This window comes from Triticum aestivum, chromosome 3A (assembly GCF_018294505.1).
Source record: "Triticum aestivum cultivar Chinese Spring chromosome 3A, IWGSC CS RefSeq v2.1, whole genome shotgun sequence".
NCBI classification, from domain to species: Eukaryota; Viridiplantae; Streptophyta; class Magnoliopsida; order Poales; family Poaceae; genus Triticum; species Triticum aestivum.
The window spans coordinates 47,444,345-47,516,433 of record NC_057800.1 but is presented as its reverse complement, the minus strand read 5'-3'; the positions used below and the strand labels follow the sequence as shown (position 1 = coordinate 47,516,433).

The following is a 72,089-nucleotide window of genomic DNA, read 5'->3' as shown; positions in this document are numbered from 1 at the left end:
GAAATATTAACTTCAATTCCTGGAACATCTCATATGGTCCATGATGTTCAAAACGTCTTTGAAGTCCCGATTCTAAGCCGTTAAGCATGGTGCACTAAACTATCAAGTAGTCATCATATTGAGCTAGCCAGACGTTCATAACTTCTGCATCTGCTCCTGCAATAGGTCTGTCACCTAGCGGTGCATTAAGGACATAATTCTTCTGTGCAGCAATGAGGATTTAACCTCAGATCACGGATCAAATCCGCAACATTGCTACTAACATTTTTCAACACAATTTTCTCTAGGAACATATCAAAATAAACACAGGGAAGGAACAACGCGAGCTATTGATCTACAACATGATTTGCAAAATACTACCAGGACTAAGTTCATGATAAATTTAAGTTCAATTTAATCATATTACTTAAGAACTCCCACTTAGATAGACATCCCTCTAATCCTCTAAGTGATCACGTGATCCAAATCAACTAAACCATGTCCGATCATCACGTGAGATGGAGTAGTTTCATCGGTGAACATCATTATGTTGATCATATCTACTATATGATTCACGCTCGACCTTTCGGTCTCCGTGTTCCGAGGCCATATCTGCATATGCTAGGCTCGTCAAGTTTAACCTGAGTATTCTGCGTGCGCAACTGTTTTGCACCCGTTGTATTTGAACGTAGAGCCTATCACACCCGATCATCACGTGGTGTCTCAGCACGAAGAACTTTCACAACGGTGCATACTCAGGGAGAACACTTCTTGATAATTTAGTGAGAGATCATCTTATAATGCTACCGTCAATCAAAGCAAGATAAGATGCATAAAAAGATAAACATCACATGCAATCAATATAAGTGATATGATATGGCCATCATCATCTTGTGCTTGTGATCTCCATCTCCGAAGCACCGTCATGATCACCATCGTCACCGGCGCGACACCTTGATCTCCATTGTAGCATCGTTGTCGTCTCGCCAATCTTATGCTTCCACGACTATCACTACCGTTTAGTAATAAAGTAAAGCATTACATCGCGATTGCATTGCATACAATAAAGCGACAACCATATGGCTCCTGCCAGTTGCCGATAACTTGGTTACAAAACATGATCATCTCATACAATAAAATTCAGCATCATGCCTTGACCATATCACATCACAACATGCCCTGCAAAAACAAGTTAGACGTCCTCTACTTTGTTGTTGCATGTTTTGCGTGGCTGCTACGGGCTTAAGTAAGAACCAATCTCACCTACGCATGAAAACCACAACGATAGTTTGTCAAATAGACTCCGTTTTAACCTTCGCAAGGACCGGGCGTAGCCATACTTGGTTCAACTAAAGTTGGAGAGGCAGTCGCCCGCAAGCCATCTCTGTGCAAAGCACGTCGAGGGAACCGGTCTCGCGTAAGCGTACGCGTAAGGTTGGTCTGGGTCGTCTCGTCCAACAATACCGCCGAACCAAGGTATGACATGCTGGTAGGCAGTATGACTTGTATCGTCCACAACTCACTTGTGTTCTACTCGTGCATATAACATCAACATAAATAACCTAGGCTCTGATACCACTGTTGGGTTTCGTAGTAATTTCAAAAAAATTTCTACGTGCACACAGGATCATGTGATGCATAGCAACGAGGGGAGAGTGTTGTCTACGTACCCAACGCAGACCGACTGCGGAAGCGATGACACGACGTAGAGGAAGTAGTCGTACGTCTTCACGATCCAACCGATCAAGCACCGAAACTACGGCACCTCCGAGTTCGAGCACACGTTCAGCTCGATGATGATCCCCGGACTCCGATCCAGCAAAGTGTCGGGGAAGAGTTCCGTCAGCACGACGGCGTGGTGACGATCTTGATGAACTACAGCAGCAGGGCTTCGCCTAAACTCCGCTACAGTATTATCGAGGTATATGGTGGCAGGGGGCACCGCACACGGCTAAGGAATAGATCACGTGGATCAACTTGTGTCTATGGGGTGCCCCCTGCCCCTGTATATAAAGGATGGAGGAGGAGGAGGCCGGCCAAGGCAAAGGTGCGGCCAGGATAGGGAGTCCTACTAGGACTCCAAGTCCTAGTAGGAGTCCACCAAGAGGGGAGGAAGGGAGAAGGAATAGGAGGAGAAGGAGAGGTGGCCGGCCCCCTTTTCCCTAGTCCAATTCGGACTAGAGGGGAGGGGGGCGCAGCCTTTTTCTCCTCTTCCCACTAAAGCCCATCAAGGCCCAATACTCTTCCCCGTATTCCCGTAACCCCCCGGTACTCCGGAAAATACCCGAATCACTCGGAACCTTTCCGAACTCCGAATATAGTCGTCCAATATATCGATCTTTACGTCTCGACCATTTCGAGACTCCTCGTCATGTCCCCGATCTCATCCGGGACTCCGAACTCCTTCGGTACATCAAAACTCATAAACTCATAATATAACTGTCATCGAAACCTTAAGCGTGCGGACCCTACGGGTTCGAGAACAATGTAGACATGACCAAGACACGTTTCCGGTCAATAACCAATAGCGGGACCTGGATGCCCATATTGGCTCCTACATATTCTACGAAGATCTTTATCGGTCGGACCGCATAACGACATACGTTGTTCCCTTTGTCATCGGTATGTTACTTGCCCGAGATTTGATCGTCGGTATCCAATACCTAGTTCAATCTCGTTACCGGCAAGTCTCTTTACTCGTTCCGTAATACATCATCTCACAACTAACATATTAGTTGCAGTGCTTGCAAGGCTTATGTGATGTGCATTACCGAGAGGGCCCAGAGATACCTCTCCGACAATCGGAGTGACAAATCCTAATCTCGAAATACGCCAACCCAACATCTACCTTTGGAGACACCTGTAATGCTCCTTTATAATCACCCAGTTACGTTGTGACGTTTGGTAGCACCCAAAGTGTTCCTCCGGCAAACGGGAGTTGCATAATCTCATAGTCATAGGAACATGTATAAGTCATGAAGAAAGCAATAGCAACATACTTAAACGATCAGGTGCTAAGCTAATGGAATGGGTCATGTCAATCAGATCATTCAACTAATGATGTGACCTCGTTAATCAAATAACAACTCATTGTTCATGGTCAGGAAACATAACCATCTTTGATTAACGAGCTAGTCAAGTAGAGGCATACTAGTGACACTCTGTTTGTCTATGTATTCACACATGTATTATGTTTCCGGTTAATACAATTCTAGCATGAATAATAAACATTTATCATGATATAAGGAAATAAATAATAACTTTATTATTGCCTCTAGGGCATATTTCCTTCAATCCGCTCCTTTCGTGAAAGATTGGCCCCTAGGGTTCCTACCCTACATCAAATATGGAAGAAATAAAAGCGACAGACTGCATAATAAAGGTCCATATCACAAGTGGCAATATAAAGTTACGTTCTTTTGCATTAAGATTGTGTGCATCCAACCATAAAAGTGCATGACAACCTCTACTTCCCTCTGCGAAGGGCCTATCATTTACTTTTATCTTCTACCTTACATAAGAGTCCTGGTGATCTTCACCTTTCCTTTTTACATTTTATCCTTTGGCAAGCACATTGTATTGGAAAGATCCTGATATATATAGCTAATTGGATGCGAGTCTTCATGAACTATTATTGTTGACATTACCCTTGAGGTAAAACATTGGGAGGCAAAACTATAAGCACTATCTTTCTCTATGTCCATTTAAAACTTCATACCCATAAATATTGCGTGAGTGTTAGCAATTGTGAAAGACTAAAAGATGGTTGAGTATGTGGACTTGCTAAAAAGCTCTTATATTGACTCTTTCCTATGTTATGATAAATTGCAATTGCCTCAATGACTGAGATTAGAGTTTGTTGGTTCTCAATGAAGTTTATGATTCATACTTGAAATTGTGATTGAATTGTTACTTTAGCATAAGAGATCATATGACAATATATATATGTTTTTGTTCTAAGAATGATCATGATGCCCTCATGTCCATATTTCATTTTTATCGACACCTCTATCTCTAAACATGTGGACATATTTTTTGATTTCGGCTTTGGCTTGAGGACAAGCGAGGTCTAAGCTTGGGGGAGTTGATACGTCCATTTTGCATCATGCTTTTATATCGATATTTATTGCATTATGGGCTGTTATTACACATTATGTCAAAATACTTATGCCTATTCTCTCTTATTTTACAAGGTTTACATAAAGAGGGAGAATGCCGGCAGTTGGAATTCTGGGCTGGAAAAGGAGAAAATATTAGAGACCTATTCTGCACAGCTCCAAAAGTCCTGAAACTTCACGGAAGTTATTTCCAAAATATATAAAAAATACTGAGTGCAAGAAGTACCAGAGGGCGTCCACCCACCAGCCATGAGGGTGGGGGCGCGCCCTACCGCCCTGGGCGCGCCCCCTGCCTTGTGGGCCCCCTGGTGGCCCTCTGATGCCCATCTTCTGCTATATGGAGTCTTTCGTCGAGAAAAAAATCATAAGCAAGCTTTTGGGACGAGACTCCTCCGCCACAAGGCGGAACCTTGTCGGAACCAATCTAGGGCTCCGGCAGAGCTGTTCTGCCGGGGAAACTTCCTTCCGGGAGGGGGAAATCATCACCATTGTCATCACCAACGATCCTCTCATCTGGAGGGGGGTCAATCTCCATCAACGTATTCACCAGCACCATCTCATCTCAAACCCTAGTTCATCCCTTGTATCCAATCTTCGTATCCAAACCTCAGATTGGTACCTGTAGGTTGCTAGTAGTGTTGATTACTCCTTGTAGTTCATGCTAGTTGGTTTACTTGGTGGAAGATGATATGTTCAGATCCATTATGCATATTAATACCCCTCTGATTATGAACATGAGTAGTTATGTTTTTTCCTGAGGACATGGGAGAAGTCTTACTATTAGTAGTCATGTGAATTTGGTATTCGTTTGATATTTTGATGAGATGTATGTTGTCATCCCTCTAGTGGTGTCATGTGAACGTCGACTACATGACACTTCACCATTGTTTGGGCCTAGAGGGAGGCATTGGGAAGTAATAAGTAGATGATGGGTTGCTAGAGTGACAGAAGCTTAAACCCTAGTTTATGTGTTGCTTCGTAAGGGGCTGATTTGGATCCATATGTTTCATGCTATGGTTAGGTTTACCTTAATACTTCTGTTGTAGTTGCGGATGCTTGCAATGGGGTTTAATCATAAGTGGGATGCTTGTCCAAGTAAGGATAGTACCCAAGCACCGGTCCACCCACATATCAAATTATCAAAGTACCAAACGCGAATCATATGAACGTGATGAAAACTAGCTTGACGATAATTCTCATGTGTCCTTGGAGGCGCTTTACTTCATATAAGAGTTTGTCCAGGCTTGTCCTTTGCTACAAAAAGAATTGGGCCATCTTGCTGCATTTTATTTACACTTCTTACTTGTTACTCGTTACCAACTACCTTATCACAAAACTATCTGTTACCGACAATTTCAGTGCTTGCAGAGAATACCTTGCTGAAAACCGCTTATCATTTCCTTCTGCTCCTCGTTGGGTTCGACACTCTTACTTATCGAAAGGACTACGATAGATCCGGTATACTTGTGGGTCATCATCCACCTGTCCACGAGGGTGGGGGCGCGCCCTACCCCCCTGGATGCGCCCCCTGCCTCGTGGGCTCCCTGACGCTCCACCAACCTCAACCTTGACTCCATATATTCATTTTCGGGGAGAAAAAACACCAGAGAGAAGGACTCATCACTTTTTACGATACGGAGCCGCTGCCAAGCCCTAAACTCTCTCAGGAGGGCTGATCTGGAGTCCGTTCGGGGCTCCGGAGAGGGGAATCCGTCGCCATCGTCATCATCAACCTTTCACCATCACCAATTTCATGGTGCTCACCGCCGTGCGTGAGTAATTCCATCGTAGGCTTGCTGGACGGTGATGGGCTGGATGAGATTTATCATGTAATCGAGTTAGTTTTGATAGGGTTTGATCCCTAGTATCCACTATTTTCTGAGATTGATGTTGCTATGACTTTGCTATGCTTAATGCTTGTCACTAGGGCCCGAGTGCCATGATTTCAGATCTGAACCTATTATGTTTTCATAAATATATGAGAGTTCTTGATCCTATCTTGCAAGTCTATAGTCACCTATTATGTTTTATGATCCAGCAACCCCGAAGTGACAATAATCGGGACCACTCCCGATGATGACCGTAGTTTGAGGAGTTCATGTATTCACTATGTGTTAATGCTTTGGTCCGGTACTCTATTGAAAGGAGGCCTTAATATCCCTTAGTTTCCGATAGGACTCCACTGCCACGGGAGGGTAGGACAAAAGATGTCATGCAAGTTCTTTTCCATAAGCATGTATGACTATATTCGGAATACATGCCTACATTACATTGATGAACTGGAGCTAGTTCTATGTCACCCTCTGTTATAACTGTTGTATGATTGACCGGATCCGACATAATTCTCCATCACTGATACGTCCATTTTGCGTCATGCTTTTATATCGATATTTATTGCATTATGGACTGTTATTTCACTTTATGTCACAATACTTATGGCTATTCTCTCTTATTTTACAAGGTTTACATGAAGAGGGAGAATGCCGACAGCTGGAATTCTCGGCTGGAAAAGGAGCAAATATTAGAGACCTATTCTGCGCAACTCCAAAAGTCTTGAAACTCCACAGAACATCTTAAAATAAATAAAGAAAAATCCTCGCCAAAGATGAAGGCCAGGGGGCCTACACCCTGCTCACGAGGGTGGGGGCGCGCCCCCCCCTCCTAGGGCGCGCCCCCCTACCGCGTGGGCCCCCTGGTGGCTCTCCGACTCCCATCTTCTCCTATATGAAGTATTTTGATGAGAAAAAAATCAGAGGGAACTTTTCGGGACGAGACTCCGCCGCCACGAGGCGGAACCTTGGCGGAACCAATCTAGAGCTCCGGCAGAGCTGTTCTGCCGGGGATACTTCCCACCGTGAGGGGGAAATCATCACCATCGTCATCACCAATGCTCCTCGCATCGGGAGAGGGCAATATCCATCAACATCTTCACCAGCACCATCTCATCTCCAAACCCTAGTTCATCTCTTGTATCCAATTCTTGTCTCAAAGTCCGGGATTGGTGCTAGTAGGTTGCTAGTAGTGTTGATTACTCCTTGTAGTTGACGCTAGTTGGTTTATTTGGTGGAAGATCATATGTTCAGATACTTTATGCATATTATTACCCCTCTGATTATGAACATGAATATGCTTTGTGAGTAATTACGTTTGTTCCTGAGGACAAGGGAGAAGTCTTGCTATTAGTAGTCATGTGAATTTGGTATTCGTTTGATATTTTGATAAGATGTATGTTGTCTAGCCTCTAGTGGTGTTATGTGAACGTCGACTACATAACACTTCACCATTATTTGGGCCTAGAGGAAGGCATTGGGAAGTAATAAGTAGATGATGGGTTGCTAGAGTGACAGAAGCTTAAACCCTAGTTTATGTGTTGCTTCGTAAGGGGCTGATTTGGATCCACATGTTTCATGCTATGGTTAGGTTTACCTTAATACTTTTGTTGTAGTTGTGGATGCTTGCAATAGAGGTTAATCATAAGTGGGATGCTTGTTCAAGTAAGAACAGCACCCAAACACCGGTCCACCCACATATCAAATTATCAAAGTATCGAACGCGAATCATATGAACGTGATGAAAACTAGCTTGACGATATTCCCATGTGTCCTCGGGAGCGCTTTTCCTATTATAAGAGTTTGTTCCAGCTTGTCCTTTGCTATAAAAAGGATTGGGCCACCTTGCTGCACTTTATTTACTTTTGTTACTTGTTGCTCGTTACAATTTATCTTCTCACAAAACTATCTGTTACCACTTATTTCAGTACTTGCAGAGAATACCTTGCTGAAAACCGCTTATCATTTCCTTCTTCTCCTCGTTGGGTTCGACACTCTTACTTATCGAAAGGACTATGATAGATCCCCTATACTTGTGGGTCATCAAGACTCTTTTCTGGCGCCGCTGGCGGGGAGTGTAGCGCCTTTGGTAGGTGGAATTTGGTAAGGAAAAATTTATATAGTGTGATGAAATTTACTGTCACTTGCTACTATGGAAAGTAATTCTCTGAGGGGCTTGTTCGGGGTATCTTCACCATGTCCAATAAAGCAAAGAGTTGCTCCTCAACCTACTGAACCTATTGAAAATGAAACTCCTTTTGAATTTCCTTCGGGTATGATGGAAAAACTGCTAGCTAACCCTTTTACAGGAGATGGAACAAAGCATCCTGATGAGCACTTAATATATGTGGATGAAGTTTGTGGATTATTTAAGCTTGCAGGTATACCCGATGATGTTGCAAAGAAGAAGGTCTTCCCTTTATCTTTGAAGGGAGATGCATTGATATGGTATAGGCTATGTGATGATATGAAATCATGGAACTATAAAAGATTGAAATTGGAATTTCATCAAAAGTATTACCCTATGCATCTTGTTCATCATGATCGCAATTATATATATAATTTCTGGCCTCGCGAAGGAGAAAGCATCGCTCAAGCTTGGGGGAGGCTTAAATCAATGTTATATTCATGCCCCAATCATGAGCTCTCGAGAGAAATAATTATGCAAAGTTTTTATGCTCGGCTTTCTCATAATTATCAAACCATGCTCGATACTTCTTGTGCTGGCTCTTTTATGATGAAGACTATTGAGTTCAGATGGAATTTATTGGATAGAATTAAACGCAACTCTGAAGATTGGGACCTCGACGAAGGTAAGGAGTTAGGTATGGCGCCTAAGTTTGATTGTGTTAAATATTTTATGGATACCGATATTTTCTGTAAGTTTAGCACTAAATATGGACTTGACTCTGAGATAGTAGCTTCTTTCTGTGAATCTTTTGCTACTTATGTTGATCTCCCTAAGGAGAAGTGGTTTAAATATCATCCTCCCGTAGAAGTAAAAGTAGTTTCACCTATTAAAGTTGAAGAAAAGACTGTCACTTATAATGATTCTATTGTTCCTACTTCTTATGTTGAGAAACCACCTTTCCCTCTTAGAATAAAAGATCATGCTAAAGCTTCAACTGTTGTTCGTAAAAGCAATATTAGAACTTATACACCTCCTGAGCAAGTAAAAGTAGAACCTAATATTGCTATTGTTAAAGATCTCTTGTCTGATAATATTGATGGGCATGTTATTCAGTTCGAAGGTGAAACTGCTAGAATTGCTAAACCTTGTGCTAAAGATAAACATATACATGTGGTAGGTGTGCCTGTTATTTTTGTTAAAATAGGAGATCATTGTTATCATGGCTTACGTGATATGGGTGCTAGTTCTAGTGTTATACCTTATGACTTGTATAAAGAAATCAAGCATGAAATTGCACCTGCTGAGTTAGAAGATATTGATGTCACAATTAAACTTGCCAATAGGGATACTATTTTAGCGATGGGAATTGTTAGAGTTGTTCAAGTCTTGTGTGGGAAAACCAAATATCCTGCTGATTTTCTTGTTCTTACTTCTCCGCAAGATAGCTTTTGTCCTATTATATTTGGTAGACCCTTCTTGAACACTGTTAATGCTAGGATAGATTGCAAAAAGAATGTTGTTACTATTGGCTTAGGTGATATGGTTCATGAGTTTAATTTCTCTAAATTTAGTAAACAACATCGTGAGGAAGAATTACCTAGTAAGGATGAAATTATTGGTCTTGCTTCTATTGTCGTACCTCCTAGTGATCCTTTAGAACATTATTTGCTAGACCATGAAAATGATATGTTCATGAATGAAAGAAGGGAAATAGATGAAGTATTCTTTAAACAGGAACCTATTCTGCAACACAATTTGCCTGTTGAAATTTTAGGGGATCCTCCTCCACCCAAGGGTGATCCCGTGTTTGAGCTTAAACCGTTGCCTGATAATCTTAAATATGCTTATCTTGATGAAAAGAAGATATATCCTGTTATTATTAGTGCTAACCTTACAGAGCATGAAGAAGAAAGATTATTGAAAACTCTGAAGAAGCACCGTGCTGCTATTGGATATACTCTTGATGATCTTAAGGGCATTAGTCCTACTCTATGTCAACATAAAATAAATTTGGAAGCAGATGCCAAACCAGTTCATGATCCTCAACGACGTCTGAATCCTAAAATGAAAGAAGTGGTAAGAAAAGAAATACTCAAGCTTCTGGAGGCAGGTATAATTTATCCCGTTGCTGATAGTCAGTGGGTAAGTCATGTCCATTGTGTCCCTAAGAAGGGAGGTATTACTGTTGTTCCTAATGATAAAGATGAATTGATTCCACAAAGAATTATCACAGGTTATAGGATGGTAATTGATTTCCGCAAATTAAATAAGGCTACTAAGAAACATCATTACCCCTTACCTTTTATAGATCAAGTGCTAGAAAGATTATGCAAACATACACACTATTGCTTTCTAGATGGTTATTCTGGTTTCTCTCAAATACCTGTGTCGTCTAGAGATCAATCAAAGACTACTTTTACATGCCTTTTTGGTACTTTTGCTTATAGACGTATGCCTTTTGGTTTATGTAATGCACCTGCTACCTTTCAAAGATGCATGATGGCTATATTCTTTGACTTTTGTGAAAAGATTTCTGAGGTTTTCATGGACAATTTTTCCGTCTATGGTTCCTCTTTTAATGATTGCTTGAGCAATCTTGATCGAGTTTTGCAGAGATGTGAAGAAACTAATCTTGTCTTGAATTGGGAAAAGTGCCACTTTATGGTTAATGAAGGTATTGTCTTGGGGCATAAAGTTTCTGAAAGAGGTATTGAAGTTGATAAAGCCAAGGTTGATGCTATTGAAAAGATGCCATGTCCCAAGGACATCAAAGGTATAAGAAGTTTCCTTGGTCACGCCGGATTTTACAGGAGGTTCATTAAGGACTTCTCAAAAATTTCTCGGCCTCTGACTAATTTATTTAAAAAAGATATACCATTTGTCTTTGATGATGATTGTGTAGAAGCATTTGAAACACTTAAGAAAGCATTAGTCTCCGCACTTGTTGTTCAGCCACCTGATTGGAATTTACCCTTTGAAATTATGTGTGATGCTAGTGATTATGCTGTAGGTGTTGTTCTAGGGCAAAGAGTTGATAAGAAATTAAATGTCATTCATTATGCTAGTAAGACTCTAGAGAATGCTCAAAGAAATTATGCTACTACTGAAAAAGAGCTTTTAGCAGTTGTACTTGCTTGTGATAAGTTCAGACCTTATATTGTTGATTCTAAAGTAAATATTCACACGGATCATGCTGCTATTAAATACCTTATGGAAAAGAAAGATGCTAAACCTAGACTTATTAGATGGGTTCTCTTGCTACAAGAATTTGATTTGCATATTATTGATAGAAAGGGAGCTGAGAACCTCGTTGCAGACAACTTGTCTAGGTTAGAGAATGTTCTTGATGACCCACTACCTATTAATGATAGCTTTCCTGACGAACAATTAAATGTTATAAGTACTTCTCGTAGTACTCCATGGTATGCTGATTATGCTAATTATATTGTTGCTAAGTTTATACCACCTAGCTTCACATACCAGCAAAAGAAAAAGTTTTTCTATGACTTGAGACATTACTTTTGGGATGATACACATCTTTATAAATAAGGAGTAGATGGTGTTATTAGATGTTGTGTACTTGAGCATGAACAGGAACAAATCCTATGCAAGTGTCATTCCGAGGCTCATGGAGGACACCACGCTGGAGATAGAACTGCACATAAGGTATTGCAATCTGGTTTTTATTGGCCTACTCTCTTCAAGGATGCCCGTAAGTTTGTCTTGTCTTGTGATGAATGTCAAAGAATTGGTAATATTAGTAGACGTCAAGAAATGCCCATGAATTATTCTCTTGTTATTGAACTGTTTGATGTTTGGGGCTTTGATTATATGGGACCTTTTCCTGCCTCTAATGGATATACTCATATTTTAGTTGTTGTTGATTATGTTACTAAGTGGGTAAAAGCTATTCCAACTAGTAGTGCTAATCATAACACTTCTATTAAAATGCTTAAGGAAGTTATTTTCCCGAGGTTTGGAGTCCCTAGATATTTAATGACTGATGGTGGTTCACACTTTATTCATGGTGCTTTCCGTAAAATGCTTGCTAAATATGATGTTAATCATAGAATTGCATCTCCTTATCACCCTCAGTCTAGTGGTCAAGTAGAGTTGAGCAATAGAGAGCTCAAATTAATTTTGCAAAAGACTATTAATAGGTCTAGAAAGAATTGGTCCAAGAAACTTGATGATGCATTATGGGCCTATAGAACTGCATATAAAAATCCTATGGGTATGTCTCCGTATAAAATGGTTTATGGAAAAGCATGTCACTTACCTCTCGAACTAGAACATAAGGCATATTGGGCTATTAAAGAGCTCAACTATGATTTCAAATTTGCCGGTGAAAAGAGGTTATTTGATATTAGCTCACTTGATGAATGGAGAACCCAAGCTTATGAAAATACCAAGTTGTTTAAAGAAAAAGTTAAAAGATGGCATGACAAAAGGATACAAAAGCGTGAGTTTAATGTAGGTGATTATGTATTGCTATACAACTCTCGTTTAAGATTTTGTGCAGGAAAACTTCTCTCTAAATGGGAAGGCCCCTATGTTATCGAAGAGGTCTATCGTTCCGCTGCCATAAAGATCAACAACTTTGAAGGCACAAATCCGAAGGTGGTAAACGGTCAAAGAATTAAACATTATATCTCAGGTAATCCCATAAATGTTGAAACCAATATTATTGAAACCGTAACCCCGAAGGAATACATAAGGGACACTTTCCGAAACGTTTCAGACCCCGAAAAGGAATAGGTATGTGGTACAGTAAGTAAACCGAACCCAAAACAATTTTTAAGGCAATATTTCTCCGTTTTGGAATATTTAGAAAAATAGAAAATAAGTAGCAGTCCGGGAAGGACACGAGGGTGGTGGGCGCGCCCTACCCCCCTGGGCGCACCCCCTACCTTGTGAGCACCTCGTGTGCCTTCTGGACTCCGTTTTCTTGCACGTTATGTATTTTGGTCGGTAAAAATTCATTATATAACCTCCCCAAGGTTTTGACTCCCGTATCACGCAAATCTTCTCTGTTTTTGTTTTTGACCTGTTGCTGCTGCAGACTAGAGCAAGATGTCTTCTCAAGAGTCAATCGGGGAGAGCCGGGTATCTAATCCAGCATCGGAACCAAGGGCAAACAGCGACGCTGACCACTTTGGGCCAGCAACGGAGGAAGAGATGGAGGCTGACTTGATGAGAGTAGATGCCATGGAGGATCAAGAAGTCACCTCTCGCCTCCGAGCTGGGTTCACGATGGGGGAACTACAGAGCTCATCTATTCCAAACTCGGTTATCCCTTCTAATGTTAGATTTCTTTCTTATGAAAATATGAAGAGGAGTGTCACTTGTTCTCCCGCAGCTATGCAACACCCTTGGGTGTAAGGAGCTTTAGCTGTCACAGGAAAGCTTCGTAAGGAAATAATGGACCTCAAAAAGCAAGTCAATAAGCTCAAGGAGGAGAACCGCATCCTGAGGGGAATCATCGCCAAGAATATTACACCGACAACAAAGAATGAGATATAATCACATGGGTATGGGCACTCCCCTTGGCAACTGCCAAGCTTGGGGGAGGTTCCCCGGTATCGTATCACAATCACAACTCCTATCTTTATCGTTTTTCTTAGTTCGATCCTATTAGTAGTATCTTGATCTAGTAGAATAAAGTTTATGGCATGATCTAGTTTTGAGTTTGCTTTATGATCTCTCTTTGTAATCGAGTCTATGAGCTATATATAATAAAGATTAGTGTTGAGTCAAGGGCTTGATTATTTTGCCATGATCTTGGGTGAATAAAAGAAAATAGAAAAAGAATAAAAAGAAACAAAGAGTTCATATTGATCTTATTGAGAGTAATGACTTCACATAGAAAGAGTATGATGATTAAAAGTTGTTGGGAGTTGGCAGACATAGCTTTGGTCATTGTTGCAATTAATAGGAAGTAATAAGGAAAGATAGGTTTTCACATATAGATATATTATCATTGACATCTTTTATGATAGGGAGCACTCAGACATGCTAAAGAGTTGATGTTGGACAAGGAAGACAATGTAATGAGTTATGTCTTTCTTATATCTGAGATAAAGTATGTTGTCATGGATCCTCTAACTTGTTGAGCTTGCCTTTCCCCCTCATGCTAGCCAAATTCTCAGCACCAAGTAGAAATACTACTTGTGCTTCCAAATACCCTTAAACCAGTTTTGCCATGAGAGTCCACTATATCTACCTATGGATTGAGTAAGATCCTTCAAGTAAGTTGTCATCGGTGCAAAGCAATAAAAATTGCTCTAAATATGTATGATTGATTGGTGTGGGAGAAATAAGCTTTATACGATCTTGTGATGTGGGTGTAATAAAAGCGACAGACTGCATAATAAAGGTTCACATCACAAGGGGCAATATAAAGTGACGTTCTTTCACATTGAGATTTTGTGCATCCAACCATAAAAGCACATGGCAACCTCTGCTTCCCTCTGCGAAGAGCCTATCATTTATTATTATCTTCTAACTTATGCAAGAGTCATGGTGATCTTCACCTTTTCTTTTTCATTTTATCCTTTGGCAAGCTCAGCATGTTGGAAAGAACATGATATATATATATATATATATATATATATATATATATATATATAGATATATCTAATTGGATGTATGTGAGCATGAACCATTATTCTTGACATTACCCTTGAGGTAAAAGGTTGTGGGGCAAAACTATAAGCCCCTATCTTTCTCTATGTCTGATTAAAACTTCATAACCACAAGTATTGCGTGAGTGTTAGCAATTATGAAGGACTAAATGATAGTTGAGTATGTGGACTTTCTTTTTAGCTCTGACATAGACTCTTTTCGATGTTATGATAAATTGCAATTGCTTCAATGACTGAGATTATAGTTTGTCTGAGCCCAATAAGGTTTATGATTTATACTTTTGCATTGTGAATAGATCATCACTTGAACATAAGTAATCATATGACAAAATCTATATATGTTGCTGTTATGAGAATAATCATGATGCCTTCATGTCCGTATTTTATTTTATTTTTATCGACGCCTCTACCTCTAAACATGAGGACATATTTATTGTTATCGGCTTTTCGCTTGAGGACAAGCGACGTCTAAGCTTGGGGGAGTTGATACGTCCATTTTGCATCATGCTTTTATATAGATATTTATTGCATTATGGACTATTATTTCACTTTATGTCACAATACTTATGGCTATTCTCTCTTATTTTACAAGGTTTACATGAAGAGGGAGAATGCCGGCAGCTGGAATTCTGGGCTGGAAATGGAGCAAATATTAGAGACCTATTCTGCGCAACTCCAAAAGTCCTGAAACTCCACGGAACATCTTAAAATAAATAAAGAAAAATCCTTGCCAAAGATGAAGGCCAGGGGGCCCACGCCCTACTCACGAGGGTGGGGGCGCCCCCCCCCCCCCCTCCTAGGGCGCGCCCCCTACCTCGTGGGCCCCCTGGTGGCTCTCCGGCGTCCATCTTCTCCTATATGAAGTCTTTCGATGAGAAAAAAATCAGAGGGAACTTTTCAGGACGAGACTCCGCCGCCACGAGGCGGAACCAATCTAGAGCTCCGGCAAGGCTGTTCTGCCAGGGATACTTCCCTCCGGGAGGGGGAAATCATCACCATCGTCATCACCAATGCTCCTCTCATCGGGAGAGGGCAATCTCCATCAACATCTTCACCAGCACCATCTCATCTCCAAACCCTAGTTCATCTCTTGTATCCAATTCTTGTCTCAAAGTCCGGGATTGGTGCTAGTAGGTTACTAGTAGTGTTGATTACTCCTTGTAGTTGATGCTAGTTGGTTTATTTGGTGGAAGATCCTATGTTCAGATCATTTATGCATATTATTACCTCTCTGATTATGAACATGAATATGCTTTGTGAGTAATTACGTTTGTTCCTGAGGACAAGGGAGAAGTCTTGCTATTAGTAGTCATGTGAATTTGGTATTCGTTTGATATTTTGATAAGATGTATGTTGTCTAGCCTCTAGTGGTGTTATATGAACGTCGACTACATAACACTTCACCATTATTTGGGCCTAGAGGAAGGCATTGGGAAGTAATAAGTAGATGATGGGTTGCTAGAGTGACAGAAGCTTAAACCCTAGTTTATGCGTTGCTTCGTAAGGGGCTGATTTGGATCCACATGTTTCATGCTATGGTTAGGCTTACCTTAATACTTTTGTTGTAGTTGCGGATGCTTGCAATAGAGGTTAATCATAAGTGGGATGCTTGTTCAAGTAAGAACAGCACCCAAGCACCGGTCCACCCACATATCAAATTATCGAAGTATCGAACGAGAATCATATGAACGTGATGAAAACTAGCTTGACGATATTCCCATGTGTCCTCAGGAGCACTTTTCCTATTATAAGAGTTTGTTCTGGCTTGTCATTTACTATAAAAAGGATTGGGCCACCTTCATGCACTTTATTTACTTTTGTTACTTGTTGCTCGTTACAATTTATCTTATCACAAAACTATCTGTTACCACTTATTTCAGTACTTGCAGAGAATACCTTGCTGAAAACCGCTTATCATTTCCTTCTGCTCCTCGTTTGGTTCGACACTCTTACTTATCGAAAGGACTACGATAGATCCCCTATACTTGTGGGTCATCAATCATCGATCCAATGCCTACGAGCTTTTCATATATTGTTCTTCGCTTATTTACTTTTCCGTTGCCATTGTTACCACCACTACAAAACCCAAAAATATTACTTTTGCTACCGTTACCTTTTGCCACCATTACCACTACTATCATATTACTTTGCTACTAAACACTTTGCTGCAGATATTAAGTTATCCAGGTGTGGTTGAATTGACAACTCAGCTGCTAATACTTGAGAATATTTGTTGGCTCCCCTTGTGTCAAATCAATAAATTTGGGTTGAATACTCTACCCTCGAAAACTGTTGCAATCCCCTACACTTGTGGGTTATCAACGTCCTCTCCTTCTTGATCCAGCAAGATGGGCGAAGTAGTAGATGAGTTCCAGCAGCATGACGGCGTGGTGACGGTGTTTGTGAAGAGCAATCTCCGCAGGGCTTCGCCTAAGCACTACGAAAACTATGACTGAGGATAAACTCGAGGGGACGGGGTTGCCGGCACATGGCTTGGTGTTTCTTGATGTGTCTTGGGTGCTAGCCCTACCCCTCTATTTATATGTTGAGCCTTGGGGTCGAAATTTGGAGTAAAAGCCTACACAAAGTCAGTTTCACCCCAAAGGCAAGAGTTCTTCTCAGACTCCAGGACCAGACGCCAGGGTTCCCGATGTCTGGCCCCAGACGCCAGGGACCCTGGCGTCTGGCCCCAGGACTCCGCAAAACTTCCTTTTGCGCTTTCCAAAAACCTTGTGGGCTTTCCCCTTTGGCCCAAATAAAGTGTTCTCATACCCGAACATTTCGGGAAACATCTGGAACCCCTTCCGGTGAATTCCGGAACCCTTCCGGAGACCAAACACTATTATCCCATGTATCAATCTTTATATCCGGACCATTCCAGAGTTCCTCGTCATGTCCGTGATCTCATCCGGGACTCCGAACAACATTCGGTCACCAACATACATAACTCATATAATACTATATCGTCAATGAACGTTAAGCGTGCGGACCCTACGGGTTCGAGAACTGTGTAGACATGACCGAGATATCTCTCTGGTCAACAACCAATAGCGGAACCTGGATGCCCATATTGGCTCCTACATATTCTACGAAGATCTTTATCGGTCGAACTGCATAACAATATACATTGTTCCCTTTCTCATCGGTATGTTACTTACCCGAGATTCGATCGTCGGTATCATCATACCTAGTTCAATCTCGTTACCGGCATGTCTCTTTACTCGTTCCGTAATGCATCATCCTGCAACTAACTCATTAGTCATATTGCTTGTAAGGCTTATAGTGATGTGCATTACCGAGAGGGCCCAGAGATACCTCTCTGATACACGGAGTGGCAAATCCTAATCTCGATCTATGACAACTCAACAAACACCATTGGAGACACCTGTAGAGCATCTTTATAATCACCCAGTTACGTTGTGACGTTTGATAGCACACTAAGTGTTCCTCCGGTATTCGGGAGTTGCATAATCTCATAGTCATAGGAACATGTATAAGTCATGAAGAAAGCAATAGCAACAAACTAAACGGTCATAGTGCTAAGCTAACGGATGGGCCTTGTCCATCACATCATTCTCTAATGATGTGATCACGTTCATCAAATGACAACACATGTCTATGGCTAGGAAAATTAACCATCTTTGATTAACAAGCTAGTCAAGTAGATGCATACTAGGGATACTCTGTTTGTCTATGTATGAAGGAAATATGCCCTGGAGGCAATAATAAAATTGTTATTTATATTTCCTTATATCATGATAAATGTTTATTATTCGTGCTAGAATTGTATTAACCGTAAACTTAGTACATGTGTGAATACATAGACAAACAGAGTGTCACTAGTATACCTCTACTTGACTAGCTCGTTAATCAAAGATGGTTATGTTTCCTAGCCATGGACAAAGAGTTGTCATTTGATGAACGGGATCACATCATTAGAGAATGATGTGATTGACTTGACCCATCCGTTAGCTTAGCACTATGATCGTTTAGTTTATTGCTATTGCTTTCTCCATAACTTATACATGTTCCTATGACTATGAGATTATGCAACTCCCGAATGCCGGAGGAACACTTAGTGTGCTATCAAACGTCACAATGTAACTAAGTGACTATAAATATGCTCTACAGGTGTCTCCGATGGTGTTTGTTGAGTTGGCATAGATCGAGATTAGGATTTGCCACTCCGTGTATTAGAGAGGTATCTCTGGGCCCTCTCAGTAATGCACATCACTATAAGCCTTGCAAGCAATATGATTAATGAGTTAGTTATGGGATGTTGCATTACGGAGAGATTGAACTAGGTATTGAGATACCGACGATCGAATCTCCGGCAAGTAACATACCAATGACAAAGGGAACAACGTATGTTGTTATGCGGTTTGACCCATAAAGATCTTCGTAGAATATGTAGGAACCAATATGAGCATCCAGGTTCCACTATTGGTTATTGATCGAAGATGAGTCTCGGTCATGTCTACATAGTTCTCGAACCCGTAGGGTCTGCATGCTTAACGTTTGATGACGATCGGTATTATGAGTTTATGTGTTTTGATGTACCGAAGATAATTCGGAGTCCCAGATGTGATCACAGACATGACGAGGAGTCTTGAAATGGTTGATACATAAAGATTGATATATTGAACAGCTATATTCGGACACCGGAAGTGTTCCGGGTGGTTTCGGATAAAGCCAGAGCGCCGGAGGGTTACCGAAGCCCCCACAGGGAACTAATGGGCCTAGATGGGCCTTAGTGGAGAGAGAGGGGCGGCTAGGGCATGCCGCGCCGCCCCTCCCCCTTGAGTCTGAATTGGACTAGGAGGGGGTCGGCGCCCCCCTTTTCCTTCCTCTCTCCCACTCCTTCCTTCCCCCTCCTAGTAGGACTAGGAAAGGATGAATCCTACTCCTACTAGGAGGAGGATTCTCCCTGTCCTTGGGCGCCACAAGGGCCGGCCAGCCTCCCCCCTTGTTCCTTGATATACGGGGGCAGGGAGCACCCTAGAACACACAAGTTGACATTGTTTAGCCGTGTGCGGTGCCCCCCTCCACCATAATCCACCTCGGTCATATCGTTGTAGTGCTTAGGCGAAGCCCTGCGCCGGTAACTTCATCATCACCGTCATCATGTCGTCGTGCTGACGAAACTCTCCCTTGACACTTAGCTAGATCTAGAGTTCGTGGGACGTCACCGAGCTGAACGTGTGCAGATCGCGAAGGTGTCGTACTTTCGGTACTAGGATCGGTTGGATCGTGAAGACGTTCGACTAAATCAACCGCATTGTCATAACGCCTCCGCTTATGGTCTACGAGGGTACATGGACAACACTCTTCCCTCTTGTTGCTATGCATCACCTTGATGGATCTTGTGTGTGCGTAGGATTTTTTTGGAAATTACTGCGTTCCCAACAGTGGCATCCGAGCCAGGTTATGCGTAGATGTTATATGCACGAGTAGAACACAAAGGAGTTGTGGGCGTGGGTATATACATATTGCTTGCCGTCACTAGTTGATTCTTGATTCAGCGGTATTGTTGGATGAACCGGCTCAGACCGACATTACGTGTACACTTACGCGAGACTGGTTCTACCGACGTGCTTCGCACACAGGTGGTTGGTGGGTGTCAGTTTCTCCAACTTTAGTTGAATCGGATTCAATGAATAGGGTTCTTTCTAAAGATTAAAAAGCAATCACTATACCGCATTGTGGTTTTTTGATGCGTAGGTAAGAATGGTTCTTGCTCAGCCCGTAGCAACGACGTAAAACTTGCAACAACAAAGTAGAGGACATCTAACTTGTTTTGGCAGGGCATGTTGTGATGTGATATGGTCAATACATGACGCTAAATTTTATTGTATGAGATGATCATGTTTTGTAATGAAGTTATCGGCAACTGGCAGGAGCCATATGGTTGTCGCTTTATTGTATGAAATGCAATCGCCATGTAATTGCTTTACTTTATCACTAAGAAGTAGCGATAGTAGTAGAAGCAATAGTTGGCGAGACGACAACGATGCTTCGATGAAGATCAAGGTGTCAAGCCGGTGACGATGGTAATCATGACGGTGCTTTGGAGATGGAGATCAAAGGCACAAGATGATGATGGTCATATCATATCACTTATATTGATTGCATGTGATGTTTATCCTTTATGCATCTTATTTTGCTTAGTTTGGTGGTAGCATTATAAGATGACCTATCACTAAATTTCAAGGTACAATTGTTCTCCCTGAGTATGCACCATTGTGACAGTTCGTCGTGCTGAGACACCACATGATGATCGGGTGTGATAAGCTCTACGTTCACATACAACGGGTGCAAGCCAGTTTTGCACACACAAAATACTCGGGTTAAACTTGACGAGCCTAGCATATATGCAGATATGGCCTCGGAACACTGAGACCGAAAGTTCGAGCGTGAATCATATGGTAGATATGATCAACATAGTGATGTTCACCATTGAAAACTACTCCATCTCACATGATGATCGGACATGGTTTAGTTTATATGGATCACGTGATCACTTAGATAATTAGAGCGATGTCTATCTAAGTGAGAGTTCTTAAGTAATATGATTAGTTGAACTTTAATTTATCATGAACTTAGTACCTGATAGTATTTTGCATGTCTATGTTGTTCTCGATAGATGGCCCGTGTTATTGTTCCGTTGAATTTTAATGCGTTCCTAGAGAAAGCTAAGTTGAAAGATGATGGTAGCAATTACACGGACTGGGTCCGTAACTTGAGGATTATCCTCATTGCTGCACAGAAGAATTACATCCTGGAAGCACCACTGGGTGACAAACCCGCTGCAGGAGCAATGCCAGATGTTGTGAACACCTGGCAGAGCAAAGCTGATGACTACTCGATAGTTCAGTGTGCCATGCTTTACGGCTTAGAACTGGGACTTCAATGACGTTTTGAACATCATGGAGCATATGAGATGTTCCCGAAGTTGAAGTTCATATTTCAAGCAAATGCCCGGATTGAAAGATATAAAGTCTCCAATAAGTTCTACAGCTGCAAAATGGAGGAGAATAGTTCTGTCAGTGAACACATACTCAGAATGTCTGGGTACCACAACCACTTGACTCAGCTGGGATTTAATCTTCCTGATGATAGTGTCATTGACAGAGTTCTTCAATCACTGCCACCAAGCTACAAGAGCTTTGTGATGAACTATAATATGCAAGAGATGGATAAGACGATTCCCGAGCTCTTCGCAATGCTATAGGCTGCAGAGGTAGAAATCAAGAAGGAGCATCAAGTGTTGATGGTCAACAAGACCACCAGTTTCAAGAAAAAGGGTAAAGGGAAGAAGGGGAACTTCAAGAAGAACAGCAAGCAAGTTGCTTCTCAAGTGAAGAAGCCCAAGTCTGTACCTAAGCCTGAGACTGAGTGCTTCTACTGCAAAGGGACTGGTCGTACTGGAAGCAGAACTACCCCAAGTATTTGGCGGAGAAGAAGGATGTCAAAGTAAAAGGTATATTTGATATACATGTTATTGATGTGTACCTTACTAATGCTCGCAATAGAGCCTGGGTATTTGATACTAGTTTTGTTGCTAATATTTGCAACTCGAAACAGGGGCTACAGATTAAGCGAAGATTGGCTAAGGACGAGGTGACGATGCGTGTGGGAAATGGTTCCAAAGTCGATGTGATCGCTGTCGGCACGCTACCTCTACATCTACCTTCGGGATTAGTTTTAGACCTAAATAATTGTTATTTGGTGCCAACGTTGAGCATGAATATTATATCGGGATCTTGTTTGATGCGAGACGGCTATTCATTTAAATCAGAGAGTAATGGTTGTTCTATGTATATGAATAATATCTTTTATGGTCATGTACCCTTGATGAATGGTCTGTTTTTACTAAATCTTGATAGCAGTAATACACATGTTCATAGTATTGAAGCCAAAAGATATAAGTTTAATAATGATAGTGCAACTTATTTGTGGCACTACCGTTTAGGTCATATTGGTGTAAAGCGCATGAAGAAACTCCATGCTGATGGACTTTTGGAATCACTTGATTATGAATCATTTGATGCTTGCGAACCATGCCTCATGGGAAAGATGACTAAGACTCCGTTCTCTGGAACAATGGAGCGAGCAACAGACTTGTTGGAAATAATACATACTGATGTATGCGCTTCGATGAGTGTTGATGCTCGCGGCGGGTGTCGGTGTCAAAACCGGCGGATCTCGGGTAGGGGGTCCCGAACTGTGCGCCTAGGCCGGATGGTAACAGGAGGCAAAGGACACGAAGTTTTACCCAGGTTTGGGCCCTCTTGATGGAGGTAAAACCCTACGTCCTGCTTGATTAATATTGATGATATGGGTAGTACAAGAGTAGATCTACCACGAGATTGGAGAGGCTAAACCCTAGAAGCTAGCCTATGGTCTGATTGTTGTGTCCTACGGACTAAAACCCTCCGGTTTATATAGACACCGGAGAGGGTTAGGGTTACATAGAGTCGGTTACAATGGTAGGAGATCTACATATCCGTATCGCCAAGCTTGCCTTCCACGCCAAGGAAAGTCCCTTCCGGACACGGGACGAAGTCTTCAATCTTGTATCTTCATAGTCCAGGAGTCCGGTTGAAGGTATAGTCCGGCTATCCGAACACCCCCTAATCCAGGACTCCCTCAGTAGCCCCTGAACCAGGCTTCAATGACGATGAGTCCGGCACGCAGATTGTCTTCGGCATTGCAAGGTGGGTTCTCCTCCAAATTCCGTGTACCTGTTGAATAAAGTCCGGTTTCTTGTAAATGTTGCGCTCCTTGGCTTCTACGCCCAATAATGGCCGTCTCCCATGTGTCAAACGAATATGAAAAGTCTGAGTGTTTTTACATCCACACCCCTAGCCGCATAAATGAGCCGCCCATTTAAGGGGACGAGGATTTAGATCCAAACCACACCTTCTCCCCTTCGCGAGTGTTCATCAGAGCGCATCCGACAAAGGTCCATTCCACCATGGCCAGCCGTCGCAACTCCTCCTTTCGCCCTTCCAGCCCTCAGCCTGGATATTGGGAGAGATGCTCCATCCCGCATAGCGAGCTAGTGACGCTCCAGACCAAGGGATCTCTCCCCCTGGCCTATATGGTCCCGATTCGAGCCGGTCTTGCCATCTATAATGGCGGAGAGCAAGCGGAGAGTGCCCCTAATCCCTCCAAAGGAGAGCGGGTATGCCTTGTCCCTCATTTAATAAGAGGGCTTGGATTTCCAATCCATCCGTTTCTCCGGGGGCTCCTGGAGTTCTATGGCCTCCAGCTACACAATCTTACGCATGCCTCCGTATTGCATATCGCGGGCTTTGTAGCCCTCTGCGAGCTGTTTTTGGGTGTTGAGGCTCATTTCGGGCTATGGAAAGAGCTATTCTGCCTTGTGCCCCGTTCTCAGAAGGGGTCAATATATCAAGTGGGCAGAGCTGAAGTGTGGCGCATCGCCGGGACCGGATATCTATCCAGAACCCCAAAGAAGGCGTCTGAGGACTAGCCTTCGGAATGGTTTTACATAGAGGACGTCCCGCTGCCGGATCCTGTCCGAATCGGCCTCCTTGAGTTCGATAGTGCTCCCTAAAGAAGCGCCTAAGTTGGCTTCCATGGAGCCCTCGGAGGGAAAGTGACAAGGACGTTCTTTACCTGATGGGCCGGATAAGATTGTTAGCTCATTCCGGACTGACCATGATCGGGGTCATGGCCGCATGCATCATGCGAGGGGTGCAGCCGCTACAGTATAGAGGCCACCCCATGTGGGACTTCAACGGGGAGGACGACGCCACCCGCTACGGCCGTAAGGGGCCGGATTCGGCTGCGGCTCTAACAAAGACCTTGTCCGCTTTGTACAAGGGAGAAGAGGAGGAATTTCTCCGCGTCGACCCACAGGGTGGATTTTTTATGTACAATCCCCCAAGCTGGGTAAGTGGTCACATTTACTTGCCCATCCATTTTATATTCCCATTGTTAAATATTCAGTCTAACGACTTCAATGCAGGAACTGCGCCAGGCTGTTAAAGAAATAAACGGCCCTCCTCCACAACCCGAGGACCCAGGACGGTCCCTCGACCCAGCCTTTCAAGAGGATCTGGACTTATCTGTGGAGCTGATTGATGGATTGTTCCATCAATTGAGCAAGGACAACGCCTTGGTGGCCATTACGGCCGATTACCCAGGGCTAATCCCGGCCTCCTAGGTAACTGAGATCGAAGTCCCAGTACCCCGAATAGGGGTCCACCCTCTCGTGTTTTCAGTTTCCTGATTACAACCGAGCTTTGTAGGGGAGGTTTTTGAGACGGGAGGCCGAACCTGCGGCGACAAGCCAACGAGGGGCCGCAGGGCCCCGTGGGCAGAAAAGAGGTGCAGTCCGGACCGAGGCGTTAGCGCAAAGGTATGGTGTGCCCCCTTATCCCAGGTGTTATACCTTCAAGGCATATTAACACTCGTGCTCTCTTCAGGACAAAGAGACCTCGCCAGACTATATTCGGAGAGGCTGCCAATCGCGCCTCCACCAGCCAGGCTCCAAAGCCTGGTCCGGAGGTAGAGGCGAACACAAGACGCGCACCGGACGCTCCTCCGACGGAGGATGTGGACAGGTTGTCTGCCACCAACTCTGAGGTGGAGAGTGCCATGAACCACAGGCGTCGTCGGACAATTCTTCGCGACGCTTGTTTCTCCCAAGAGGCATTAGATGCCTTCAATTCGGGAGATGCGTACCTCCGTCCCGCTCAAAATGGTCTAGCCAGAGCCACGGAGCAATATGTAAAAGACATACGGGTAAGAAAATTTTGGTAATTATATACATATACCGGTAGCCCCCGAGACTTGAAATAGTTAGAATAACTGATTTAAGGATCATTTGTTATGCAGGTTCTTACAGAAAAGAATTCTCTACTGTCCCAGGAGCTGGAAGAGTGCAAAGCCCAACTTGAGGCCGCACTAGCCGCAGCAGGGGAGCCCAAGGAGACCCCCTCTGGTAATATACACTTCGAAAGATAAGTATTTTGCGAAGCACGGCATGGGTGCGAATCTGACAAATGAAATTACAGATGGCGCCGGATTGAATCCGGAAAGGCAACAACTCCTACGCCAGCTGAAGGCTGGTGAGAAGGTGCTGACAAAGGTGAGGCGGGAGAAGAACAATCTCCAAGATGCCAACACCAACTGGGCGTCGACCTGAAAGATGTTCGTGCCCAGCTGTCAGACTCCGTTAAGGAGAATCAGCGGCTTCGGCGCGGCATATTTAGTAAGTGCTTGAACGAACCTTTGAAAAAAAGTTCGGCGGGGAAGTCGACTAATAGAGTAATGTCTGTAGGTGTGCTAACAGGTCGTCCTGCAGAGGAGATGCCCGGTTCTACGGGTGACCTTCTTCCCGAGCTCTCGCAACTGCTCGAGCGAGTTCGGCAGGCGATGCAAGGCGTCGCCCAGGCCTTGTGGCCATCCATCTCCATGCCCGAAGGTCTTGGAGAGCTTGCGGAGAAGCTAAAGGGAGCACGGTGGCGCTTACGATTGTGGAAGATATCGGCCTGCCGTCAAGGCGCTAGGGAGGCTTGGGCCATGGTGAAGACGCGGTACACAAAGGCTGACCCCAACCACATGGCCGAGGTCGGTCCTGTGGGGCCCGATGGGAAGGAGATCCCTGTAAGCTTAGTATACGGCCAAGTAGAATTGGCCGCAAAGTATTCCCAGCAGGACTGTACATTAGACAGCCTGTTAGATGATATTAAAGAGGAATACAATCAGTCAGAATGACTATGTAATTTAATTAACATTTATAATGCCTTCTAGCCGGATTTTAGATCGTTTGTCATGGCCGACCTTTTCGCTTCAGCCTCGGGACCTGACGGTCCGGAGTGTGTCCGAATTCCCATGCGGTTATATAAGAACCGGGGAATGCATGGAGACCAGGCGTAGGGGTCATTAGTGCATGAACAGACAAGTGCCCGACTAGTTATGTTATATTACATGGTTAGTAAGAAACATCTTCCAGGGAGAATAGTTCCGTTAGGGGTTCCTTTCCCTGGGAGGCATGCCCATTCTGCGAAAAAGACGCGGGAAAAAGCATCTGGGGGCGCATAAATAAATAAGTGAAAAGATCATCTTTTAGGTCACCGACCGAATATTCCCTTAAGAACGCTAGCTTTCAGCTTCACCCGGTCTGAGGTACACATCCGTCTGATCCGACAGTAACAATCACAGAGGTGCTCCCTTTACCGCCTAGCCGAATAATCGGGAACGTAGGGGTAAGCACAGGAGCCAGGAAACCCAGCTTGGCCAAAACTTAAGTCATATCGATGCATATAATGGTGAAATAAAAGGTACATGCGGAAGTGTAACACATGTGTTGGGCATGAAGCCCGTATAAATAAGCTTCTGTTAAAAGAAGCCCCCAGGTTTAATGAGTGTGAATAGCACGTCATTTGATGAGCCTTTAAAGGCTATAAGAGAAAGGAAGGGGAGAAGGAGAGAAATGTAAGACGGACAGTATATAAAAAATGGACAGAGGAAGGAGACGAACATAGAGTCCAGCGCTAGGCATAGAATCTTCGGAGACGGGCTGCGTTCCATGGGTTTGGCTCGAGTCGGTTATCCGATGCATCTTGCAGGCGGTACGCTCCACCAGTCAAGACTTGGTCAATTATGAAGGGACCTTCCCAATTGGGCTTGAGTTTGTCCTTTTTCTTGTCCGGCAGGCGTAGAACTAATTCGCCAATGTTGTAATTTTTGGCCCGTACTTCTCTGCTTTGGTATCTTCGAGCCTGCTGTTGATAGAATGCGGAACGGGCTTTTGCCACGTCACGCTCCTCCTCCAATGCGTCCAAACTGTCCTGCCGATCGAGCTCGGCTTCTCTTTCTTCGTACATGCGCACTCGAGGTGAGTCATGAATTATGTCACAAGGCAAAACTGCCTCTGCGCCGTACACCATAAAGAATGGTGTGTATCCGGTGGTGCGATTCGGCGTGGTCCACAGCCCCCAGAGTACGGAGTCGAGCTCCTCTACCCAGTGCGTGTTAGATTCCTTGAGGGACCGCACTAATCTGGGTTTGATGCCGCTCAAGATAAGACCATTTGCACGTTCGACTTGGCCGTTAGTTTGTGGGTGATAGACGGAAGCATAATCGAGCTTGATGCCCATGTTTTTGCACCAGAGTTTTACCTCGTTGGCCGTAAAGTTCGTGCCGTTATCAGTGATGATGTTGTGGGGGACGCTGTAACGGTGTACAACCCCGGATATAAAGTCTATCACCGGTCCGGATTCGGCCGTCTTAACAGGCTTGGCTTCTATCCATTTGGTGAACTTATCCACCATGACCAGTAAGTATTTTTGCTTGTGGGTTCCGCCTTTAACGGGTCCAACCATGTCAAGCCCCCAGACCACGAAGGGCCAAGTGATGGGGATAGTTTGGAGGGCGGTTGGTGGCATATGGCTTTGGTTTGCAAAGAGCTGGCAACCGACGCATCGTTGGACTAAGTCTTGGGCGTCTGCCCGGGCCGTCGGCCAATAAAAGCCTGTACGGAAGGCCTTGCTTACAAGGGACCGAGCTGCAGCGTGATGACCGCCGAGTCCAGCATGAATTTCAGCCAGGAGGTTCCGCCCTTCCTCTACGGAGATGCACCTTTGAAGGACTCCGGTAGTGCTTTTCTTATAAAGCTCTCCCTCGTGGACTTTGTACGCTTTGGATTGCCGCACTATGCAGCGTGCCTCGTTTTGGTCCTGGGGAGTTCCTGCCTAGTAAGGTAGGCGAGGAATGGTTCTGTCCACGGGGCGATGACGGCCATTATTACGTGGGCTGAAGGTGTTATTTCATTGGCAGAGCCTCCGATTGTGTTAGAATGTTCGGTGTCGGGCAGTGCGGTTGGGTCCGGGCTGTTATTGTTTGGTTCCCCTTCCCATACTACGGATGGCTTGAACAGCCTTTCCAAGAAGATGTTGGGGGGGACTACATCGCATTTTGTGCCGATGCATGCCAGGACATCTGCCGCCTGATTATTTTCTCGGGCTATATGGTGAAATTCAAGCCCTTCGAATCGAGCTGATATTTTTAGGGCGGCGTTGCGGTAAGCTGCCATTTTTGGATCCTTGGCATCGAAGTCTCCATTTATTTGGGATATTGCAAGGTTCGAGTCCCCGCGCACCTCTAGGCGTTGAATGCCCATGGATACTGCCATCCGGAGACCATGTAAAAGGGCCTCATATTTGGCTGCATTGTTGGAGTCTGTGTACATAATCTGGAGTATGTATTGAACTGTGTCTCCTGTGGGGGGCGTCAAAACGACGCCAGCCCCTAGTCCGGCCAACATCTTGGAGCCGTCGAAATGCATGATCCAATTTGAATATGTGTCGTACTCTTTAGGGAGTTCGGCCTCCGTCCATTCTGCGACGAAGTCGGCCAAAACTTGCGACTTGATGGCTCGCCGTGGCTTATAAGTTATGTCGAATGGGAGGAGCTCAATGGCCCATTTTGCAATCCGGCCCATTGCGTCACAGTTGTTTATAATATCGTTAAGTGGTACTTCCGAGGCTACTGTTATTGAACACTCTTGAAAGTAGTGTCGTAGCTTCCGGGATGCCATGAATACCGCGTACGCAATCTTTTGATAAGCGGGTACCGTGATTTGCACGGAGTGAGGACAGTGGACACATAATAGACCGGCTTTTGAAGGGGGGCATTTGTGTCCGTCCGTTTCTCATTCGACGACGAGCACTGCGCTTACAACCCGATGTGTTGCTGCAATGTACAATTGCATTGGTTTGCCAATGTTTGGCGCGGCCAGGACTGGGTTTGTTGCCAATATGGCTTTTATTTCGTCGAGTTCGGCCGTGGCTGCATCCGTCCATTCGAAGTGTTCGGTGCGTCGAAGGAGGCGGTAAAGGGGTAGGGCCTTTTCTCCCAAGCGGGAGATAAAGCGGCTTAGAGCCGCCACGCATCCGATTAACTTTTGTATTTGTTTGAGGTCCTTTGGGATATCCAACTGTGACAGAGCTCGGATCTTGGCTGGATTTGCTTCAATTCCTCTACTGGATACAATGAAGCCCAAGAGCTTTTCGGCTGGAACGCCGAAAATGCATTTTTCCGGGTTGAGCTTGATGTCGTATGTTCGGAGGTTATCAAATGTGAGCCTCAAGTCGTCTACTAGAGATTCGACATGTCTTGTTTTGATGACCACATCATCTACATATGCCTCCACTGTTTTGCCGATCTGGTTTGCCAGACATGTCTGAATCATGCGCTGATATGTTGCGCCGGCGTTTTTGAGCCCGAAGGGCATTGTGTTGAAGCAGAATGGGCCGTATGGTGTGATAAATGTCGTTGCGGCTTGGTCTGATTCTGCCATCTTGATTTGATGGTAGCCGGAATATGCGTCGAGGAAACACAATGAATCGTGTCCTACAGTAGTGTCGATAATTTGATCGATGCGGGGGAGGGGGAAGGGATCCTTTGGGCAAGCCTTGTTAAGGTCTTTAAAATCAACGTATAGGCGCCAGGATTTGTCCTTCTTTGGTACCATCACCAGGTTTGCTAGCCAGTCCGGAAGTTTTATATCTCTGATGAATCCGGCCTCCAATAGCTTTGCTAGTTCCTCTCCCATGGCCTGTCTCTTAGGTTCGGAAAAACGCCGAAGAGCTTGTTTGACAAGTTTGAATCCTTTTAGGATATTTAAGCTGTGCTCGGTCAGCCTGCGTGGGATTCCTGGCATGTCTGAAGGGTGCCAGGCGAAAATGTCCAGTTCTCTCGTAGGAACTCTCGCAGTGCGGCGTCTACATCAGGGTTTAATTGTGCCCCGATGGAAGTTGTTTTATTGGGGTCCATTGGATAGGCCTGGAATTTGACTATTTCATCCACCGGTTTAAAGGAGGTGGACTTGGATCTTTTGTCGAGTACCACATCGTCCCTATTCACCGTGGAGCGCAGCGCAGTCAGTTCCTCAGCCGCTAGGGCTTCGGATAGTGCCTCGAGGGCCAGTGCGGCTGTCTTGTTTTCGGCGCGGAGTGCTATGTCCGGATCACTAGCGAGAGTGATGATCCCATTAGGCCCGAGCATCTTGAGCTTCATGTACCCGTAATGGGGTATTGCTTGGAAGATTGTAAACGCTTCCCGCCCTAGCAGAGCGTGATAACCGCTGTTGAACGGAGCCACATGGAACGTGACCTCTTTGGACCTGTAATTATCCGGCGTGCCGAACACCACATCTAGTGTGATTTTTCCTGTACAGCGCGCTTCCCGACTGGGGATTATTCCTCTAAAGGTTGTGCTGCTTCGCTCAATGTGGTTCTAGTCTATTTCCATTTTTTGAAGGGTTTCCTCATAAATGAGGTTCAATCCGCTGCCGCCGTCCATGAGTACCTTGGTAAGACGAAAGCCGTCCACTATTGGACTGAGGACCAATGCGGCTGGTGCTCGGGCTGTTCAGAATTTAGGTTCATCACTGGCGTTAAAGGTAATAGTCGTGTCACTCCATGGGTTTATTGTTGCTACTTGGTAGACTTCGGCAAGGCTGCGGAGTGTCCTTTTTCGCATATTATTTGATGCGAAAGTCCCGAAGACTGTTAATGTCGTATTGGTGTCTCTGGGGTGGCTTTCTGCGGCCTCCGGAATTAGGAGATCTTCGCCAATTTTGGCCACCTGCCGGAGTATCCAACATGCTCTAAGGCTGTGAGTTGGTGTGGCATCCTCTATACTCTGAATTTTACAGGGTCCATTAAGCCATCCTTCCAGTACGGTTCCATGCCCTATAGAGGGTTTTTTTCTTTTTGGTGTTTGACCCGGGTGTCTGGCGATGATGCACCCTTTTATTTCGGACTGGGTTTGTATTCAGGGTCGGATCGTCCCAAAATTTTATTTTGGTTTTCCAGGCGCTTTCCATCGCACAGTACTTTCATACAATGAACGCCAAGTCAGCGAAGCGTGTAATATCACGGCGACTTATGGAGTTGAGGATTCCCTTGTCCATGCAATTATTGCAGAAGATTGAGATTGCGTCTTCCTCGCGGCAGTCCCTTATCCTGTTCCTAACCAGGAGGAATCTGGGCCAGTAATGATGTACTGTTTCTTCGGGCTCTTTCTGATTTGGGATAGATCGCTTATGTTCGGGTGGGTGGGTGGAATTAAATCCGAAGCCTCTCCCAATCTGAGGCTCAGAGGCCGAGGAATTTCCGAACTTCAAAATTTGAATTCCTGGATGTTGTCCAATGAATCCAGCCCGTCGCCTGACTCTAAGTTCAGGTCTTGAGTGATATCCTCCCCTCCGCGGGTATCCGGCTTGGAGGGATCGGGAATCCGGACGTAGCTAGTCCTTAAGATAGATGAAGGGTCGCTGCACTGTCCCTCTACCACGGTAACGTGATGGGTGACTTGGGGAGAGTTAATCTCTCTCAGATCGGGTTTAGGCCCAATCTGGTCGTAATCCGTAGCGACTCCCAGGGCGGCGATGCGATCCAAGAGCTCGTTTATGGAGGAGAGCTCCATTGGATCTAACTGCTCGGCGAGTTCCGAGCTGACATGAAGATTGTTTTCGATGGCTCGAGAGGTCATCGTCGGCGCAGAAGCCGAACAGGCGGTCATAAGAAAACCACCTAGCCGGAGGGTTTGGCCGACAGCCAAAGCTCCCTTAGCAATGGTGCCGTCGTTAAAGATGGGGCGATGCATCCTTCCTGATGGCGACGACACAGAGGAACTCTTAATGGAAGCACCAATGTCAGTGTCAAAACCGGCGGATCTCGGGTAGGGGGTCTCGAGTTGTGCGTCTAGGCCGGATGGTAACAGGAGGCAAGGGACACGAAGTTTTACCCAGGTTCGGGCCCTCTTGATGGAGGTAAAACCCTACGTCTCGCTTGATTAATATTGATGATATGGGTAGTACAAGAGTAGATCTACCACGAGATCGGAGAGGATAAACCCTAGAAGCTAGCCTATGGTCTGATTGTTGTGTCCTACGGACTAAAACCCTCCGGTTTATATAGACATCGGAGAGGGTTAGGGTTACATAGAGTCGGTTACAATGGTAGGAGATCTACATATCCGTATCACCAAGCTTGCCTTCCACGCCAAGGAAAGTTCCTTCCGGACACGGGACGAAGTCTTCAATCTTGTATCTTCATAGTCCAGGAGTCCGGCTGAAGGCATAGTCTGGCTATCCGAACACCCCCTAATCTAGGACTCCCTCAGCGGGTATCATTATTTTCTTACCTTCACAGATGATTTGAGCAGATATGGGTATATCTACTTGATGAAACATAAGTCTGAAACATTTGAAAAGTTCAAAGAATTTCAGAGTGAAGTGGAAAATCATCGTAACAAGAAAATTAAGTTTCTACGATCTAATCGTGGAGGTGAATATTTGAGTTATGAGTTTGGTCTTCATATGAAACAATGAGGAATAGTTTCGCAACTCACGCCACCTAGAACACCACAACATAATGGTGTGTCCAAACGTTGTAACCGCACTTTATTAGATATGGTGCGATCTATGATGCCTCTCACTGATTTACCGCTATAGTTTTGGGGTTATGCTTTAGAGACGGCTGCATTCACGTTAAATAGGGCACCATCAAAATTCGTTGAGACAACACCTTATGAACTGTGGTTTAAGAAACCCAAATTGTCGTTTCTTAAAGTTTGGGGCTGCGATGCTTATGTGAAAAAGCTTCAACCTGATAAGCTGAACCCAAATCGGAGAAATGTGTCTTCATAGGATACCCAAAGGAAACTGTTGGGTACACCTTCTATCACAGATCCGAAGGCAAGATATTCGTTGCTAAGAATGGATCCTTTCTAGAGAAGGAGTTTCTCTCAAAAGAAGTGAGTGGGAGGAAAGTAGAACTTGACGAGGTAATTGTACCCACTCCCTTATTGGAAAGTAGTTCATCAAAGAAATTAGTTCTAGTGATTCTTACATCAGTAAGTGAGGAAGCTAATGATGATGATCATGAAATTCTGATCAAGTTACAACCGAACCTCGTAGGTCAACCAGAATAAGATCCGCACCAGAGTGGTACGATAATCCTGTTCTGGAGGTCATGTTACTTGACCATGATGAACCTACGAACTATGAGGAAGTGATGATAAGCCCAGATTCCGCAAAATGGCTTGAAGCCATGAAATCTGAGATGGGATCCATGTATGAGAACAAAGTGTGGACTTTGGTTGACTTGCCGGATGATCGCAGGCCATAGAGAATAAATGGATCTTCAAGAAGAAGACTAACATTGACGGTAATGTTACTGTCTAAAAAGCTCGACTTGTTGCAAAAGGTTTTCGACAAGTTCAAGGAGTTGACTATGATGAGACCTTCTCACCCGTAGCGATGCTTAAGCCCATCCAGATCATGTTAGCAATTGCCGCATTTTATGATTATGAAATTTTGCAAATGGATGTAAAAACTGCATTCCTTAATGGATATCTTAAAGAAGAGTTGTATATGATGCAACCAGAAGGTTTTGTCGATCCAAAAGGTGCTAACAAAGTGTGCAAGCTCCAGCGATCCATTTATGGACTGGTGCAAGCATCTCGGAGTTGGAATATACACTTTGATAATGTGATCAAAGCATATGGTTTTATACAGACTTTTGGAGAAGCCTGTATTTACAAGAAAGTGAGTGGGAGCTCTGTAGCATTTCTGATATTATATGTGGATGACATATTGCTGATCGAAAATGATACTGAATTTCTGAATAGCATAAAAGGGTACTTGAATAAGAATTTTTCAATGAAAGACCTCGGTGAAGCTGCTTATATATTGGGCATCAAGATCTATAGAGATAGATCAAGACGCTTAATTGGACTTTCACAAAGCACATACCTTGATAAAGTTTTGAAGAAGTTCAAAATGGATCAAGCAAAGAAAGGGTTCTTGCCTGTGCTACAAGGTGTGAAGTTGAGTCAGACTCAATGCCCGACCACTGCAGAATATAGAGAGAAAATGAAAGTCATTCCCTATGCTTCTGCCATAGGTTCTATCATGTATGCAATGCTGTGTACCAGACTTGATGTGTGCCTTGCGATTAGTTTAGCAGGGAGGTACCAAAGTAATCCAGGAGTGGATCACTAAACAGCGGTCAAGAACATCCTAAAATACCTGAAAAGGACTAAGGATATGTTTCTCGTTAATGGGGGTGACAAAGAGCTCGTCGTAAATGGTTACGTCGATGCAAGCTTTGACACTGATCCGGATGACTCTAAGTCACAAACTGGATACTTTTTTATTGAATGATGGAGCTGTCAGTTGGTGCAGTTCCAAGCAGAGCATCATGGCGGTATCTACATGTGAAGCGGAGTACATAGCTGCTTCAGAAGCAGCAAATGAAGGAGTCTGGATAAAGGAGTTCATATCCGATCTAGGTGTCATACCTAGTGCATTGGGTCCAATGAAAATCTTTTGTGACAATACTGGTGCAATTGCCTTAGCAAAGGAATCCAGATTTCACAAGAGAACCAAACACATCAACAGACGCTTCAATTCCATCCGCGATCAAGTCAAGGAGGGAGACATAGATATTTGCAAGATACATACGAATCTGAATGTTGCAGACCCGTTGACTAAGCCTCTCTCACGAGCAAAACATGATCAGCACCAAGACTCCATGGGTGTTAGAATCGTTACAATGTAATCTAGATTATTGACTCTAGTGCAAGTGGGAGACTGAAGGAAATATGCCCTAGAGGCAATAATAAAGTTGTTATTTATATTTCCTTATATCATGATAAATGTTTATTATTCATGCTAGAATTGTATTAACTGGAAACTTAGTACATGTGTGAATACATAGACAAACAGAGTGTCACTAGTATGCCTCTACTTGACTAGCTCGTTAATCAAAGATGGTTATGTTTCCTAGCCATGGACAAAGAGTTGTCACTTGATGAACGGGATCACATCATTAGAGAATGATGTGATTGACTTGACCCATCCGTTAGCTTAGCACTATGATCGTTTAGTTTATTGCTATTGCTTTCTCCATAACTTATACATGTTCCTATGACTATGAGATTATGCAACTCCCGAATACCGGAGGAACACTTAGTGTGATATCAAACGTCACAACGTAACTGAGTGACTATAAATATGCTCTACAGGTGTCTCCGATGGTGTTTGTTGAGTTGGCATAGATCGATATTAGGATTTGTCACTCCGTGTATCGGAGAGGTATCTCTGGGCCCTCTCGGTAATGCACATCACTATAAGCCTTGCAAGCAATGTGACTAATGAGTTACTTACAGGATGTTGCATTACGGAACGAGTAAAGAGACTTGCCGGTAACGAGATTGAACTAGGTGTTGAGATACCGACGATCGAATCTCGGGCAAGTAACATACCAATGACAAAGGGAACAACGTATGTTGTTATGCGGTTTGACCGATAAAGATCTTCATAGAATATGTAGGAACTAATATGAGCATCCAGGTTCCGCTATTGGTTATTGATCGGAGATGAGTCTCGGTCATGTCTACATAGTTCTTGAACCCGTAGGGTCCGCACGCTTAACATTCGATGATGATCGGTATTATGAGTTTATGCGTATTGATGTACTGAAGGTAGTTCGGAGTCCCGGATGTGATCATGGACATGACGAGGAGTCTCGAAATGGTTGATACATAAAGATTGATATAGTGGACGGCTATATTCGGACATCGGAAGTGTTCCAGGTGGTTTCGGATAAAATCAGAGTGCTGGAGGGTTACCGGAACCCCCCCCGGGGGGCGAACTAATGGGCCTAGATGGGCCTTAGTGGAGAGAGAGAGAGAGAGAGATAGAGAGGCGGCCAGGGCAGGCTGCGCGCCCCCTCCCCCTTGAGTCCGAATTGGACTAGGGGGGCGGCGCCCCCCTTTTCCTTCCTCTCTCCCACTCCTTCCTTCTCCCTCCTAGTAGGACTAGAAAAGGATGAATCCTACTCCTACTAGGAGGAGGATTCCTCCTCTCCTTGGGCGCCACAAGGGCCGTCTGGCCTCTCCCCTTGCTCCTTTATATACGGGGGCAGGGGCACCCTAGAACACACAAGTTGACATTGTTTAGCCGTGTGTGGTGCCCCCCTCCACCATAATCCACCTCGGTCATATCGTTGCAGTGCTTAGGCGAAGCCCTGCGCCGGTAACTTCATCATCACCGTCATCACGTCGTCGTGCTAACGAAACTCTCCCTCGACACTCAGCTGAATATAGAGTTCATGGGACGTCACCGAGCTGAACGTGTGCAGATCGCGGAGGTGCCGTACTTTTGGTACTAGGATCGGTTGGATCGTGAAGACGTTCGACTATATCAACTGCGTTGTCATAACGCTTCTGCTTACGGTCTACGAGGGTACATGGACAACACTCTTCCCTCTCATTGTTATGCATCACCTAGATGGATCTTGCGTGTGCGTAGGAATTTTTTTGAAATTACTGCGTTCCCCAACAATGTATTCACACATGTACTAAGTTTCCGGTTAATACAATTCTAGTATGAATAATAAACATTTATCATGATATAAGGAAATATAAATAACAACTTTATTATTGCCTTTAGGGCATATTTCCTTCAGAGTGGTGGTTGGAACAGGGCACAACGACATTTGACGCTGGTGGGAGACTACTGTGCCCTTGATGCCCAATTCGCAAACCATTTTCGCCGGTGCTTTTGGATGTGGAAAAATGTGTTTGATCGCCCTTACAATGGCGCCGGGGACTATGATGGCTACTTCATATTAAAGAAGGATGTCGTAGGAAGAATTGGATTCTCTGGTTACCAGAAGTGCACTGTTGCATTGCAGATGCTTGCATATGGCATAACTGCAGATTCGTGGGACAAATACCTCCGGACGTCCTAGAGCACATGCGCATACGCGATGGTCAGATTTGCTACTGCGGTGGTCGAGGTATTTGGACATCAATACTTGAGAGAACCAACTGTCTCAGACACTGAAAGGCTCATGGCACTCTTGGAAGCAAGTGGATGGACATGTATGCTCGGATCTCTTGAGTGCATGTACTGGAGATTGAAGAACTATCCATATGCTCTGCAAGGGCAATATCATGGCCATGTTAAGAAGCCCACCGTCATTCTTGAAGCAGTTGCATCACAGGATCTCTCGATTTGGCACGCTTTCTTTGGCAATGCCCGAGGCTCTTAACGACATCAATGTGATGTTACGGTTCCTGTTGTTTGTGAGGTTAATTGAAGGATAGGATCCTCCGTGCAACTATATTGTCAACGGGCATGACTATAACATGGGCTACTATCTGGTTGACGGTGTGTGTGTGTGTGTGTGTGTGTGTGCGTGTGTGCGTGTGTGTGTGTGTGTGTGTGTGTGTGTGTGGGTGTGTGTGTGTGTGTGTGTGACGTTCGTCGAAATCATCTCTAGGCCAGTTGATCGAAAAAGAGTTTGCTTTGCCCAAAGACGCGAAGGGACTAAAAAAGATATTGGTTAGAAAAGAGTTCACTTTGCCCAAAGATGGAAAGGGATTAGAAAAGATGTGGAGAGTGCGTCTAGCTGTTCGGATCTAACTTTGGTCATACTATGCACATAAAAGGTTATCGAATGTTTTTGATTTTTGTGAGATTTTCTATCCAATTTTCTTTTGTCCAACTAGTCCATCAAATACTTTTAGTCATTACTAGGAAAATTGCCCGTGCGTTGCAACGGGGATACACTATTAAAACATAACCGCCATGAAAACTGGCGAGGAAGAAAACAAGAAAGGATTATGTATGTTTTTACCTCCTCACCGTGTCGCTGTTGACACCCTTCCCGTCCTGCATCGTGTACATTGACATGACATGACATCAGACATGCACAATTGCTTAACATCCTGCCATGGATCCACCTCGGCCCCGTCGTGAATCCCGGTCGTGTACGATGGGGGTCGTGACCAGTATCTTCATCATCTTTCTCACTGCATTCTTGACGACCTTGGTGCGAGTGAGTATAATGTCCCTGAGCTGACGAGTTAATGAATCATGTCCACTCTTGATGTCTGAACCGAAGATTTGGAAGTCCATATGTCAACGTATCCTCTTCTTGTATCTTAGTCTCTTTAATGGTAGATGGAAATAAACGGACATAACATGTTTAAATTAGAGGTACATGTGCTATTATGTTCATCTCTAAAATAGATTGACTGTACATATAATTTGACCCACTTAGAAGTTCTCTGTCAGAGCATATAAAATCACTATGTGCAGTTTACCTAATCTTACCACACTAATTAAGTGTAAGTGTAAGTGCAACTCATGCAAACAAAAAGGAAATTCACTATGCCCACAAAGATCTAACTTTGTTGATCCTCACGTAACAAATAGTGGGCAACTTCAGTAAAAAAATCCGAATAAAATTAGACTGTAATTTAAACCGCCCACTGAAGCAATCATGATACAAGACTGATTGAATACCAGATTTCAATCCGGTGTTGCAACATCTTACACTCACCTACTCACCATCTGTCAAACTTGGTTTTGCTCTCTCGCACACAGATGGACCAGGCTGGAGTTTTCAGTTCCTTCCGTTTTTGAACTGGGTTTTCAGCTCCTTCATGCAGCCCTCAAAAGGACATGGCGCAGATTTATTTTCACCATCCCTGCTACTACCAAGTACCAACAGTCATCAGAATAACCCATAATCCTTTTATCTCCCAGTTTCGTTTTCTTTATAATGGAACTTCCTTCTTCTCACAGATCCATCATTCCTTGCCCGTCGAGCTCCCTTTGTTGTCAGTTCCTCAGCCATCAGAGTCCCCCCATACAGTCGGCGGCCAAGCAAGTCTGGGTCGCAGCACAGGCGCCATGGAGGAGATTGGCCTAGAGGATTAGGACGACCTTGCGTCCCCTTTCAGCCGGCGGCCAAGTAAGCATCGGTTGTACCGTGGGTGCCGTGAAGGAGCTCAGCCGGGAGGAGCAGGACGTCCTTGCCGGTCCCCTTCCAGCCAGCGCCAAGCATGCACGTGTCTCAGGCGGGGTGCCGTGGTCTCTGAAGCCATCAATGTTGCAGCGTTGTACGAGTGAGGGCAGGCACGAGCGATGATGGAGCCGAGCGTGGCTGTGTGGTGCGTGGGGATCGGCGGCAGTGGTGCGGCTCCAGCCATTGGAGGCCAGATGCGGGATTGCGGATAGCAACGCTGCTCCGGCCGTAGGAGGCGGCAGCGGAGAGAACGGAGACCCGAAGCTTACGTACGGCTACGTATATACATATCTACTTGGTGTAGCCCTCATTACGAAGATCCTGCAAGGTGAGAACGGCAAGATTCCAGTAAGGTTGGAAGAACGACGACACATCAATGTTGAGCACGGGCGCAACGACGAGATTGAAGCAGTGTTTAGCACGGGAAGCAAGCGAGCAGGGGTTTGATCGAGGGAGTTGAGGCTTCTTTTGTGGAGAAAGAAGTCAGAGGAGAGATAGTTTTTTTAGGAGAGATAGATTTTTTTTGAGAATATGAGAGATTTTTTTTGAGTAAAGAGAATAGAAGAGATAGAATTTTTTAGAGTCGTGAGCGAGAGGATGACCGGGTATTATTTCCAGGCCCACCAGTCTTGGACCATGGGCTGATACTAGGCCTACAAAATTAAATATACCCACGCTAGCTAAACGGGTATGACGCGTGCGTGTATCGGACGAGAAGCTAGCGATAAGACGTGCGAGGGATGTACGTAGATTTTTACCACGGACCGAACCAAGAAGATCAAATCAAGAATACCTATTTATTTAATAATAGATATAGATATAGATATAGATATAGATATCTCTACTCCTAATGGACGAATTGGTTGAATAGTCCCCCCCACTTTCAACCGGTTTATTTTCAACCGGTTTTTTTAACCGGTTTTTCTTCGTCCCACCTCCCACCACCCTCCTCCCACCGGTTTTTCTCTTTCTCGTCTGGCCGACAATACCCAACGTATTTATGGTAATCAATCACAATTAATCCACGTATGGTAAGGCTATAAACTTAGAAATCTCAAATATGATAATTATAGTAATAAATCAATCCATGTATGGTAAGGCTATAACTAAGGAAATTTCGAATATGGTAATTATCACCAGAATCACAGCTTTCCAAAAAAGTTCTTCTTGACATACCCTTCAATCGCGCCCTGCTCCATTCCGATCTCCTTCCCTCAATCGCTCCAGCTGATTTACTCTTTCCAAACCTAACCCCTGCCTGATCTAGATAAAGAGGCTCTCTCCTGCCCGTCTCATCCCTCCCTTGTGCCAACCATGGAAGAGAGGAGGGAGAGCACAGAGGAGCGCGCCGGCGATGCGCCGATGCTCGCTGGTTGAGGCATGGTCGGCGTGTGAGTCAAGAGGATCCCTGCATCTGTGGTGGTAGGCGATCCAAGGAAGAGTAGTCGAACATGAAAGCGATGGGAGGGACAACACCCTGCTGTCGGGCTCGTCCGCCTCTTCGTGGACGACGACCGCGTTGGATGTGGCCGAGGGCGGCGATGATGGAGGGAGCCGCTGGCGCTGGCCAGGCTCCCGACCGAGTCGCTGCTCCTCAGTGCCAGCCCTTTCCGCCGCGCCGGATCGCTCGTCATCTTGGGGACCCCGAAGGGATGCTGCCGGTGTGGGAGGCGCCCACGACAGTGCGGGCTTGGGACCGAGCGGCGGGGGACGTTACGGGTTCCGTTCTAGGGCTAGGTCGGGAAGTCTATCGTGTTTCTGTCGGAAAATCTTGTGATCAATGGGTTTACTAAATTAATTTTGGGTCTATATTAAGGGGCACCGTCTATTCTTGTCATTCGAATTTGCATTCTTGCATCAGAAGTTCAAGAGAACTGTCATGAATAGCACAATGCCTTTCAGTTTGTAGACTGATAACTGAACATCACATCTTTTGATTTCTGTTTGGCCTCCTGGGAACGTAGACTAATTTAACACGTCATTTTTCGGTTTATTGTTCAAAATTGTTTCACTTCACATGATCGTGAACATACATGATGTGTATGTATTTTTTAATTTTGTGTCTGGTGACCTCAATTTTTATGCCTTCTACAGGTGAGTTGCTAACAAAATTCTAAATGTACATGCTCCAGGTAAATTTCTGGACATATATATTATATCTATATATCCTTTCTACGAGGACATAAAATGCATCCCTATTTTCTATCTACCATTTTGTAACCCTTTGCAGAATGGTCTGGGGAGGTTCGCAACATTGTCTACTCATCTGATCAGAAATCTGTATATGTTGTCGATCGTGTGACTCTATGGAACTGATGGGGAGGTACCCTTCTTTGCTTGGGAGTTATATTTGGTTTAGTTCGCTGAATCTGGTTTGGGTTTGCACTAATCTTGCGTACTAAGTTTTTAGTGTATAATCTGTTTGTAGGTCCCACTATTTGATTAGTGGACGCAACTGATGGGGGCATGGAGATGATGGCAAGGCATCACGCTGTGGTGGTGGCGAGGGGGCCATCGATGAAGGCGGCGATGACAGGGGCTGCCTACAAAAGCGGTGCATGGATGGGGGAGGTGAAGTGGCGAGGGCTGGGAAGGTGGAGAACGACAATCGGGGGAGATGGAGTGGTGGCAAGATTGGACGAGCTCACCTCCGGAGTGTGTGGGCAAGATTTCCTTTTCGGGTCGGCCGGCTTTTTTTAAAGCATGTGCATGCATGAGTTGGGGCTTATTTCCAGCGGTTAACATGCATGGGTAAAACCGTTTTCTTTTGCGAAAGGGGAGGGGAGACAAAAAACGGAGGTGGGAGGGGGAGCCGTACATGGTGGGAGGGGTGGAAACCCTGGAAGCTGGGCCTGGGATGATCAGGCTGTCATGAACTGAAGTTATTTGTTTATAGTGTCACAAGTGTGTATTGTATAATTGTTTATATATTTGTCGTATATTTTATTGAATTTAGGTGTGTGTGCAAGGTTTTCATACCTTGAAATTATGAATATTGTGAAGTGTGAGCCTCTCTCTTCTAGAAAATCATGGAATTGGCTGACACACCATTAAATAATTTGATGCCACATGCTTATTTTAAATGGCTAGAAAGCACAAGTGAAAGCTTCTTTTGATTTGGTTCCTTCATTGCATGGTTTGATCACAATTTCTCAACAATTGAGAGATAGAATGATACTCAAATTATTCAAATTCTTACTCTACAAACTAAAAGAGAATAGAACCAAACAATGGTATATTTGTGTCCATGAAGATAGCTATCCAGTTCTAGCGCATGGGTTGACATGGGTTGCAGACTGCATTTGGCATCATCTTTACCTAGGTTTTCTTTGACCCCATCCTATAACCGACCTCCTTTCGATTAACTCATCCTATCGCCCAAGTCAACACCGACCTATGAATCCTACATATATTTATAACTCCATGGCAACCTCCATATATTTTTAGAACTCCGTGGCAATGCACGGGCATTTAGCTATGAGTCACGAGTGTATTGTTGTTGCATTTCACAAAACCATCGTATATATGAAGGTTTGGTTCAATTATTTTCCTACATATAATATTTTGTTGTTGAATTTCAATTCATGAGTCCCAAGTTAAATTTGGCACGCTGCTGATCTCTATATATCATCAACTACTTGAATCTTGTGTGTAACTATGAATTCAATCTTTTTATCAAAAGATATATATTCAGTGTTTGGGATTAATATCAATTGCATATAATGCTTGGTAGTGGTAATATCAAATTTGTCCATCAAATAAATCTTAAATCCTGTGTTTTTTTGCCTATCAGTTTGATAAAGTCAGAAATGTGTATGTGGTTGAACGGTATATAATAGCCAGTTGCATGGAAGATATGTATGTAATTGCTAAATGTTTAATGTATATCATATAATGTGGGTAGCTCTATCAAGAATCGCACATCAGAGTTACCAGTGCATTCTTATTTGAGAAATAGCATGCGAAGTACTCGGACATCCATGATGGTGCAAGTGTCGCTTTTTTTGGGAAACTTACTAAGGACATAGAGTTCCAGCTGTTTATAAGGAATGTATTTGGCCCTTCTTAGAAGGGAAACTAGCTTGCAAACTTTATGGTCCAACTATCATTGAAATACCTACTGATATGTTACGAAATCTTCAACTTATATTCTTTAGGAACTTCATTTAAGTTGTACTGACCTCATGAGATTCCAATCTATGTTTCATAGTTTATACTCCTCACTATCATAAATTCATAGACTCAAAAGTTTGTTGTATATGTTTATTACTCGAGCATTGCAATACACTGCACTCGGATGATTTTGTCCACAAAAAATTTGAAGCTCCATGATTCGGCAAGAGGATTTGTGCAAGAAATCATGTACATCTTAAAGTTTTGCATCTCAAATTTGGTACCTGTGTTGAACAGGAGGAAGCCTAGAATTCGCTTCACAGACGGAACTCGTCAATATAGAAGAGTAACACCTAGATATAATCAAATCTGGTCAGAGAAGCCAATTGTGCCTTCTTCCCGAGTGCCAAATGTAGATGACTAATGCTGATGACACCACTCGCTTCCTTGTTTTTAAATATCACATGTGCAACACAATGATGCAAAGCGAATTTCATGGAGGGGGGATAAGACGTATTTGTGTGGTTGAAGGAGCACATGTAAGTACATATTTTGGTGAGGGTGGAAATTGAAATGCATGCTTGGAGAAACATAGTCATAAGCATGTGATGTACAAACTCCATATAATGATATTATGATATGTGTTTTCATAGATAATTTTATTTTTCAGGGCAACGCACGGTCATTCAACTAGATTTAGCTTCTTTGGATTAGGAATAGATCTAGAAGAAGGTGACGTGGTAGGGTTTTTTTCTACCGTCCGAGACAACGAAACAATGACATGGAAGCTACATGCAAAATTAAGGGGCAATAGATTGAGAGGGTGAATGATGTATGGACAGAGAAGGTGATGAACGGCAAGTTTAATGGGAAAGGGCGGCTAGAGGGGTGTGTCATGTTTGTAAGAATAGAGAGAAGAATATGCTTGCATTTGTGTTGTGGTTGAACATTGCGTGCAATATGCTCGTTTCTGGGGAGGAAAATGAGCATTGTTTACACAATTTCATTTGTTGGCCCGTGGCAACGCACGGGCATTCTACTAGTAGATATAGAGTATAGATATAGATATAGATACTCCCTCCGTCCCAGTGCGGATTAGGGACATTTACCGTTGTTCCGGCCGAGTGATTAGGAAGCGGATTTAGGACACAAGTGTGTGGGCACTGAGTCCCTCACACATGTTTTTTCTTCTGGCTTTCAATTATTTTTGAAACGTTTATATCTTTCGAATAGAAAGTTTAAATTAAGTTCTGTTTATATATTTGTGTTTCTCGTGATGAGGGCTTTCACGATCCATTTTGAATACTTTTGATCAACTTTGAAAATAAATGTCAATTTCAACTCTTCAAAATTGATATGGGTGACCAATAAAATCATGCTTTTTGTGCCTATGATCAACAAAAAAATATCTTAAAATTTTATCTATGAAACTTGGTAAAAATGAGCAAGAAAACTACAAACTTAAAACTGGACATGGCTCAGCAGGTGCGTGCCCCTACGAATTTCCGGAGTGATTATAAAAGCACTCATCCATAGTTCGATCAGTCCGTACATATCAGCGTTTACAAAATGGGGCAGCTTATTCTGATATCAACAATCACAAAACTCTATTAAATGGCCATACTCTGATCAATAATCACAAAAACGCTACCAAATGGTCATCTGACCTTGGCGCACTCTGCACACGGGAGGCGGCCTTTAGAACGGCACTTTGAGCAAGGGACCAAATCAGCTGCCTTGGTTTCAGCTCCAAGAGATTCATAGATGTCCTCAAGCACGCCGAATGTGAAGGTTCCGCCTTTCCTAACAGAGCCTACTCCTTTGCATTGTGAACATGCCACCATCCGAAGATCACCACAGCGCTTGCACATGTTTAAAGAGCTGCAATGCAGTAGCAATTTTTTTAAGTGAAGTAAGGATACTACTTGGGTTTCATAATTTCATTGCACTATGAATTTTCTGATAAGAAATCGTTGGCAAGTTTGTTTATTTAAGTTTAATCCATGGATCCAGGGAGTTTTCACTTTACTTAAGTCTAAAGCATGTCATAAAGTGTTGTGTTGTCAAAGCAAAATAATACTAATTCTGAAGCACGGCATACAAGAAGAGAAAATGACAGATACAGTAGTCCATTGGCGTCGAAAGGGATTCATCTATCTGAGATCTGAAGGAAATACAGTGCCATCTGATTTCAGTTATTTCCCAGGAACTGTTTTGCTATCTACTCCTACCAGATATTCCGAGCTACAGTACAGTACATTGATACATTGTTGGAACTGCTTGGTATATACAGTTCACTGGTAGACCGATGGAGGTCTGCATATTTTACAGGGGTATGGCGCTGTGAAACGCCAATCCAATCAGGGCGTAAGTGATGATGTTTAGCTCATTGCCAAGTTATATATAGTTTGTATACTGCTATTCATGCGTTCATTCATTCTTGTGATTTTGGTGACACGAACGAAACAATTCGTGGTAATTCGACTTTTGCCTCAGTCGCAGTGCTGTTGATGTTCTACCTGCTGGACGTAATTGAAGATGGCACTGAAGCGGGCAAAAAAGCAGGCAAGCAAGAAGCGGGCAAGGAGGAGCAGGGACCTTCTCTGCGAAGCGGCGACGAAGCCGTCGACCCTCTGCGCGGCGATGCTGGCGCCGAGCAGAAAGGCGCCCACCGCGAAGCCGGCGACCTCGCTCTCCGTCAGCCCCTCCATGCTCGCTGGCTCGCGCTTCGAACGAATCCGCAGAAACAACTGCATGGTTCGGGTAACAAGGGGAGATTCGGATTAGAACGGAACGAACGGCCACAACAGAACAGATCATCCTTAATAATCCAAGCAAAAAAGCTATGATTAATTCGTCACCTAGAGCTGGAAGAATGAGAGATCGATCGGTGCCACGGTCGCGGAGGAGGGCAGCCGCGACTAGGGGAGGAAGAAGCTCTCTGCAGGTGATGCGCTTGGGCGGGAGGATGTTTGGCGGAGAGGCCGCCCGTCGCCAAGGGAAGAAGGAAGAGGATAAGGGAGCTGTCGGCGTGGATTTTTAGAACTGGGTGCACATGTGCCCGATTTAGCAAACACAAATAAATTAAAATAGTAAAAAGAAGTCAAATGTATTTCAAATTTTTTTGCAAAAAACATTTTTAGTGTGTTATTAATACAATGTAAAGTATATTATGATAAAATGTGGTTGGATTGTGGTATCCTCACCTCACCAATGTTCAAATCATGGTGCTCGCATTTATTCTAAATTTATTTCAGGATTTTCAACGATACGCGTTCAGTGGAAGGAGACGTTTCCGTCGACTACGAGGCGCCTACGGTGACTTCGTAAAATCTCAAGATGACATGCCGGCTCAGTCTTTTGGAGGTGCTCATAGGGATAGGGTGTGTGTGCGTTTATAAGGGTGCATGTATGCGCGTATATATGAGTACTTGCATCTGTACTGTGTTAAAGAAAAAAATTCATGACAAATGACTTTTGTCATATTGTTGGCAAAAAGATAAATTTGCAATTACAAAATATGTGAATACAAATAGATAAGCATGTGTGTTTTTTTAACAGAGGCAAAAGTTTTGTTTCGTTAATTAATTAAGAAGAAAATAGTTGCCCAATTAATTAATGAAAAACCAGATGAAAACCAATACAAACGGAGCACAGATGAACTACTCACACGACATGAAGTCCCACAACCGCACAGGCGGCCCATCACACTCTCTGAATACACAATATTCACAAATCCTAAGGCACCTCCCAATCCACAATGACAACCCAATCAAGCAGCCAGAGACGTCTTGTCTTTGGTGACACTTTTGCCTTTACCCACCTTCTTTTGTTTGCCCCTTAATGGCATCCCCATCAGGAGGCAATCAATTGACCTACCCAAACCAGGTCTAGCAACCTTCATGTTGGCTAGAAAGTCACAAAATTCCTTCGCGAAGAGAGCATTTGAATTTGGAGTAGGTGCCAACACAAGTGGCTCAATCGTCATTCCACTCACAGGCATCACGTGCCCGATGGTCAAAGATGAGGGAATGACGGCAGCATCTAAAACTCCACGCTCCATGACACAAAGAGGTGGGATGTTTGACGCCCGACAAGGCTCCGCATGGGGTGGTGAGGACACCAGGTCCACCTCTGAAGCCTGGAAAGAGTCCAACTTGAGCTGCTCATCGATAAAGACGAAATAGGTTCGCCACACAACATCTGCAGCTCGGGCATGACCTACAACATCAGAGACACAACCTCGGCGGGGGCCTCACCCTCGGAGTTCGGCAACACATAGGGCGCCGAACTAGACCCAACATGGGGCGAGAAGCTCGAAGCACGAGCAGAAAAGCATCCGTAGAGATCCACATCTTTGTCGCCCTCGAAGTCAACAACCATCTTAGGCGGAGGAGGCGGCATAGGAGGGAGTGGTGCCTCAACCATCGCAGGAGATAGCCTGCTTAGAGCAACATATGCACGCTCCAGAAGGCTCCCAGCCTGCAACAACCATCCATGCATTGAATTAACCACATCACGCAGAGGTTGAATCGCCTTCACCATCTATAAGGAAGGCGTGCCTTGCAGCTAAGAGCGTAGCAGCTCGGCTTGCGCAGCAAAGACACACTAAAGAGCCACCTTAGCCAAGGCTGCAGAACCAGCAGAAGAAGAAACAACTAATGCCCAGGAGTCACGTCGGATCGCCTTGGAGGAAAGCATGGCAACAGACTGGGCCTGACATGAAGCTGAATGAAGATGATGGATGGTGTCGAGGTGGGACAATGACGAAGCAGTCTACACATGTAACTTTTCAAATGAGCGAGCTAGATGTAGTTTTATGTTAATTATGCCGGATGCTGTAGTTTTTCGGTATAGCCTGATAAACTATATTTTTCAGTTCAGTCATACAATATTATTTGTCACGTAATAACATTTCCCCCTTACGCTCTATAGCACAATATGAAACACATAATTAATTTTAGTTTCCAAATGTCTTCCATTCTTTCTTTTTTTGCAAAAATGATCAGATCTATTATAAAGATTCATCAAAACTACAAAGCACCTCAAACATTCCATTGTGTCCTGAAAATTCAATGTGGTTTGTAGGTCCATGTGCTTTCATTATTTGGGTCATTCGTTCGAATCTCTTGGGATATGGGACGGAGACATATTGCTGATTGGAACTATTTGACTGACTTATTTGATTTGGTGTTGTTATAGACACGACGCCTGCTGCGGCTGGATCCTTCCAGCTGGTGTGGGCAAGGGGCGCGAGCTGGAGGCAGCGGCCCGGCGTTGGTCGTTGTGATGGGCGTGGGCTACGGCGTGGTGGCCTCACGGTGCTTGGTCGGGCCGGCGTTGCGGCGACGGCTGGAGTCAGGTTTGGCGTCTGTTTGTTCGCAGGTGGCCTGTGTGGATGCCCTGTTGGTTGTCTTCGGCTTCGGCTACGGCCGGTCTGGCGATCCCCGCGTAGCTGGGCGGGTGGTCGGTCCTTGCCAGATGCAGATCCAGCTGGGAGCAAAGGTTGGGCGTCAGGGGTGGCGTTTGGAAGAGGTGGTGGGTGTGATAGGTGGCTTCGATGTGGTCGGGTCACCCGTCACCGGCAGGGGTGTCGAGCGTTGACGATGTCCGCTCCCGCTTCACCTCTTCTTAGACCTGGTGGCTTCCTGATCGGTCTGGTCGTTCTGGTCACCGGCAACTCTGCCGGCGGTTGGAGCAAGCCGGTCGGTTCATCGCTCGCAACTTGAAGAACCTATGGGGTGTCTTGTTTCCTGGACGGCGGTCTGGGTGGCGGGAGCTGCGGTGCTCGTGGGCTGAGCTCGTGGCTCAGGTGCGGGCGGCTAGCAGCCATGGTCGTGGAGGCGCGCGTGGTGGCTGGCGGTTTGATGTTTCGTGGTGGTGTGCCATTAGGGTCTTGTGCCTGGCGGCACCTTGGGCGAAGGCGGAGTATGATTGCCGGGGTGAAAATCCTGCCTGGCATTGGCCGCGCCAACGGAGGCGGCACCCGTGGTCATTGTCATCTTCCTGAAGTCTCCGTTATGGTTGCTCCTCTCCCTTCGTCGTGCTCCGGATGAAAATCTAGATCTTTGGATCGGGCAGTGATGGCGCTTCGGTGTTGTATCCTTCGTGAAGGCACTGTCTTGAAGCTCACGGTTCGTCGACTCTCAGCTTCACCTCTTCGTGGTATCTTCAGCGTGAAGGGCTTCGGCGGCTCCGTAGTGTTGCTTACAGTCATTGTTTAGTCTACTTCGAGTCGTCCAGTGTGTTGTTGTTGTAGGTCCTTGGCACATATATATGTATCTGGCCTTGGGTGTGTGTTGGTGTGGCGTGTTGTCGTTTGTATCGGCTCGGATGTTGGTGCTTTATATATATAACAGAGCGAAAGTCTTTTTCATTAAGTCTTTTTCCTAGAATCTGCTACGTGGCATTCATTTTCACAAAGGAAACCAGAAAATATAGTTGGTTTCGGCGCGTTCATATACAAAAATCGGCGCTGCTAAAAATCAGTCGACTGAGACTTCGCGAAGTCTCAGTCGACTGGCTAGCCGTCCGATCTGTAGCACCTTGTAGATTCATGTTGGGTCACTTTTGTCCCTTGTTTCGGCCTGTTAAGGCGTGGGCAGGCCCGCTTTTGTTTTTCCCCGTCGAACTGGTGATCCCGGTACGCGAGCGCTGCTGATGGGCTGGGGCTGGGCTGTGTTTTGGTGCGGGTCATTTTTATTTTCTGTGTTTGTTTTGGGGCTGCATTAAAGAGTGAGGAAGGGGAAGCGGCCACCCCGTGGTGATTAAGAAGAGGAAAACGCCAAGTTAACTGCACTTTTTAGTGTTTAATTTCAGTTAGTTTAGTTCTTTTGCTTCTTATTCTGAAATTATTCTGATATAATTGTAGCGCTGTGTGAGTAAGCAACATGAGGTCTTGTCCTGGGACTGATGCTAATTGCATGTCTGCTGCACCGTAGCAGTTTGTCACTGTGCCCATGTATCCAGTAGAGTAGTTAGGATTTTGTATGTCCATACTCCCCCCCCCCCCCCCCCCCCCCAACGCCTTCTTTTTTGTTTGTGTCAAATATGTGATTAATAGTTTCAAGCAGAGAATCGCCCCCATAGTTTAGACCTTATTTTTTTAGGTTTAATTTTTGTGCGTTCATGCACAATAGTGTCTCTCGCTCACGCTTGTCTATCGGCAATATTGGTGTGGTGGATTTTTTGATGATGAAACTTGTTTCTTTGCTTGTAGGTAGATTCACTTATCTCGATAAATAAAGCTCCGCTTTTACGTGCCACTGTCAAGTGTCATTCCGATTTTTTCCCTTTTATTGCTATTTATTTTGAGGTTCTTTCCAGTAAAGATTGTTTTGCAACTAGTAGTACTAAATTTCTTTTAGTAGGCCAAGAGACTGAAGATGAAGTGTGTTTCTCCATTGAATTGTACAGCAAGTAGTTTTTTATCAACACCTTTTTTTATGTTTATGCGTACTTGTAGATACATTTTTACACCCTCTCTGTACAGAGACTATAGTGCATTTTTTACACCATATGTTCATGAGTAGGTGACAAGACAGACGTGTGTTTAGGGTTTTTGCTAAGTTGACATTCTTTTTTGTCTTTTAGGATATAAACCTCTGCTAGTTATCTATTTTTTGACACATTTTTTTGTTTTTTTAATCTGGTGAGTGCTATCATTTATATTGTTCTTTACTGGGATATTTTTTGGTGTCTCAAGAAGTGCTTCTCTCATATCCCCTCATACACATTACTAAAGCCATTAGCAAGAGTGATTCAATTCACTTGTTTTGTTTTATTCTAGTCGACATTAGTAGGTCGAAGAATATGATTTTGCTGAAACATTACTTTCGTGAAATCAGATCCATGTTTTTGAAGCTTATCTTTGAACTCAAATCCCCTCAAATGTATTATTGGGCCATAACTAGGATTTGTATAGCCCTTTTGTTTGCTTTACTTGGTTGCAACTCGACTTCCATTTTTGTTGTGCGGGGAGAGGCGCCAGTTGCATGTCCCACAATGTGCACGCAACTGCATGTCTTATAACTTGGTATCAACTAGGGGATCTTTGTTTTGTCGAAGGGGGCTACGTCGAGAGAGATGGGACCCAGTTGCATGTCCCACACTAGGCGTGCAACTGCATGTCTTATAACTTGTTTGCAATTTGACTTCCATTTTTGTTGTCCGGGGAGAGGCGCCAGTTGCATATGCCACAATGGGAACGCAACTTCATGTCTTCTAACTTGGTATCAACTAGGGGGCCTTTGTTTTGTCGGAGGGGACGACATAGAGAGAGATGGGGCCCAATTGCATGTCCCACACTAGGTGTGCAACTGCATATCTTCTGACTTGGTCGCAACTGCATGTCTTATAGTGTGGTTGCAACACGACTTCCATTTTTGTTGTGTGGGGAGAGGCGCCAGTTGCATGTCCCACAATGGGCATGCAACTCCATGTCTTCTAACTTGGTCGCAACTGGGAGGACATTTGTTTTGTCGGACCCTTGTTTTTTCGGAGGGGGCGGTGTCGAGAGAGATGGGGCCCAGTTGCATGCCCCACACCAGGCATGCAACTGCATGTCTTCTAACTTGGTCGCAACTGCATATCTTATAACTTGGTTACAACTCGACTTCCATTTTTGTTGTACGGGGAGAGGCGCTAGGTGTATGTCCCACAACGGGCACGCAACTGCATGTCTTTGAGCATTGTCACAACTCACAACTACATGTCTTATAACTTGGTAGCAACTCAACTTTCATTTTTTGTTGTACGGGGAGAGGCACCAGTTGCATGTCCCACACTAGGCACGCAACCGCATGTCCTATAATTTGGTTGCAACTCAACTTCCATTTTTGTTGTGCGGGGAGAGGCGCCAGTTTGCATGTCCCACAATGGGCACGCAGCTCCATGTCTTCTAAATTGGTCACAACTGGGTGACCTTTGTTTTGTCAGAGGGGACGGCATCGAGAGAGATGGGGCCCAGTTGCATGCCCCACACTAGGCACACAACTATATGTCTTATAACTTGGTTGCAACTGCATGTCTTATAACTTGGTTGCAACTGCATGTCTTATAACTTGGTTGCAACTCAACTTCCATTTTTTGCTGTACGGGGAGAGGCCCAGTTGCATGTCCCACACTAGGCACGCAACTACATGTCTTAGACCATGGTCGCAACTGGGATGGACTCTTGTTTGGTCGGAGGGGACGCCGTCGAGAGAGATGGGGCCAGTTGCATGTCCCACAATGGGCATGCAACTGCATGTCTTGTAACTTGGTCGCAACTCAGGGGGGCCCTTATTTCGTCAGAGGGGGCGGCAGCGAGAGAGAGGTGTCCAGCTGCATGTCCAACTATACCATGCAACCGCATGTCTTCTAGCATGGTCGTAACTTAGTGTCTTCTAACTTAGTTGCAACTAGGCGCCTTTATTTTGTCGAAGGGGCGGCGGCAAGAGAGAGGAGGACAACTAGTCATGCAATTGCAATCGCTTTCCCCTGGAGTATAACTACATGTCTTTTTACAAACATTTTTTGCAACTAGACTTTTTTGCTTGGTCGGAGGGGGGAGCTCCCCCGTGAATCCCCTACCCTCACTATGTGTCACACGAGCACCATAACACCCACGTTTTCTGCCATGCCTGCAAACACAAATCAAGCACCCGGTCTCACAACCAGTTTGTGTTTTTTTTCTTATTTTTTGAAATCATACAATTTTTTTCCTATTCTTCTTTTGTGTTTTTTTGTTTTTCCAAGGATGAAGAAAGAAAAAATATTTTTTTTGTGTCTGATTCTGACAACGGCGCTCATTTTCTCATAAAAAGGATCATATTAAAGGAGAGAAGAGTTACTTGTCCAGATCCTCGGACACATTTTTAATGTTGTTGTGAAGGGAGTATGCTAGTAGGCACACAACTGCAAGCTTCGTCCCGACTGCAAGTGCATGTCTTCCAATAGTTACGCAATTGCATATGCGTCTCCTGATTGCAACTCCAACTTAGTACCGTTTTGTCCGGGTGAAGGAAGGCAATTGCAGTTGCTACTATGCACGCAAGTGCAAGCGTCGCCAGACTATAATTGCATGTCTTCAAAGAGAGTGCAACTCTTTGTTGTTTTGTGAGGGATGAGGGAAGATTCAAATCCGTATTTTAAATATTTACCATCAAACTTAATTGTTTTTCTTTTTTCAATATTTGCCATTAGGTGGCACACACGTCGGCCACATGAGTTGCTTTCTTCGTCTACCTAGTTGCACACATGTCAGCCACATGCAATTGCATGTCCTTGATCGAACACAATTACATATCGCACACAATTACATGTCATTCACATGCAAATTACTTTTTCCCCTTCCAAAATAATATTGATACCCATTTGCACACTAGTCGGACACATATAGTTATTCGTAGGTCACAGACAATTAAATTGTGCTCTTCTTTTTATTTTGTTTGTTTTTATTTTTTTTTCTTTGTTCCATTAAATATTCCTTTATCATTTAAAAATACAAAAAAATTGAAAAAGAAAACAGGATGACAAAAAAAGAAGGAACAGAGCATTAGCAATGCTAGGGTGAAAAATAAGAGCTACATTGTGTTGTGTAGCAATACACCAACGGGACAATGTTCTACCAATTCCAGTAAAAAGCACAAATAAATAAAAAATTAAAAAACAAACACAGGCACAACGAAGGGACAATGTCAATACAACCCAACAGCAGCCCACGTGGTGAGCCAACGCAGGCCAACACAAAACGAACAGGGAAACTGACTCCAGGCATGCGGACGAATTTAAACGAACGAATTTAGACAGACCCTACAAAAATATACTCCCTCCAAACCAAAATAAGTGTCATGGATTTAGTTCAAATTTGAATTAAAACCACGACAATTGTTTTGGATCGGAGGGAGTATATCATAGTGGCTCAACGAAACCACAGGCGGAACAGATGCATTAAGTCCGTTAGTATCCACGCTTCAGGATAACAATCCCCAATCCCTGCATCTCTGATTAGATACGGTAGACCGACAATCACAGATGTAGCTCCAACGGAAAATACGAAGGCGCAGATACTCAAACATCAATGAATACAACAACCCAAAGTAGAGCAGCAGTACAGAAATGACAGCGAGTAGGGACCTAGACAGAGTCCCAAAAAGTTTGAAACAACAGCAAAGAAGACTCAACATCAGGGCATTGATCTTCTTTTTCTTCAGTCATCCTGGTGCTGCTTGAAACGCCAGAAAGGAAATAACAATGGTTAGTTCAACACCAGTATGAGTTTAAAAGACAGTAGCCATATACTCCCTCCGCCCGAATTAGTCGTCTTAGCCCTATCTAGACAAATCTAAGACAATAATTTGAGACTGAGGAAGTATTAAATAATGAAAATTAGGGTGCAGGGAAGGCGTACCATCGGCGCGACATGTGGCAACCTTTCCGCTCAAGTTTATTCAGCTCGTACTTGTCTCCCCATGTTCCTCTTCAATTTCACAACCTCCAATACTCCATGTTGACTCTCCATACCTTCGATTGTACTGCTTCGATCAAGCACCAGAAGGAAAATGAATACAAAGCCCAGTGAACAGAGCAATGTATTAGTCAATAATACGGCGATTGAAATGAAGTGATCGATGCAAGCAACTGTGGCAGAGAAGAGAACTTACGGATTCGATGAACTTTCCAAAATGCAGACATGGCGATAATCCACCCGGGAGAAACGAGAGAGCAGGATGCTTGGGAAGCTTCTCGATGGCGGTTTACCGAAAAAGGCTTTCGCCCCGCTTTATATATAAAGCACGATCCTCACAACCCAGTACAATGCACGCCACCACAACACACGCACACACCCAAGGCATTCTCGATGGCGGTTTCGAGGCGGCTCGCGACGCATTTGACGGTGATGTCTTCATACAGATCGTAGACACCATCGGTGTCGCCATAAATGCTGATCTCAACCTTGGTGAGGGCGGAGAGGCGGTGGATGCCGAAATCAGAAGCGCCATTCAGGCACTCCATCTTGTGCACGCGGAGCTCAAGCTTGAGTTGCTCAAGACTCGGCATCGACCCTGCTTCAAACTCCAGCGAGGTCCCGCAGCAGAAGATTTCCAGGTCGAAATACTTCAAGCTTCTGAAGCCGGCGACCAAGATCCTCCCATCTGTGCCGAAGTAAGTCCTCAGTCCAAGAAAATGCAAAGATGGAATTGCTCCAAGAACCGCAACATCTTCTGGTCTCACACTGAACATATAAAGGTTTAGTTCCCCGAGGTTTTCAAGCAGGCTCATCCAACCTGGAACCTTGTCAATGTAACAGTACGTGATGTGGAGCTTCCTGAGGACACACGCATCAGTAGGGCACGACGATTCAAGTGACACTGGGTAGCGGTAAGCTGGAAGGCTGCACCGCCATAACTGTCGAGGAAATAGAGATGATGAAGATTGCATGAAGACAATAAAATTTCCAAGTAACCCTCGATAACCTCAAGATGGCTCCTTTTGGTTGTGTCATGTGACCAACCATTTGGTACTTTCAGTGTCCTCAGCTTACTTAGCTGACTGAACTCTCGCAGACACTTGCCCTGTTCATAGGAGAAGACGCCGAAATTCTCCACCTCTTCTAAACTCTGCATCTGCCCAATTACGCCGTCCGGAAACCTAATCATGTGATTAACATGTAGATGTGCCAATCGTTGAAGCCTGGAAATAGTTGGTGGCAGTTCCTGGATCCTGGTACCTCTGATGTCCAGTGTTTCCAAATACCGCAGTTCTCCAATTTTTCCGGGGAGCTCAGTAATTCTAGATTGTCTGAGACGCAGGTACTTGAGATGAAGCAACTTTCCAATATTTGCAAGATGATGGTTTTCTAACTCCCAACATTCTCCCAGGTCCAACACACGAAGGGCGGGGAATGTCGACAAAGATTCTTGCATGCAGTGTCCAAATACAGTAAGTGATCGGACATGGGATAGTATCAGGCTTGTTGGTATGGTAACCTTATTGCTGTTGCGATTCTCGACACAAAGCCGACGAACCCTGTAATCTGAAGCATGTCCATGCTCCACGGAATCGAATAACGTGACGAAATTTTCTTCAGCAGCCTTGCATGTAATGAAATCAAGGATGATGTCGTGAACCCGGCACGCCTTGGGCTGGCCATACTCTACATCAACTGGCTGGATCAAGTTTCTGTTGATGAGGTCATTGAAATAGCCCTCGCCTACTTCATAAGCACTTCGCCCTCGTTCTTCGTGGATGAATCCTTCCGCGACCCATCGACCTATCAAACGCTGTTTATCAATCCTATGATCTTCTGGGAATACACTCAAATACAACAAACATGTTCTCATACGGTGAGAAGGATCAAAATAGCTCAGAGACAATATCTTTGTCATGTTCCCAGCATTAGGACCATTTGCAAGTGCCGAGCCAATAGCTGTTAGCACCCTGTTCGAGTGAATAGCAAAAAACTACCACATTACGGGCTATCGTTCCGAAAAACTACCGCTTTTTTTAATTTTTCAAAAAACTACCACAAAAGTGGCTGGCTGTTCCAAAAAACCCAAGTGGCCGAACGGTTAAGTTTTAACTGGGGTTATGACATGTGGGTGACGGCCGTTAAGGCGCACGGGCCGTCCCAACCAGGTCAAACGGATCCGGCCCGCCCCCTCACTCTGTCTTCCCCCTCTTTGTCTCCCTCTCTCTCGTGCGCGCCTCCCTCTCCGATGGCGGCGGCGGTGGCGAAACTAGGCGATGGCGGCCATTCAACGGGTGAAGGTGGAAGGGGGGATGTAGGCGGCGAGTTCTCAGAGGTTGATAACTGGCTGGGGAGTGGTAGCTTCGCAACCCAGGCGGCGGCGCCGCCGCCGCCGCAGCGGACACCACAGGCTGCAGCTCTGATACATGCTCCTACGCCACAGGCTACACCGCCGTCGCCTGATGGTTGCCAGTTCTCGCTTGAGTACAGAGCAGCAAGGTCTCTTGCTAGCGCTGTGCAGGCAGATCCGGCCAACTCCCAGCACTGGGCCTCTGCATTTGGAGGGGTGGAGTAAGTTTTTTTCCTCTTATGAGCTCCTTCAACAGTTTTTGTATTTCTGCTTGTTCATTTCAAACAACATAGTATAATTTAGTTAGTTTTTTGACCAAACCCTAGGTTGATGTTGATGTGATTCATCTTAGAACATGAACATGCACTGAATAATAGTTGAGCAAACACTCTGTGGCATGTTTTGGATGCAACAGTATCACTTAGCACTGAAGGATTAGTTAGATTTAGTAGAAATGCATGGTGGATTCAGAGAAGCATTTGTTGGATTCAGATTCCTTACTGTACTTTATAGTTAGTGTGCACTGAATTTTTGTAGCAAAAAACACTTAGTTAGTTGGGCTTTTCAAATAACATATTATGTAATGCAGGCTGGATGATGAAATTTGGGAGGTTAGGCTGCATTTCCAGGGCAGAGATAATATGGAAAGGAGATTTTCTGTTTCAGACATCACATTTCTGAACTTGATAGCACTTACTGAGACTGAAGGCTATGGGTCAGATGACTACATGTACTGGGTAAAAGAACAAGGGATTGGACAGGAAGGTTTATTTCTTCTGGACAGTCAAGATGCAGTTGAAGAAATGATAGACCACTCAGATTTCACAGTGCTCAATATCATTGTTTCCAAGGCAAATGAAGATAGAGATGTTGATTGTAACAGGGCTCACAATGTTTGTGAAGAACAAATTCCAATAGGCAGTCCAGTGGGGGGTCCTGGTTTTGTGTTAAGTCTGTCACAAGATGGAGTGGTCCACCCTCTTGAAGTTAATTTGAACACACAGCAAAGTTGTAACTTCAACATTTCAGAAGCTAATGGTGGAGATGATGATGGACAGGCTGCTGGTCAAGAGGATGATGATATTGACAAATCATCCTCAGACTTTGAGATTGATAGGGGTGACTATAGAGGGATAAAGATGTCTTACAAGGCTTGGAAGAGAGGTGAAGAAAATATTGGAAATGAAGAAGAAAGAGATGTTGTAGAAGACAGACCACAGTTTGAAGGTGACACTGATGTTTCAGAGTTTTGGCAGGAGGAGAAAGAGGCTGACGGTGGAGAGGAAATAGTTGTGGAAAAATGCAGGCCTGAGAAACTCAAGCCTGTGAGAAGAGCAGCAGCAAATCCAGGTCCAACTTCCAGAGCTCACAGTCAGCCAGAGATCCCAAAGTTTCAAGATTTTGTACCTGAAGCTGATGAGTATTGCTTCCCTAGTGATGTGGGGATTTCTGACTCAGATGGGGAGACTCCAAGACTACCTTCTGGAAGGAAGAGAAGATTGAAGAAGAAGAAAGAGAGGAAATGGTATGACCCAAAGGTACCTGATGCACATGAGCAGCTGGTACAATAACCCTTGATGGATTTCTTGCTGGTTGTAGGCCTTTCATAGGTACAAATCAGTGATTTAATCATGTTAGAAATGTAATCAAGTTATTCAATTTTGCCCTAACTATCTTTGTTTATGCAGGACTTGATGGTTGCTTCATCAAGTTATCCACAGGCCAGTAGATATTGGCAGCAACTGGGAGAGATGGGAACAACAATGTGTTCCCAATTGCTTTTGGGGTGGTTGACAAAGAGGATGGGCCTAGCTGGACCTGGTTTTTAAACCAACTTAGAGTCTGCATTGGCACCAGCAATCAGTTTGGGAACTACACCATCATGTCTGACAAGCAGAAGGTATTTTCTCTGACTCTGTATTATTCTTATGCACATAGCAATGCTACTATAGTTATCTCATTACTACCTTATGTAATCAAACAACAGGGCCTTCTTAAAGCAATTAATGAAGTATTTTCTCAATCCCCACAAAGATATTGCCTAAGACACATATATGCCAACTTCCAGTCAGCTGGCTTTAGAGCAGAAGAACTTAAGAAATGGGTTGACAAAGCTAGCTATTCCTTCACTGAACATGGTCACAAAGAAGGAATGGCAGGTTTGAAAGCAGCGTGTGAACCAGCCTACATGTGGTTGAATGGCATCCCTAAGGAGTGTTGGGCTAGATATGCAATGGATCATGTGTGCAAGACTGACTTGGTAGTGAACAACCTTAGTGAGGTTTTCAACAAAATGATTCTAGATGTTAGGTCAAAACCAATTAAGACCATGTTTGAAGGGTTGAGGACCAAACTAATGGTTAAGTACCAGGGCATCAGAGAGAAAACAGAGAGTTATAGGTGGGAAATAACCCCACATTACATGGAGAAGCTTGAGGAGAGCAAAAAGTGGGCTAAATACTGTGAAGCAAACATGGATGGTCCCAACATCTGGCAAGTAACTAGTGGAGAGAACACATATTGTGTGAACCTTGATGTAGGGAGCTGCTCTTGCAGGAGGTGGGACATGACTGGATCACCTTGCCACCATGCAATATCTGCAATGCAGAAGATAAAAGTTCACCCAGAAGATTATGTGCATCCATTCTTTAAGAAGCCAATGTATAAGGCTGCATACCAGCACATCATCTACCTTGTCCCTGGCCCTGAATTCTGGCCCAACACCAACACACCAGACATAGAACCACCAGTTTTTAGGGAGAAGAAAGGCAAGAAGCAAACAGCTAGGAGAAAGGGTGAATTTGAGGTGCCAGCTCCAAAGGATACATCAAGGATGGGCACAATAACATGCAGTAACTGTGGTCTGCAAGGCCACAGGTGGATAATGTGTGGAGACAGACTTAAGGCCAAGTTTATGACAAGGAAAAACAACCACCAGGTAACTAAGCCAGTTCAACAAGGAAAATCTGCTACTTGTTTTTAATGCATACATCTTGTGAGATACAACTTATTTTTAATTGTAGGAAAACAGGGCATCCTACCCAGCAACTTCAGCACCAAGCAGGCCACCTCCAGCTAGGGCCACATCATCAGGTCCAGCTCCAGCTTCAGGTCCAGCTCCAGCTGCAGGTCCTTCTCCAGTTTTAGGACCACTTAGGGGCAGGAAACCAGCAACAGCTTCAACAAGGGCAACCACATCTGCTACAACAAGGGCAGCCACATCTACTGCAGTTTCAACAGGTGGATCAAGAAAGAGAAAGAACCCACCACCTGCTTCAGCACCAGCCAACAACACTAGGTCAAGTGCATCATCTCCAGCAAAGAACACCAGGTCAAGTGCAAGAGGTTTCAATGCTCCAAGGGCAGCATCAACATCAGGTCAAGCTGATGTTGGTTCTAATAGGAAGAGGAAGGCCCCAAGCAAACTTGCTTTGTATTTCACAGCCAGTGACAACCATTGAATGTGTTGCACTCAATTATGCTTTATGCCTTGAACTCTGCTTGTTAGGCATGCTTGCTATCTGTGTTATTTGCAGTGAACTCCGTTTTCATTTGAACAATTAAGTTATGTGGTCTATGTATGAACTTCTTGGAACAATTAAGTTATATGGTCTGTGTTTGAACTGCTTGGAACAATTAAGTTATCTGCTGTCAAGCTCTATTTTCATTTGATATGTCCTAGGTTATGAATTGTTTCATATGAAATTATTTCTTATGCTGAGCATTGTTATGTAGATCAAGTGATTTATTCTGTTGATAATTGATTGATATGATTAGGTCAATTTGGTCACTTTGGGGGGGGGGGCAACTTGTCAACCAATCCCAACAGTGACTAGTTGTCGACCAACCCCAAAGTGGCCACATTTGGCCACTTTGGGGTGGAACTTGTCGACCAACCCTAAAGCCACCCAAATTTGGCCACTTTGGGTGGCTACTTGTCGACCAACCCCAAAGTGGCTATCTAGGACCAAAACCTAACATATCAAAGCTAAAACATCAAGATTTGCCCATCTAGGCACCAAATCATAAGAGATCAAACCTAAAACAACAAGATATGGCCATCTGACCAAACCATAACATATCTAACTTAAAACATCAAGATCACCAGTTCAATTCATTCATACATACAAATATAGATAAAAGATTCACTCATAAATTGCATCATAGATAGATTGATTCATCACATAGATAGATCATTCAACATTATTCTTTCACCAGCTTCATACATTGCATTGCATCATAGACAACTTGATTCATCACATACATAGCTCATTCAAAATTGTTCTTACACCAACTTCAAACATCACATAGATAGAAAGACAGATCTAGGAACACAGAAACATAACAGCAGCATCATGGGTACAGAATCCTAGTCCACCTCTACCTAGTGACCTGAAAGGGATGCAAATTTGCCCTCCTCCTTGCCCAGTAGATGATATCATCATCACTAGGGTTGGAACCAGGGGGAATGCCTCCAGGAACTGCTCTATGTCCTTGCGGTTGCGTGCTGCAAGGATCATCTCAGCAAGTTGCCTTCTCGCCCTCCTCCTTGCATCTTTGTGCCTGGCTTGCCTGGGCACCTCTTCTTCTTCATCTATGACCTCTCCAGGATCCATCTCTCCCTTGGATTCTAGGGTTTCTTTGGCGGCTGGGGGTTGAGAAGGGTGGGGATGGGGGGATTGACTGCGGTTTCACTCAAGGGGTGGGCTTTATAGACTACTAATGGTTGGTGGTAGGTAGGTGTAGTAATAAAACAGCCCAGTCTAAGCCCACAATGTGTACATAATGGTTTTAGGCCCAAAAATATACTAGTTCAGCATTGCTACTTTCAGGAAAAACAACCTAAAGAAATAAAACAGTTCACTGCATTACTTAAGATAGATAGGTTCTTAACAGTACAATAACATAAGCCAGACTTAGCAAAGGTTCTCCGCCACTCTAGTTACCATAACTTAAACAGTTCATATAGGACTGCACAAAATATACTCCTACCATCATCTTGCAAGGCCTGTTATATGTGTAGGCCACCTTACTTACTTAACCACCATTGTCCAAATCTTCAAGCCTCCAGTATGGCCTTGATTTTCTCAAGCTTTTCCTTGCTCCCATGGCCAGCATTCAGCAGATCAGCAACTACTTTCTCAAGCTCTGTCTTCTCTTGTGCAAGAAGATCCCTGTCCACCTTTATCTCTTTCATTGCCTTCCTGGTGTTGTGAATTATGTCTGCCTGGGCCTGAAGGATACATCTCTGTTCTTTTGCTAGCCTTAGCTTCTCCATCTTCATCTCCAGCTCAAGCTCTTCCTTCTGCTTCTCAAATTTCTCAGCATCCATTGCTTTTTGGTAGTCAATCTTGCCAACACCATCCTGCCAGTCAAACATCTTGCTAACATCATCAACCATTTTATGATACTCAGTGCAGAGCAGATCATAGTCCTTCTTCAACTTGGCAACCTCATCCTCATATGCATGCTTGTCTTGAATCCTTCCAAGGTTTTGCTCATGGAACATTTCCCACAACTTGATGAGGCAGTTCTTAAGTACATAAGGCCAGGCAGGATCAACTCACTGAACTACACCACAATTCACACCTCCCTATAGTTTGATCAGAGAACACATACTTCAAAAAATGCATAAATTCAGTTCTAACTTCAATTCAAAAAGAGGATTGGTACACAAGGAGGACATGTAACCATAAATTCAGTACTAAATTCAGTTCAAACAGAGTTAATGTACAAATTCAGTAACCACTGGGCATAACTGAATCCACTAGGCATAACTGAATCCACCCAGCATACTCAATTACTCACCTGAACAGGGCATCCATAGAACCTCCTCCCAGTGTTAGCACCTTCAAAAGCAACACACTTCCTAGGCTTCATATCGTGCAGAGTACACTTGGCAACTTCCTCCATGGGAGCACCACACCAGAGTGGCTCAGGGATGGTGTCAGGTGTGTCCTACATGCAGTAAAAGGTAGATCAGAACCAATGCATCAACTAGTTCAACTTGAGTCAAGCTTTGCCTTGCTCAAGGTCAGATCAGACATCACAGTGCCATCCATACCCTAGATCAAAACTAATAGATAACCAAACCAAACGAATCCATCCATACCCTAGATCAAAACTAATAGATAACCAAACCAAACGAATCCATCCATACAAATATACAGCTCATCAACCCTCATTCCCAAATCGATTCAACCCTAATCCTAACCCTAGATAATGACAGAGAGGAGGAGGATGAGGCTTACAAAGTACTCCATGTCCATCAGGTTGCCCCCCATGCTGTCGTCGGAGCTCTCATCCCCATCATTCCAAGAAGGCATCCTGGCCGGCGACGAGGAACTGAGGTGGTCGGCGACGATGGAGAGCTCGGCCAGGGGAAACAGAGCGAGGGGGGAGTGAGAGTGAGGGGGGAGAGTGAGAGTGAGTGAGCGCGAGGGAGACAGAGTGAGGGGGCGGCCGTTTTGACCTGGTCGGGGCGGCCCGTGCGCCCTAACGGCCGTCACCCGCGTGCCGTGAGCACTGTGGCCGACAAAACCCTGACGGGCGGGCCCCACATGTCATAACCCCAGTTAAAACTTAACCGTTCGGCCACTTGGGTTTTTTGGAACAGCCAGCAACTTTTGTGGTAGTTTTTTGAAAAATTTAAAAAAGCGGTAGTTTTTCGGAACGATAGCCCGTAATGTGGTAGTTTTTTGCTATTCACTCCACCCTGTTCCATTCATCGTTTGCATGCTTGTCAGCTAACAAGCTGGACAAGGTAATAATCGCCAATGAAAGTCCACCACATTTTGCCAATATCTGGCTAGAAACTTCTTCCAGGTGAGGGTAGCACAGTTCTTCTGAACCAAATGATCTTTTAAAAAATAGCCGTCTGGAGTCGGAAGAATTAAGGGACTCCATTTGATAAACATAACTGCTGTCGCCTGAGCAATATGATGCGATGGCAACGTTACGCGTTGTGGTGATGATTCTGCTACCGCACTTATTTGTTGAACAGAGCAAGCCTGATAGCTTTCCATGCTTCGACGTCCCATACATCATCAATTACAACCAAGTACCTGTTACATGTTTTAACAGAGAGTTGCCTATTATTGCTTTGAACTTTTCATTCAACCCTAAAAATATGCTTCAAACTTATTTTGCACAGAATTGAAGACATATGACCATCTTTATTTCTTGAAGTGTACGAATATTCATTACTATGTGCATTACCAAAATGTTAAAAAGACCAACTCAAAAAAAATGTTAATAAGAAATCATGATATGAGTGGGTTACCGGGTTTACCTTTTATCTTTGAGGTGGTCTCTTATCCTGTCGATGAGTTGCCGTTCCTCATCCAGTGCACCACCGCTGATCCCAAACTCCGTGAGCATTTGCCGTAAAATCTTCTGCATGTTTGGATTCCGAGACACCGACACAAAAGCTGTGCACTGAAATTGGCCTTTTAACTGACAGTACACTTGGTTTGCAAGAGTGGTCTTGCCAAGGCCTCCGGAACCCACAATCGGCAACACCCTGAGGTCATCATGCTCCTTCTCCTTGCAGAACCAGCCAAGGATATGCTCCTTGGGGCCATCGATGCCCACAAGCCTAGCCGCATCCTCGTACAGCGCCGGCAGCCGAGGGTCGACGCAGAAGAAGCGCCAGAACTCTGGGCCGGCTCAAGAAAGTCATACCTCCTGCGCCTCTCGCTCGCCTCGATGGTGCGGATCTTGAGCTGCTCTATCTCGCCGGCGATCTCGCGGCGGGCCTTGAGCTTCCTCAGCTTGCTGAAGAACCCCTTGAGGCCTGTCCGCAGCTCCTCGCCGCGGTCCACGAAGTCGTCGATGCAATCCTCTATGTCGTAGGAGAGCTCGCGCACCTTGTCCCGCCATTCCCTCTTGAGAGGGTCGAGCTGCTCCGCGTCGGCGAGCGTCTCCAGCACGGCGTTCATGCTGCTCAGCTCGTCCCTCAGGAAAGTTATCTGACGGCGCACGCCTTTGAGCCTGGAGTACTCGTCCTCCAGCAGCTTGGAGAGCTTGCACAGGAGGGCGTTCATCACCCCTGTGGAGGCATCCACAGCCACCATAGCTCCCTCTCTCTCTCGAGATTATCTGCGAGCTGGACAAGCGTGGCTAGCTGCCGAATTGAGAGGATGTGGTGTGAGTTGAGCAACTAGGTGGCATCCCATTTAGCAAGAGATGGAAAGATATGACATTACGGTCCGGGCGCTGTCATTTTCTTTGGACGCATTCAAGAATTCTAGGTGCCCCGCCTCAATTTTCAAACGGATCTGGGGAAATGGGGAAACTTTTCCCTTGCAAGTTTCCAACTAGTCATGCATTGACAGGAGGAGATGGGATGTGACACTGATGGCCACATGGGGATGGAGCACCTTGTGGGTATCCTATGGAGCAATGCCATGTGAACGTGGTGGTTTCACGATTATTATCAGCACGGCGTCGGCAGAAAGCACACACGGCTGACACCTCTTCTGAAGCTAATACATACTGGTACATGTAACAAGATAAGCAGGCAGGCTCACCGGGACCAACAGAAGGGGCCGGTGGTCGGCCGGAGTCGGAGAAGACGCTTGAACCTCCTCCGCAGATTTCGAAGTAACCTCCCCGTATGCATCAGCGATAGGAGGGGAGCTCAGAACTCAGAAGGGGGCTAGGTCGTCCTTGCGAGCCGGGCAGCGGCCTACAAAGCAAGGCAAGGGATGCAGGTGGTGAGTTAGCTACGAAGGAATGGCGGGTGGTCAAATCAGGACTAAAACCAGTGAGTTGCCCGAGGGCGATGGCCGCCGTCGCCGCCGCCGAGCCTCCAAGGAGAGGAGAGGAGGTCGCCGTCACCGGGGTGGGAGCCTCCATGGTGGTGGAGTGACAGTGGGCCCGGGATTTTGTGGAAGTATCGGGCCAGCCCACCGGCCCGTGGCACGGTTCAGGCCACATGCGAAAGTCATGCCCACATGGAGAAAATTCTAGTTCTAAAAAAACATGGAGAAAATTCTGAATTTCTTAATAAAATAATGTAGACATTTTTTTAATATTTGAACCTTTTTTAGAAGGATGCTGCTACGCGTCTACCGGCTGATGTTTAGATTTTATCCATCGTCTCGACGACCGTTGGATACCCGAATTGATAGCCGTCCGATCCGGTATCCGCGCCCCGTATGCCCACTTGTTATTTCCCGTAACAAACACTCTGTTGCAGAAATAAGACAGTCTTGACCCGATCCCGACTGAGTTGCGCCCCCGCGTGGTGCCGCCGCCAACCCATCGCAAAATCAGCCTGCCGCCGGCATGTAGGAGCTACTCCAGTTGCGAAACCTCCTCTTCTCTAATTTCCCACAACAAGAGCTTTGTTGCGAAACTTTCTCATCTCTAATTCTGCAACAAAAGCTTTGTTGCGAAAACTCCTTTTCTCTATTTTTTTGCAACAAGTCCCATGTTGCAAAAACTCTTATTCTCTAATTTTCCGCAACAAGACCCTTGTTGTAAAAATTGAAAAGACATCTCACGCCGCGCCTAATTTTCTGTAACAAGACCCTTGCTACAAGAATTGCAACAACATCTCCGGCCACGTCACACAGTCTTCGATGTCACCGTTCCGCAACAACGTTGTTGTTGCAGAAACTTGGAGTGTGCGTGGACATAAGGCGTTGTGATGTGGCTGTGTCTAGTGTTGGTGGTGCCAGGACGGTGGTCGCCCAGAAATGCGGGGGGAATGCGAGGGGGGTCTCCGATCCGTACCTGCTGGAGTCAACGTCAGCCACCGCCGAACCCGTCTTCGTCGCCACCACGCTGGATATGCCCCGGTCGCCGAACACCGCCACCCCCGCCGCCCTCCCAAATCCAAAAGTGTCGCCCTCCTAGAGACACGAGTCAACAGAGGCCAGTTGCACGAATGCTTATCCTGAAACAATAGCTATGTTCCAGAAAACGAACGCGTGTGAGGCGAAAAGCGGGGCTGTTCTCGTCTGTCTGATCAACAGGCGATCCAACAGACACGAAGCCGGCGGATGTGCGCGCGAGATCGGTCGGCTGAAGGTAAGCTTTTTCCTTTTTAGAAACAACATGAATGTTAATCAAATTTTTGAAGAAAAAATGGACAGGAAAGAAGTTCGAAAAAAAACTGGTAGATAAAACAATAGAAAAGAAACAAAAATGAAAAATTGAACAAGAACCTTCCTACAACCGGCAAAACCAGACCCAAACCAGCAAAAATAAGCATGGGTTGCATTTGTGCTGACCCACCAAAGATCAAATTTGAGCACAAGCTCACTAGAGCTCGGGATGAACTGACAATTCCGAAAAATTTCACAAAAAATCCTGATACTTTTGGCAAGAAATATTGATGTCTTTTTCACACGCGTGCAAAATTTCGCAATGAAATCACATTTGTTGAGGTGTGAAAAAATCGATGCCCTAAAATGCTTCAAAAAACACTTTTTGGAGCATTGATTTTGCCCACTCCTTCATGATTGTGATTCCACTGAGAATTTCTGCATGCATGTGTAAAAGTGCATCAATGTTTCTTGCCATACATGGTCAGAATTTTTACTCTTTTTGAAATTTACTGATCATCCGAGCTCGAGTGAGCTCGAGCTCACATACTCCATGTCCCATTTGAGCGACAATTTGTCACAAAGTAAATAGGGTCCCACACTACATTGACATAAGTCGCTGAATTCATACGAGTATATATAAGAGATCCTTATATATACCTCATCCACAGCATCCCGTAGATGGGCCAGACTTAGCCCGTGGCAGGAGAGATATGTCTATCGCCGGCCGAGCGTGTATTTTTTTTCTCACATTTTTTCCCTTGTGCATTTTCACGCAGCTTAAAAAAAGTGTGCGTCTATTTTTTTAAACGTCCATATTTTTTTTAAATGTATCACACATTTGGAAAAGGATTTTCATGAAAAACAATATGCATTTTAATATTAAAAATGGCATTTAAGAAAATGGTCATACATTTGCAAAAATGTTCATAACATTTAAAATGTTTGTACAATTCAAAAAAAATATTCACGAATTTAAAACATTGTTCATGAAATCTAAGAAAATGTTCAGGAAATGTAAAATTGTCCGTGCAAACTTTAAATAATGTTCATGAAATACAAGAAAATGTTCGTTCCATTTTCAGAAAGGCTAATGACATTTTTAAAAACGACCACACATTCAAAACAATGTTCGTAAAAATGTAAAGTTTGTTCAGGCAATTTTTAATTTTTTAAAGTACTTACAGGCTTACCAAAGAAACATAATTTTATTTGGGATATTGAACCGGTTTCAGAGAAAAACAGGTGAAAAATAAGAGACTGAAAGAAAAATAAATCAAAACAAGAAGAGGAAGGAGAACGTACATAAAGTTGGACAACATTTTATCAAAGCCTAGAAGAACCTTATATATTTTTTAGATATAGGAGAGAAAAACGGTTGGAAAATCAGAGATGAAAAGAAAAAATAGGAAGAGTAGGAAAGAACGTACATAAGGTTGGACGACGGACGAGTGAACTTCAGAACCTTATGTCTTTTTAAAATAGGAGAAAAATTGGTGGAAAAATCAGAGATGAAAAAAACAAAATGAGAAGAGGAAGGGAAAACGTACATAAGGTTGGATGAAGGACAAGCAAACCACTGGATCTTATGCCTTTTTTAAGTAGGAGAGAAAACCGGTGGAAGATCAGAGACTGGAAAAAATTAAAACAAGAAAAGGAAGGTGAAACGTACATAAAGTTTCACCAAGAATGAGTGAAGCGCATAACCTTATGTATGTTTTAAATAGGATAGAAAACGGTGGAAAAACCAGAGATTTGGGGGGGGGGGGGGCAAAATTAGAAGAGGAAGGGGATATGTGCAGCCGCTAGAATGACGCGAGAGGTTTTGGGAGCTAAGAGACCTGAGTGATGCGCTTCCCTCTTTTTGTAAAGTTGATATTGTATCAGTTTGAAAAGAAAAAGACTTGTTTAGTAAAGCTTGGTTTCAGATTGTGTTGTTGGTGGAAATCTAATGATTTCCTTCTCTCAGTTTAGGGCAAGGCCAACGGGTAGCCTCAGAGGTGATGCCTCACGAGACAGCTAGGCTCAGATGCCAGCGTGGTGCTAAAGTGATAGCTTGCAAAGCACAACGGGTTCCTCCAGAAGAGGCGGCTTCTTCAAGAGAGAAAGTATGAAAGAGATGAAAAAGTGAAGAGAAAGAGAGGTAAAAGTGGAAGATAGAGAGAGGAAGGAGAAAGGCCGGTGCAGATAGTGAAGGAATATGCCCTAGAGGCAATAATAAAGTTATTATTTATTTCCCTATAATCATGATAAATGTTTATTATTCATGCTAGAATTGTATTAACCGGAAACATAATACATGTGTGAATACATAGACAAACAAAGTGTGACTAGTATGCCTCTACTTGACTAGCTCGTTAATCAAAGATGGTTATGTTTCCTAACCATGAACAATGAGTTGTTATTTGATTAACGGGATCACATCATTAAGAGAATGATCTGATTGACATGACCCATTCCATTAGCTTAGCACCCGATCGTTTAGTATGTTGCTATTGCTTTCTTCATGACTTATACATGTTCCTATAACTATGAGATTATGCAACTCCCGTTTACCAGAGGAACACTTTGGGTACTACCAAACGTCACAACGTAACTGGGTGATTATAAAGGAGTACTACAGGTGTCTCCAAAGGTACATGTTGGGTTGGCGTATTTCGAGATTAGGTTTTGTCACTCCGATTGTCGGAGAGGTATCTCTGGGCCCTCTCGGTAATGCACATCACATAAGCCTTGCAAGCATTGCAACTAATGAGTTAGTTGCGGGATGATGTATTACAGAACGAGTAAAGAGACTTGCCGGTAACGAGATTGAACTAGGTATTGGATACCGACGATCGAATCTCGGGCAAGTAACATACCGATGACAAAGGGAACAACGTATGTTGTTATGCGGTCTGACCGATAAAGATCTTCGTAGAATATGTAGGAGCCAATATGGGCATCCAGGTCCCGCTATTGGTTATTGACCGGAGACATGTCTCGGTCATGTCTACATTGTTCTCGAACCCGTAGGGTCCGCACGCTTAAGGTTACGATGACAGTTATATTATGAGTTTATGCATTTTGATGTACCGAAGGTTGTTCGAAGTCCCGGATGTGATCACGGACATGACGAGGAGTCTCGAAATGGTCGAGACATAAATATTGATATATTGGAAGCCTATGTTTGGATATCGGAAGTGTTCCGGGTGAAATCGGGATTTTACCGGAGTACCGGGAAGGTTACCGGAACCCCCCGGGAGCTAAATGGGCCATGATGGGCCTTAGTGGAAAGGAGAAGAGGCAGCCCTACATGGGCTGCGCGCCTCCCCCTTCCCCTAGTCCTATTAGGACTAGGAGAGGTGGCCGGCCCCCTCTCTCTCTTTTCCCCCTCCGCGAATCCTATTCCAACTAGGATTGGGGGGGGGGGAATCCTACTCCCAGAGGGAGTAGCACTCTCCTGGCGCGCCAAGCTTGGCCGGCCAGCCTCCCCCCTCTAGTCCTTTATATACTGAGGCAGAGGCACCGCAGAAACACACAAGTTGATCCACGTGATATATTCCTTAGCCGTGTGCGGCGCCTCCAGCCACCATAGTCCTCGATAATACTGTAGCGGAGTTTAGGCGAAGCCCTGCTGCTGTAGTACATCAAGATCGTCACCACGCCGTCGTGCTGACGGAACTCTTCCCCGACACTTTGCTGGATCGGAGTCCGGGGATCGTCATCGAGCTGAACGTGTGCTCGAACTCGGAGGTGCCGTAGTTTCGGTGCTTGATCGGTTGGATCGTGAAGACGTACGACTACTTCCTCTATGTTGTGTCATCGCTTCCGCAGTCAGTCTGCGTGGGTACGTAGACAGCACTCTCCCCTCTCGTTGCTATGCATCACATGATCTTGCGTGTGCATAGGAAATTTTTTGAAATTACTACGAAACCCAACAGTGGTATCAGAGCCTAGGTTATTTATGTTGATGTTATATGCACGAGTAGAACACAAGTGAGTTGTGGGCGATATAAGTCATACTGCCTACCAGCATGTCATACTTTGGTTCGGTGGCATTGTTGGACGAGACGACCCGGACCAATATTACGCGTACGCTTACGTGAGACCGGTTCCCCCGACGTGCTTTGCACATAGGTGGCTTGCGGGCGACTGTCTCTCCAATTTTAGTTGAACCAAGTATGGCTACGCCTGGTCCTTGCGAAGGTTAAAACAGAGCCTATTTGACAAACTATCATTGTGGTTTTGATGCGTAGGTGAGATTGGTTCTTGCTTAAGCCCGTAGCAGCCACGTAAAACTTGCAACAACAAAGTAGAGGACGTCTAACTTGTTTTTGTAGGGCATGTTGTGATGTGATATGGTCAAGACATGATGTTGAATTTTATTGTATGAGATGATCATGTTTTGTAACCGAGTTATCGGCAACTAGCAGGAGCCTTATGGTTGTCGCTTTATTGTATGCAATGCAATCGCGATGTAATGCTTTACTTTATTACTAAGCGATAGTGATAGTCATGGAAGCATAAGCTTGGCAAGACGACAACGATGCTACGATGGAGATCA

The 72,089-nt window shown here is 44.6% G+C and overlaps 1 protein-coding gene and 1 pseudogene across 1 annotated transcript; both read right to left on the bottom strand.

Annotated features, from left to right (window-relative positions):
- Nucleotides 1-45,197: 45,197 nt before the first annotated feature.
- LOC123057823 (uncharacterized) lies at nt 45,198-46,736 on the bottom strand. Its single transcript, XM_044480706.1, has 3 exons — nt 46,548-46,736; nt 46,285-46,436; nt 45,198-45,567 (listed from the first exon to the last, which is right to left on the bottom strand). The coding sequence occupies exons 2-3, from the start codon at nt 46,395-46,397 to the stop codon at nt 45,345-45,347; spliced, it is 336 nt and encodes a 111-aa protein (XP_044336641.1). The 5' UTR covers nt 46,398-46,436; nt 46,548-46,736; the 3' UTR covers nt 45,198-45,344.
- Nucleotides 46,737-47,907: 1,171 nt separating this feature from the next.
- On the bottom strand, nt 47,908-66,356 carry LOC123060159 (disease resistance protein Pik-2-like; annotated as a pseudogene).
- Nucleotides 66,357-72,089: the final 5,733 nt, after the last annotated feature.

Bases quoted from the DNA above. Each gene is read 5' to 3' on its own strand.
- LOC123057823 (XM_044480706.1), bottom strand. From the start codon at position 46,397: ATGGAGGGGCTGACGGAGAGCGAGGTCGCCGGCTTCGCGGTGGGCGCC. The intron at 45,568-46,284 runs GTCCCTGCTCCT...ACTGCATTGCAG, and splicing joins GTCGCCGCTTCGCAGAGAAG to CTCTTTAAACATGTGCAAGC.